Raw genomic sequence first — 72,089 nt, 5'->3', positions numbered from 1 at the left:
GACTATCAAAGGATGGAGGCCCAAAGAGATCCAAATGAAGGAGCTCCAACGGCCTCTTCGAGTAAATAAGAGTCGTGGGAGGGTGAGCCTTCTCATGAAGCTTTCCTTCGATACAAGCACTGCAAGCACGATCTTTGGCAAAACTAACGTTCGTTAGTCCACGGACATGGTCCCCCTTGAGAAGACTTTGCAAAGATCTCATATTGACATGGGCTAAACGGCGATGCCAAAGCCATCCCACGTCAACTTTAGCCATTAGGCATGTCGCGGTCTTAGTGGGTTGCTCCGAAAAGTTAATCACATAGAGACCGTTCTCGACATGCCCAACAAAGGCTACTTTAAGAGTCTTGCTCCACAAGAGGGCCACGGTATCAATATGAAAGAAGGTGGCAAAGCCCATGATAGCAAGTTGACGAACGGAAAGTAAATTGTATGCAAGGGACTCAACTAGCATGACCTTCTCGATCGTGAGATCATGAGAAATGACAACTTTGCCGAGTCCCAATACCTTAGAAGACGAGGCATCACCCCACTCGACATTGGTGGGCATAGATGGAATCTTGTGCACGCCCACCACCAAGTCCTTGCTCCCGGTCATATGATTTGTAGCTCCACTATCGAGCAACCATGATCCCCCACCGGAAGCAAACACCTACAAGAGATCAATGCTTGGTTTTAGGTACCCATTTTGTAATGGGTCCTTTGATGTTAGCAACAAGGGTCTTAGGAACCCAAATAGACCATTCAATGTACTCATGAGGAGAACCAACAAATTTGGCAAAAACATGCCCATCACTAGCACGGCATAACACATAAGAAGGATTAAAGTCGTCGGCTTTGTTGGAAGGAGTGGCATTGCTCTTCTTGACACCGCCACCCTTCGCATTGTTCTTCTTCTCCTTGGAAGCACCCTCTCCCTCCTTCACAAAAGTTTGCTTGAGAGGAGGAGGTCGCTTGGTCTTGTCATTCTTCTTCTTGTTCTTGGGATTGGGTGCGAACCCAATCCCCTCCTTGGCCACAACTTCCTTTTGATTGCTCAAGAGGTCGTTGAGGTTCTTCTCACCTTGTATGCATGACACAAGGCCTTTCTCAAGTTGCTCCTTCAACTTAGCATTCTCCTCAACAAGATGCACATGCTCACAACATGGGTTAGTAGCATTTGCATTATCAATTAACACCATATGAGGAAAGGTGGCTTTCTCCTTTGTTAGCTTCACTTGGAGTTGATCATGAGACTCCTTGAGGCTAGCATGAACACCCTTCAAGACTTTGTGAGCCTTGTCGAGAATGCCACACTCCTCTTTGAGTCTAGCAAGATCAACCCCAAGTTTTGCCTTCTCGGAGTTTAGCACACGAGACACAACAAGAGTATGATCAAGATCTTTCTTTAACTTAGCATGATCATCGTTGTATGACTCCTCAAGAGCCAAACGAAGACCACGCTCTTCGTCAAGAGCATTGGAAAGATCCGAAATCTCATCGGCATAGTCACGACTATGCCCCTCCATCTTAGAGATGGTATCTTCGTGAGCCTCGATCATGTCATTGGCTTCACCAAGTTGTTCCAAGAGAGCAACGAAGTGCTTCTTGGATTTACCCTTGAGTTTACCCATAAAGATCTCAAACTCATTTTCCTCCACATTTGTCCCCTCATGTTCATCAATGCTATCCATCGTAGAAGGATGATTAATGATGGTAGTTTTGATGTTGGAGGTTACCTTATTGGTGGCTTTAGCCATGAGGCACTTGGCGGTGATGTTCTCATTGGGTGAGTCGAAGAGAGACACCCGTGGAGTCTTCGCAATGGCAACGGAGGCCATGGCAACCGACTCACTATCTTCATCATCGTCATCATCCTCATTGTACTCTTCTTGAACCACCAACGCCTTGGGAGGAGTCTTCTTGGTGAAGTTGCTCTTGTTGGGGAACGACTTGGCCTTGTCTTTTCTAATGAGCTTGCCACCATTGTCTTCCCTCTTCTCGTAAGGGCACTCCACAACAAAGTGGCTCACATTGCCACAATTGAAGCAAGTCCTCATCCGTTGCTTGCCCTTTGCGCCACTTGAGTTGCTTTTGTTGAAGTTTGGTCTCATGTTCTTCTTGCTCCAAAATTGCCTTGAAGCAAGAGCCATGTGTTCATGATAGGCATACTTCGTATCTTCGAGGTTGCCCTCCTCTTCTTCCTCTTCATCCTCTTCCTCCATACTAACCTTGGCCTTTAGAGCAAGGTTGGGCTTCTTAACTCTTTGAGAGTGAAGAACTGCATTGTCGGCGGTCTTGTCCAAGATGCTCATAGCAACAAACTCATCCAACACTTCACTTGATGACAAGGTGTGGAAGTCCGGCCTTTGACGAATTACGGAGGACATGGCTTTGTGGTAGGGCATCATTGCCTTGAGGAATTTGCGCTTGATCCAATTGTCATCCGTGTCCTTACTTCCATGATCTCAGAGAGAGACCGCGAGTTTGGTTACTCTCCGAAAAAGCTCACGAGGTTCTTCATCTTCTTTCATTGCAAACTCGTTGGCTTCATCTTGCACCACTTCATAGTTGGAGCGTTGAATGCTTGCGCTTCCCCGATAGAGGGAAACAACTTGGAGCCAAGCATCTTTGGCCACGGTGTAAGGCCGGAGATGAGGAAGATCTTCGGATGGGATTGCTTCTTGGATGATGAAGAGAGCATTCTCATTGAATTGATGATCCACAACTTCTCTAGGAGTGAAGTTACTTCGGTCATGCGGATAAAAACCTTCTTCAATGATTCTCCAAAGGTTAGTGTTCACATGATTTAAATGACGCTTAAAACGATAGACCTAAGAATCAAAATCTACATTCTTCTCAATCTTAGGGGCCGGGCCGGCATGATTCAAATGAGTGGAAGGGAGCGGTCCACCATAGACAGGTGGAGGTTCCACATGGGCAAAGATGCCGGTCCCATTTTTATCACTAGAACAAGGAGCCTTCTCGCTCGAAGTTTCCCCCTTGTCGGAGGTAGCATCCGTCACCTTGTTAGCGGAATCACCCACTTTCAACGGTGCGGTGGTAAGTTTAAGCCCTTCTAAGAATTTATTCAACATGCTTTCGACCTTGGTCGTCATGGAGGTTTTCAATGTGTCCAACGCCACATTGAATTCCTCACGAGAGACCGCGGTTCCCCCATCTCCCGTAGACGAGACTGGATTCTCACCGGAGTGCTCCTCCGCACCGTCTACGACGTCAACCATACTCTTTGGACGGTAAAGTCCTTAATAAAGAGATGAGGCTCTGATACCAATTGAAAGGATCGATATAGTTGACTAGAGGGAGGGGGGTGAATAGGCAACTAACAATTTTTAGCTTTTCTTTACCAAATTAAAGTTTGCATCAAAATAGGTTGTCTAGATATGCAACTAAGTGAGCAACCTATATGATGCAACGACAACAAGCACGCAAGCAAGTAAGAGATATAACACAAGTAAACTAGCTAAAGTAAAGGAACGAGATAACCAAGAGTGGAGCCGGTGAAGACGAGGATGTGTTACCGAAGTTCCTTCCTTTTGAGGGGAAGTACGTCTCCGTTGGAGCGGTGTGGAGGCACAATGCTCCCCAAGAAGCCACAAGGGCCACCGTATTCTCCTCACGCCCTCACACAATGCGAGATGCCGTGATTCCACTATTGGTGCCCTTGAAGGCGGCGACCGGACCTTTACAAACAAGGTTGGGGCAATCTCCACAACTTAATTGGAGGCTCCCAACGACACCACAAAGCTTCACCACAATGGACTATGGCTCCGCGGTGACCTCAACCGTCTAGGGTGCTCAAACACCCAAGAGTAACAAGATCCGCTAGGGATAAGTGGGGGGAATCAAATTTCTCTTGGTGGAAGTGTAAATCGTGGCCTTCTCAACCACTCCCGAGCAAATCAACAAGTTTGATTAGCTAGGGAGAGAGATCGGGCGAAAATGGAGCTTGGAGCAACAATGGAGCTTTTGGGGGGAAGAGGTAAGTCAACTTTGGGGAAGAAGACCCCTTTATATAGTGGGGGGAACAAACCAACCGTTACCCCCATTCTGCCCCGAAGAGAGCGGTAGTACCGCTGTGCCAGCGGTACTACCGCTTGCCACAATAAGCGGTACTACCGCTACACAACGCGGTACTACCGCTTGGCCCACAGCGGTACTACCGCGGAGGGAGGGCGGTACTACCGCACAGGAGCGGTACTACGGCCCCCCACAGCCGCGGCCAGTACCGTAAAACCCGACACGAAAAAGAAGCCCTCGAATCGAGGCGGTACTAGCACGAGACCACCGCGGTACTACGGCTTGGGGCCACTAGTGGTACTACTGCTCTGGAGCGGTACTACCGCTCCCAGAGCGGTACTACCGCTTGTGGCACCCAAGCGGTACTACCGCTGGGACCAGAGTTAGTACACACATAGGGCTACTAGCGGTACTACTGCTCTGGGCGGTACTACCGCTCCAGAGCGGTACTACCGCTTGTAGCACCTAAGCGGTACTACCGCTCTGGCCCGCGGTACTACCGCTGGGACCAGAGAGGGCACAAAGAGAGGAGACCCAAGCCCATCATCGAAACGGAAAGGCTCGGAGGGAGGGGCAAAGGAAGTGTACGTGATGATTCCGCCCTAGCCTTTCCAAAACGGACCCCCTCTTGATAGTACGGTGATCCCTATGAAACTAGTCCACCAAACTAATCCGAAAGGACTACACCGTCTTCGCTTTAAGCTCCGAGGGGAGGAAATCGTCTCGTGCCAAAAGGATGAATCTCTGAAAAACACTCAACGCACATGATTAGTCCGCAAAAGCATTGTCATCAATCACCAAAACATCTTAGGGATAAATATGCCCTTACACAGATCCCGCTGTTGGTTATTGACCGGAGAGGCGTCTCGGTCATGTCTGCATGTCTCCCGAACCCGTAGGGTCTACACACTTAAGGTTCGGTGACGCTAGGGTTGTAGAGATAATAGTATGCGGAAACCCGAAAGTTGTTTGGAGTCCCGGATGAGATCTCGTACGTCACGAGGAGTTCCGCAATGGTCCGGAGGTGAAGAATTATATATAAGAAGTCCAGTTTCAGCCACCGGGAAAGTTTCGGGGGTTATCGGTATTGTACCGGGACCACCGGAAGGGTCCCGGGGGTCCACTGGGTGGGGCCACCTATCCCGGACGGCCCCATGGGCTGAAGTGGGAGGGGAACCAGCCCCTAGTGGGCTGGTGCGCCCCCCATGGGCCTCCCCCTGCGCCTAGGGTTGGAAACCCTGGGGGTGGGGGGCGCCCCACTTGGCTTGGGGGGGCAAGCCGCCCCCCCCATAGATGGGATCCCAGGGCCGGCGCCCCCCAGAGGGCCTATATAAAGGGGGGAGGGAGGGCTGCTGTACCCTAGCCCCTGGCGCCTCCCTCTCCCTCCCGTGACACCTCTCTCTCCTGCTTGTGCTTGGCGAAGCCCTGCCGGGATCCCCGCTACTTCCACCACCACGCCGTCGTGCTGCTGGATCTCCATCAACCTCTCCTTCCCCCTTGCTGGATCAAGAAGGAGGAGACGTCGCTGCTCCGTACGTGTGTTGAACGCGGAGGTGCCGTCCGTTCGGCGCTCGGTCATCGGTGATTTGGATCACGACGAGTACGACTCCATCAACCCCGTTCACTTGAACGCTTCCGCTCGCGATCTACAAGGGTATGTAGATGCACTCCTTCCCTCTCGTTGCTAGTAGACTCCATAGATGGATCTTGGTGATGCGTAGAAATTTTTTAAAATTCTGCTACGATCCCCAACAGCCGAAGCGATCCATTGAGACGGACATAAATTTGTCTACGTGTGCCGAGTGTACCGAGAGTTCCATCATACACGGCCTCAAGTTCATGCGAGGCAAGTTGGAGTTGGTAACAAACACAGAATCGGAAGAACTACGTGTGAAGGAAAGTACTACCGAAAAAACTTGGTAGCTATTTTTAATAGGGTGGACCCGGATGGGTGTGGCTAGGGGTGGAAACGGATCGGATGCGGATCGGATAGTGCTCTTACCACTTTCATTTTCATATTTTCAAAATGAATACGAATCTGAATACAGATGTTATCGGATACGGATGCGGCTCGGATATTATTCGAATACGGACATGTATCAGATATTTTCTTGATTCGGAACGGATACGAATAATATCAACATATTGCTTAAGTAGATTAGTCGATACCTATATGACCTGGAATAATCAACTTGTGACATACAATAATTCAATGATAAATAGGTTTATGAATAAATACTATTGTAATGCATAATAATTTATAAGTTTAATCATATAAAGAGTAAAATTTGACCATTTATTTGCTTTTATGTTGGATAATTGGAATATTGGGTCTGGAATTTTGAAAATTACCTCCCATAATCTTATTCGGATACGGATATATCCACATCCATATCCATATTTGTGTCAAAATCTCCTGCCATATTTTATTTTTTATTTGTTTAATAAATTCGGATACAGATAATTTCCATTTCCATTTTGGTTCGGGGGAAAATATCCAGTGCTACCGATCCTTAGATGCTACCGTGATACGGGCTTTTGGGCCGTCAGATTCTCAGATCGGACGGCTCCTAGTAACTCAGCAACATTTGCAGAAAAGCCTACTAGGAGTCCAAAAATTACTCATAGGTCCAGCAGATCCAACAACTCCTAGATGTCGTCCGATCTGAGAATCCAATGGCCCAGAAGCCCGTATCACGGTAGCACCTAAGGTTTGGTAGCACCAGATACTCACCCTTTGGTTCGGATGGGGATGTTTCGGATACGAATAGGCATTTTCTCAAATACGAATATCGGATATTTCAGATTATCTGCTACCACTTTCCACCCCTAGGTGTGGCAGCTCTAAAAAAAGAGACGGGCGTGGATTCATCCAACAGGCCACGACCCGGAAGATGAGACGAGCATGGATTTTTGCAGCACAACCGACCCGGACATGGACTTCGCGAGACGCCTGAGCCGCCGATCCATCTGCTTCTGCTGTCACAGCCTTTTCAAGTCGCCGTCGACTGGACTGCGCGGCTTGGCGTCATCGCTCCGGCCATCCCGGCCAGGAGGCTTCACCCCGCCTCACCTCCGCCGCTATGACGCGGCCCTGGCCCGTCTGTGCCGTGGCACCCGTGAGCCGCCCGCTCGCCTCGCTACTCCTGCCTGTGCGTTCCCAAATCACCATTGAAACCCGTTGTCTCTACCTGCGGGCCTCGCTGCCGCCTCTGCTGCATAGCCGCAGCCTGCCAAGTCGCTGGTGATGGAGGTCGTTCCGTAGGCGAAGAACAATTAACAAAGGGTCAAACCACCGCTCACATCCAGTGATTCGGAGTAAGATCAATCAAATCATGAAGACTGACGGGAGCGCGGCGTACTGTGTACCTCGTGGACCGTCAGATCACAAGTTGCCGAAGAAGGCATATTCCACCGGAGTGGTGCTGTATATGAGTGCAGCACATCAAAACCAAGGATTTGAATCAAATGCTATACCTGCGCCCCGGCATTTTTTTCCTCGCAAGCCGCCCTGCTGCCACTGTTGTGACCATGGATGCAACCCGGGGTACCCGCAACAAGCCGGCCGACCGGCACTGCACAATACTACGAGGTGCTATCCTTCCTACATATTTTATCAGCACAAATAATGTTTCTTCCAAGAACAATTACTCTGGTCTTTGCTATTTTTGGGCAGGACCATTATTTGTTACAAAGGTGTCGCAGAGGGGCGCGCGCCAAGATTATTGCACTAGGGCTAGTCTGTGCCATGCTGCTGGACGGCTACGTGGGTAAGTCGCCGTCCCCCGCTTCATCAACACACGGGACTAACTCGCCCGTCCGTGCCGGCTTACAACGCCGCGGCCAACTCGCCCATCCGCACCGGCTTACAACGCCGCAGCCGGTTCATCCGTTTGCTCCTGCAGGTGACTCATTCGTGGTTGATTTTAGCTTTACCGCGGCGGATAAATTCCGGCCTAACATATCAGGTGACATCTATCTAAGTCTATTTTTGACACATATTGTTCTTTGTCAAAAGAACAATTACTTTGGACTGTATATTTTGATATGCAGGACAATTATTCATTATAAACGTGGTCTATACCATGGGTACGGAGCACGCGCTAGCAACGTTCTGCATTGGCGTTTCGTCCGTGTCATACCACCCGGTGAATGAACATGAGCAAGTCGCCGTCCCTGTGGCCCGGTTTACATCAGCTTGTCGGGACCACGCCTGCAATTAACTCGCCCGTCTGTGCCGGTTTACGACACCGGTGCCGATCTTCCCCGTCCGCACCGGCTTATAATGCCGCGGCCGACTCATCTGTCTGAGCCGCCTCTGATGTTGCGGTCGTCCTTGTCGTCCGTCTCTCACGGCCTGGTCTACATCAACATACCGGGCCGCACCTGTCTGCATGAGCTGTTTATTGAGTATGAGCAAGTCACAGCTTGGGTAGCCCGTTTTTTTTCAACAAATTGGAGGCAAATTATCATATACTATCGACTGCCGTCTGCACTGGATGGCTCAATGGGCAGGCGCACAAGTCGCCGCCACTACAGTTTGGTTAACTTCAAATCGCCAGTTGGAAGGAACCATTGGCCGAGTTGCTGACACGGCTCATACGGGATCATTTATAACCCGCCGCAGTCACCTCAACCTTCTGTGGATTCACATCGTGCTATCAACACCAATGATATACAAGTTATGCCGGTTTATATCACGGTCAAATATGGAGAGTTTTAGGCCAACTCCTCGAGTCACCTTTGAGACTCAGGGGCTACGATGACATGACTCAGCAAATATTGCCAGTTTCAGCAAATTTAAGAACCCCAGGACGATGGAGGGAAAGATAACCCGGTCCCGGAGGCTACTGTTATATTGATGAAAATTTAAAGGCCGTCAGAAAATTTCCGGCTTAGGAAGTATATGACAGTTACAAAATCCCGGCTCAATGAAGAAGTTCCAGGTCATCAGAAAGGATTCCGGTTTAAAACCGGGCTCAAGGGAAGTCAGTCTCACTGAAGCTCTCAAATATCCGGTTTACAATCCGGTTCAAGGAAAATCTGTTCTCCCACAAAGCTCTGAAGCTCTCAAATCCGGTTTGAAAATGTCCAGTTCAAAAAGGAATTAACTTCTCGCAAGTTCGAGTTTAAAGGCCGTCAGAAAATTTCCGGCTGAAAATGAAGATTCCGGTTTAAAATCCGGTTCAAGGGAAAGATGTCTCCCACAAAGCTTTGAAGCTCTCAGTATCCGGTTCAAAATCCCGGTTCAAGACGAATTTATCTTTTGCAAAAAGTTAAAGGTTGCCGAAGAGTACCTGCTGCCATGATGCGCGGTTCAAACATGGGTATCCTGCCTTATTGGCTTATCATATTATTGATCACGTGGGGGTTTCTATTTCATAAAGCGGCGTCCGGTTTACCCTTGATTCAGCTTATCAAAGCTTTATACAATAGGGACAATTCCATTTATCCCCCTAACTTGAGCCACCACCTGGCATTTGCCCCTAATTTTCAGGTATGCTAAAAAATACCCCTCTTCCGTCAAGTCACCTTACAGAAATGCCCTTGCCGTCCGGTCAAAGGGGTTTGACCGTCTGATGAATAGTAACATGGGGAACAGTAAATTCGAAAAAATAGCAAAAAAAATCAAAAAAATCTGAAATTTTGTGGGATCGAAGATACTTAAGGGCGCAAGGTGTGTGCAAATTTTCGCGTTGTTTGGACATTCCAGGAACTCGTGGGAAAGGCAAAAATTTAAATCTATATGCTGTGAACAGTAAATTCAAAAAAATAGCAAGAAAATTTAAAAAATATGATTTTTTTTGGCATCAAAGAGGCTTGGGTGCGCAAGGCGCTTGCAAATTTTTCTGATCAAATGACATGCGAGGTGCTCTAGCAAAAAAAACAAAATAGTGCATTTTTCAAAGTTTTTTTCTGCGCCAAATTTTGTTTTTTTCTCCACGAGCTCGTACAGTGTCGAAACGCAAAAACAAATTTGCACGCACCTTGCGCACCCCAGCCTCTTTGATGCCAAAAAATTTCATATTTTTTTGAATTTTCTTGCTATTTTTTTTAATTCACTGCTCACAGCGTACATTTTAAAGTTTTTCGTTTGACACGGGCTGCTGGAATGTCCAAACTATGCCAAAATTTGCACGCGTCTTGCTCCCTTGAGTATCTTCGATCTCACAAAATTTCAGATTTTTTTGATTTTTTTTGCTATTTTTTTCGAATTTACTGTTCACCATTTACTATTCACCAGACGGTTAAACCCCTTTGACCGGACGGTAACGGCACAGAAGGGCATTTTTGTAAGGTGACTTGACGGAAGAGGGGTATTTTTGAGCATACCTGAAAATTAGGGGCAAATGCCAGGTGGTGGCTCAAGTTAGGGGATAAATGGAATTGTCCCTATACAATATCACTTGGGGGCTTGGTCGTATCCGAACCATAGCTACACCTCTTAATCGGCGCAATGCCACAACATCACTTGGGGGTTTGGTCGTATCCGAACCATAGTCACACCTCTTGATCGGCTCAAAGCCAAATTACTCCGGGGCCAAAGAGAGTGTGGTAAAACAACAACTCAAACATAGACACCCACTGAGCACAGCTCAAAATGTTACTTGGGGATTCTTTGCTGTCGAAATGAACAAAGAATCTACACTTGTAATAGGCTATCAAGCCATGGCTTGGAATTCCCGTGTATACACCTAAAACCCCGGGTTAGCCTGTCTTTTTAAGTAAGTTACTCCACCCAGGTAAACCTGGTATGACCCATCAAACTTTGACAAGTTACTCTAATAAGACCCTGAACTTGTCAAGTTAAAATGATGATTGGTTAAGGATTGAGGACCATCTTAAAAGGCTTTGTAAAATGGTTTAACTCAGTGGCCTGGCAGCCCATGAAAAGCCTCGAATTTGGGGCCTGGCAGCCCGTGAAAAGCCTCGACTACAAGGGTTTCATTTGCTTTTATTTGCTAAGTTTTTCTCCTTGGATGAGATTTCTACTATTTTGATAAACCGGCATTCATTCACCCGGTTTGACTTTCAATTACAAATTGTTAGTACATGATCAGTTATAATCCGGAGATTATTAACCCGGTCTGGTTTCGACTATAAGTCGCCAGAATTGAATATGGATAGACCGGTGTTTATCACAACCCGGAACGGTTTTATCATAAACCGGCACAATATGGGAGGAGTTATCAGTACTCAAAATTTGGGTTATCACCCTTACTACAAAAAGTTGGTAAACCAACGATGTGATTCAATGTCACATGTATGATATATTTCATATTTGATTATTCTTAAGTGTAGCCTTGGTTATCAATCCAGGTTATATGTTGGGCATTATGACCCGTCCGGCGGTAAACCGCTAGGACACTTTAAACTTGTTGTATGCAGGAATAGGTTGAATAAAGCATGATTATAAATCACCGGCGTTTATTAACCCGGCCTGGCTTTCGACTATAAGTCGCCAGTATGATGATAAATTATCCGGTGTTTATTAACCCGGCCTGGCTTTCGACTATAAGTCGCCAGTATGATGATAAATTATCCGGTGTTTATTAAACCGGCCTGGCTTTAAGACGATAAGTCGCCAGTATATGATGAGAAGTTATCCGGTGTTTGTTAACCCGGCCTGGCTTTCGACTATAAGTCGCCAGTATATATTTGGATTGCGCCATTGGAATCATGCGCTTATAAATCATTGGGTTATATTATTCAAATAACCAACATGGCTGGATTTTTATCAATAACCAATACTATGATTGAGGTTTTCAAAGTCGCTTTAGCGCAATGGATATTATTTTATCGATGGATATGATTTATTCCACAATGGAAGGAATAGTCCCGAGTCACTGCAGGCTTACGACCCGGCACTTGGGGGCTACATTATTCAAATTGAGATTATATCAAATATGCAAGTCTCATGTCGCTGCAAGCATGCACCATGACACTTGGGGGCTAATGCAAAGTCATTTTTATTGGCCTTATTGAAGACCCGACTCGTCACATCATAATGAGCCGGCCCTTGGGGGCTACCAATTGCTCCTGTCAACAATTCAAGGTACACAAGTCTTAAAACCATTATATTGAAAGGTCCATTGCTCAGTTGGTAAAGCACAAAGCTCTTAACCTTGTGGACGTGGGTTCAAGCCCCATGATGGGGGTTACATTATATGATGTTCTTGTTGGGAATCGTAGCATAATTTTAAAATTTTCCTACGCTCACCAAGATGCATCTATGGAGTATACTAGCAACAAGGGGAAAGGAGTGCATCTACATACCCTTGTAGATCGCGAGCGAAAGCGTTCCAATGAACGTGGATGACGGAGTCGTACTCGCCGTGATTCAAATCACCGATGACCGAGTGCCGAACGGACGGCACCTCCGCGTTCAACACACGTACGGTGCAGCGACGTCTCCTCCTTCTTGATCCAGCAAGGGGGAGGAGAGGTTGATGGAGATCCAGCAGCACGACGGCGTGGTGGTGGATGTAGCGGGATGCCGGCAGGGCTTCGCCGAGCTTCTACGAGAGAGAGAGGTGTAGTAGGGGAGGAGGGAGGCGCCCAAGGCTGTGTCCTTGCTGCCCTCCCTCCCCCCCTTTATATAGCCCCCCTGGGAGGGGGGCGCCGGCCAGGGATCCCATCTGGATGGGGGGGGCGGCGGCCAGGGGGGTGCCTTGCCCCCCAAGGCAAGTGGGGCGCTCCCCCCACCCTAGGGTTTCCAACCCTAGGCGCAGGGGGAGGCCCATGGGGGGCGCCCCAGCCCACTATGGGCTGGTTCCCTTCCCACTATGGGCTGGTTCCCTTCCCACTTCAGCCCATGGGGCCCTCCGGGACAGGTGGCCCCACCCGGTGGACCTCCGGGACCCTTCCGGTGGTCCCGGTACAATACCGATAACCCCCGAAACTTTCCCGGTGGCCGAAACTTGACTTCCTATATATAATTCTTCACCTCCGGACCATTCCGGAACTCCTCGTGACGTCCGGGATCTCATCCGGGACTCCGAACAACTTTCGGGTTTCCGCATACACATATCTCTACAACCCTAGCGTCACCGAACCTTAAGTGTGTAGACCCTACGGGTTCGGGAGACATGCAGACATGACCGAGACGCCTCTCCGGTCAATAACCTACAGCGGGATCTGGATACCCATGTTGGCTCCCACATGTTCCACGATGATCTCATCGGATGAACCACGATGTCGAGGATTCAATCAATCCCGTATGCAATTCCCTTTGTCAATCGGTATGTTACTTGCCCGAGATTCGATCGTCGGTATCCCAATACCTTGTTCAATCTCGTTACCGGCAAGTCTCTTTACTCGTACCGTAATGCATGATCCCGTGACTAACGCCTTAGTCACATTGAGCTCATTATGATGATGCATTACCGAGTGGGCCGAGAGATACCTCTCCGTCACACGGAGTGACAAATCCCAGTCTCGATCCGTGCCAACCCAACAGACACTTTCAGAGATACCCGTAGTGTACCTTTATAGTCACCCAGTTACGTTGTGACGTTTGGCACACCCAAAGCACTCCTATGGTATCCGGGAGTTGCACGATCTCATGGTCTAAGGAAAAGATACTTGACATTGGAAAAGCTCTAGCAAACGAAACTACACGATCTTTTATGCTACGCTTAGGATTGGGTCTTGTCCATCACATCATTCTCCTAATGATGTGATCCCGTTATCAATGACATCCAATGTCCATAGTCAGGAAACCACGACTATCTGTTGATCAACGAGCTAGTCAACTAGAGGCTTACTAGGGACATGTTGTGGTCTATGCATTCACACATGTATTACGATTTCCGGACAATACAATTATAGCATGAACAATAGACGATTATCATGAACAAAGAAATATAATAATAACCATTTATTATTGCCTCTAGGGCATATTTCCAACAGTCTCCCACTTGCACTAGAGTCAATAATCTAGTTACATTGTGATGAATCGAACACCCATTGCGTCCTGGTGTTGATCATGTTTTGCTCTAGGGAGAGGTTTAGTCAACGGATCTGCTACATTCAGGTCCGTATGTACTTTACAAATATTTATGTCTCCATTTTGAACACTTTCACGAATGGAGTTGAAGCGACGCTTGATATGCCTGGTCTTCCTGTGAAACCTGGGCTCCTTCGCAAGGGCAATAGCTCCAGTGTTGTCACAGAAGAGAGTCATCGGGGCCGACGCATTGGGAATCACCCCTAGGTCGGTAATAAACTCCTTCATCCAGACTGCTTCCTGTGCTGCCTCCGAGGCTGCCATGTACTCCGCTTCACATGTAGATCCCGCCACGACTCTCTGCTTGCAACTGCACCAGCTTACTGCTCCTCCATTCAAAATATACACGTATCCGGTTTGTGACTTCGAGTCATCCAGATCTGTGTCGAAGCTAGCGTCGACGTAACCCTTTACGACGAGCTCTTCGTCACCTCCATAAACGAGAAACATATCCTTAGTCCTCTTCAGGTACTTCAGGATATTCTTGACCGCTGTCCAGTGTTCCATGTCGGGATTACTTTGGTACCTTCCTACCAAACTCACGACAAGGTTTACATCAGGTCTGGTACACAGCATGGCATACATAATAGACCCTATGGCCGAGGCATAGGGGATGACACTCATCTTTTCTCTATCTTCTGCCGTGGTCGGGCATTGAGCCGTGCTCAATTGCACACCCTGCAATACAGGCAAGAACCCCTTCTTGGACTGATCCATATTGAACTTCTTCAATATCTTGTCAAGGTATGTACTCTGTGAAAGACCAATGAGGTGTCTTGATCTATCTCTATAGATCTTGATGCCTAATATATAAGCAGCTTCTCCAAGGTCCTTCATTGAAAAACACTTATTCAAATAGGCCTTTATACTTTCCAAGAATTCTATATCATTTCCCATCAATAGTATGTCATCCACATATAATATGAGAAATGCTACAGAGCTCCCACTCACTTTCTTGTAAACACAGGCTTCTCCATAAGTCTGTGTAAACCCAAACGCTTTGATCATCTCGTCAAAGCGAATGTTCCAACTCCGAGATGCTTGCACCAGCCCATAGATTGAGCGCTGGAGCTTGCATACTTTGTTAGCATTCTTAGGATCGACAAAACCTTCCGGCTGCATCATATACAACTCTTCCTTAAGGAAGCCGTTAAGGAATGCCGTTTTGACGTCCATCTGCCATATCTCATAATCATAGTATGCGGCAATTGCTAACATGATTCGAACGGACTTCAGCTTCGCTACGGGTGAGAAAGTCTCATCGTAGTCAACCCCTTGAACTTGTCGATAACCCTTAGCGACAAGTCGAGCTTTGTAGATGGTCACATTACCATCCGCGTCCGTCTTCTTCTTAAAGATCCATTTGTTTTCTATGGCTCGCCGATCATCGGGCAAGTCAGTCAAAGTCCATACTTCGTCTTCATACATGGATCCTATCTCGGATTTCATGGCTTCTAGCCATTTGTCGGAATCCGGGCCCGCCATCGCTTCTTCATAGTTCGAAGGTTCACCGTTGTCTAACAACATGATTTCCAGGACAGGGTTGCCGTACCACTCTGGTGCGGAACGTGTCCTTGTGGACCTACGAAGTTCAGTAGTAACTTGATCCGAAGCTTCATGATCATCATCATTAACTTCCTCCCCAGTCGGTGTAGGCACCACAGGAACATTTTCCCGCGCTGCGCTACTTTCTGGTTCGGAAGGGGTGACTATCACCTCATCAAGTTCCACTTTCCTCCCACTCAATTCTTTCGAGAGAAACTCCTTCTCCAGAAAGGACCCGTTCTTGGCAACGAAGATCTTGCCTTCGGATCTGAGGTAGAAGGTATACCCAATAGTTTCCTTAGGGTATCCTATGAAGACGCATTTCTCCGACTTGGGTTCGAGCTTTTCAGGTTGAAGTTTCTTGACATAAGCATCGCATCCCCAAACTTTTAGAAACGACAGCTTAGGTTTCTTCCCAAACCATAATTCATACGGTGTCGTCTCAACGGATTTAGACGGAGCCCTATTTAAAGTGAATGCGGCAGTCTCTAAAGCATAGCCCCAAAATGAGAGCGGTAAATCGGTAAGAGACATCATAGATCGCACCATACCCAATAGAGTGCGATTACGACGTTCGGACACACCATTTCTCTGAGGTGTTCCAGGCGGCGTGAGTTGTGAAACAATTCCACATTTCCTTAAGTGTGTACCAAATTCGTGACTTAAATATTCTCCACCACGATCTGATCGTAAGAATTTTATTTTCCTGTCACGTTGATTCTCAACTTCACTCTGAAATTCCTTGAACTTTTCAAAGGTTTCAGACTTGTGTTTCATTAGGTAGACATACCCATATCTACTTAAGTCATCAGTGAGAGTGAGAACATAACGATATCCTCCGCGAGCCTCAACACTCATTGGACCGCACACATCGGTATGTATGATTTCCAATAAGTTGGTCGCTCGCTCCATTGTTCCGGAGAATGGAGTCTTGGTCATCTTACCCATGAGGCATGGTTCGCACGTGTCAAATGATTCGTAATCAAGAGACTCCAAAAGTCCATCTGCATGGAGCTTCTTCATGCGCTTGACACCAATGTGACCAAGGCGGCAGTGCCACAAGTATGTGGGACTATCGTTATCAACTTTACATCTTTTGGTATTCACACTATGAACATGTGTAACATCACGTTCGAGATTCATCAAGAATAAACCATTGACCAGCGGGGCATGACCATAAAACATATCTCTCAAATAAATAGAACAACCATTATTCTCGGATTTAAATGAGTAGCCATCTCGAATTAAACGAGATCCATATACAATGTTCATGCTCAAAGCTGGTACTAAATAACAATTATTGAGGTTTAAAACTAATCCCGTAGGTAGATGCAGAGGTAGCGTGCCGACGGCGATCACATCGACCTTGGAACCATTCCCGACGCGCATCGTCACCTCGTCCTTCGCCAGTCTCCGTTTATTCCGTAGTTCCTGTTTTGAGTTACAAATATGAGCAACCGCACCGGTATCAAATACCCAGGAGCTACTACGAGTACTGGTAAGGTACACATCAATTACATGTATATCACATATACCTTTGGTGTTGCCGGCCTTCTTGTCCGCTAAGTATTTGGGGCAGTTCCGCTTCCAGTGACCACTTCCCTTGCAATAAAAGCACTCAGTCTCAGGCTTGGGTCCATTCTTCGACTTCTTCCCAGTAACCGGCTTACCGGGCGCGGCAACTCCCTTGCCGTCGTTCTTGAAGTTCTTCTTACCCTTGCCCTTCTTGAACTTAGTGGTTTTATTCACCATCAACACTTGATGTTCTTTTCTGATCTCCACCTCCGCTGATTTCAGCATTGAATATACCTCAGGAATGGTCTTTTCCATCCCCTGCATATTGAAGTTCATCACAAAGCTCTTGTAGCTTGGTGGAAGCGACTGAAGGATTCTGTCAATGACCGCGTCATCCGGGAGATTAACTCCCAGCTGAGTCAAGCGGTTGTGCAACCCAGACATTCTGAGTATGTGCTCACTAACAGAACTATTTTCCTCCATTTTACAGCTGAAGAACTTGTCGGAGACATCATATCTCTCGACCCGGGCATGAGCTTGGAAAACCATTTTCAGCTCCTCGAACATCTCATATGCTCCATGTTTCTCAAAACGCTTTTGGAGACCCGGTTCTAAGCTGTAAAGCATGCCGCACTGAACGAGGGAGTAATCATCAGCACGCTGCTGCCAAGCGTTCATAACGTCTTGGTTCTCTGGGATTGGTGCTTCACCTAGCGGTGCTTCTAAGACATAATCTTTCTTGGCTACTATGAGGATGATCCTCAGGTTCCGGACCCAGTCCGTATAGTTGCTGCCATCATCTTTCAGCTTGGTTTTCTCTAGGAACGCGTTGAAATTGAGGACAACGTTGGCCATTTGATCTACAAGACATAGTGTAAAGATTTTTAGACTAAGTTCATGATAATTAAGTTCATCTAATCAAATTACTCAATGAACTCCCACTCAGATAGACATCCCTCTAGTCATCTAAGTGAAACATGATCCGAGTTAACTAGGCCGTGTCCGATCATCACGTGAGACGGACTAGTCAAGATCGGTGAACATCTCCATGTTGATCGTATCTTCTATACGACTCATGCTCGACCTTTCGGTCCTCCGTGTTCCGAGGCCATGTCTGTACATGCTAGGCTCGTCAAGTCAACCTAAGTGTATTGCGTGTGTTCCGAGGCCATGTCTGTACATGCTAGGCTCGTCAACACCCGTTGTATGTGAACGTTAGAATCTATCACACCCGATCATCACGTGGTGCTTCGAAACAACGATCCTTCGCAACGGTGCACAGTTAGGGAGAACACTTTCTTGAAATTATCATAAGGGGTCATCTTACTTACTACCGTCGTTCTAAGCAAATAAGATGCAAAAACATGATAAACATCACATGCAATCAAATAGTGACATGATATGGCCAATATCATTTTGCTCCTTTGATCTCCATCTTCGGGGCACCATGATCCTCTTCGTCACCGGCATGACACCATGATCTCCATCATCATGATCTCCATCATTGTGTCTTCATGAAGTCGTCACGCCAACGATTACTTCTACTTCTATGGCTAACGCGTTTAGCAATAAAGTAAAGTAATTTACATGGCGTTATTCAATGACACGCAGGTCATACAAAATAATAAAGACAACTCCTATGGCTCCTGCCGGTTGTCATACTCATCGACATGCAAGTCGTGATTCCTATTACAAGAATATGATCAATCTCATACATCACATATATCATTCATCACATCTTCTGGCCATATCACATCACATATCACATGCTGCAAAAACAAGTTAGACGTACTCTAATTGTTGTTGCAAGTTTTTACGTGGTTTGTAGGTTTCTAGCAAGAACGTTTCTTACCTACGTATGACCACAACGTGATTTGCCAATTTCTATTTACCCTTCATAAGGACCCTTTTCATCGAATCCATTCCGACTAAAGTAGGAGAGACAGACACCCGCTAGCCACCTTATGCAACTAGTGCATGTCAGTCGGTGGAACCTGTCTCACGTAAGCGTACGTGTAAGGTCGGTCCGGGCCGCTTCATCCTACAATACCACCGAAACAAGATACGACTAGTAGCGGCAAGAAGAATTGGCAACATCAACGCCCACAACTGCTTTGTGTTCTACTCGTGCATAGTAACTACGCATAGGCCTGGCTCATGATGCCACTGTTGGGAATCGTAGCATAATTTTAAAATTTTCCTACGCTCACCAAGATGCATCTATGGAGTATACTAGCAACGAGGGGAAAGGAGTGCCTCTACATACCCTTGTAGATCGCGAGCGGAAGCGTTCCAATGAACGTGGATGACGGAGTCGTACTCGCCGTGATTCAAATCACCGATGACCGAGTGCCGAACGGACGGCACCTCCGCGTTCAACACACGTACGATGCAGCGACGTCTCCTCCTTCTTGATCCAGCAAGGGGGGAGGAGAGGTTGATGGAGATCCAGCAGCACGACGGCGTGGTGGTGGATGTAGCGGGATGCCGGCAGGGCTTCGCCGAGCTTCTACGAGAGAGAGAGGTGTAGCAGGGGAGGAGGGAGGCGCCCAAGGCTGTGTCCTTGCTGCCCTCCCCCCCTTTATATAGGCCCCCTGGGAGGGGGGGCGCCGGCCAGGGATCCCATCTGGATGGGGGGGGGCGGCCAGGGGGGTGCCTTGCCCCCCAAGGCAAGTGGGGCGCCCCCCACCCTAGGGTTTCCAACCCTAGGCGCAGGGGGGAGGCCCATGGGGGGCGCCCCAGCCCACTACGGGCTGGTTCCCTTCCCACTTCAGCCCATGGGGCCCTCCGGGACAGGTGGCCCCACCCGGTGGACCCCCGGGACCCTTCCGGTGGTCCCGGTACAATACCGATAACCCCCGAAACTTTCCCGGTGGCCGAAACTTGACTTCCTATATATAATTCTTCACCTTCGGACCATTCCGGAACTCCTCGTGACGTCCGGGATCTCATCCGGGACTCCGAACAACTTTCGGGTTTCCGCATACACGTATCTCTACAACCCTAGCGTCACCGAACCTTAAGTGTGTAGACCCTACGGGTTCGGGAGACATGCAGACATGACCGAGACGCCTCTCCGGTCAATAACCAACAGCGGGATCTGGATACCCATGTTGGCTCCCACATGTTCCACGATGATCTCATCGGATGAACCACGATGTCGAGGATTCAATCAATCCCGTGTGCAATTCCCTTTGTCAATCGGTATGTTACTTGCCCGAGATTCGATCGTCGGTATCCCAATACCTTGTTCAATCTCGTTACCGGCAAGTCTCTTTACTCGTACCGTAATGCATGATCCCGTGACTAACGCCTTAGTCACATTGAGCTCATTATGATGATGCATTACCGAGTGGGCCGAGAGATACCTCTCCGTCACACGGAGTGACAAATCCCAGTCTCGATCCGTGCCAACCCAACAGACACTTTCAGAGATACCCGTAGTGTACCTTTATAGTCACCCAGTTACGTTGTGACGTTTGGCACACCCAAAGCACTCCTATGGTATCCGGGAGTTGCACGATCTCATGGTCTAAGGAAAAGATACTTGACATTGGAAAAGCTCTAGCAAACGAAACTACACGATCTTTTATGCTACGCTTAGGATTGGGTCTTGTCCATCACATCATTCTCCTAATGATGTGATCCCGTTATCAATGACATCCAATGTCCATAGTCAGGAAACCACGACTATCTGTTGATCAACGAGCTAGTCAACTAGAGGCTTACTAGGGACATGTTGTGGTCTATGCATTCACACATGTATTACGATTTCCGGACAATACAATTATAGCATGAACAATAGACGATTATCATGAACAAAGAAATATAATAATAACCATTTATTATTGCCTCTAGGGCATATTTCCAACAGTCTCCCACTTGCACTAGAGTCAATAATCTAGTTACATTGTGATGAATCGAACACCCATTGCGTCCTGGTGTTGATCATGTTTTGCTCTAGGGAGAGGTTTAGTCAACGGATCTGCTACATTCAGGTCCGTATGTACTTTACAAATATTTATGTCTCCATTTTGAACACTTTCACGAATGGAGTTGAAGCGACGCTTGATATGCCTGGTCTTCCTGTGAAACCTGGGCTCCTTCGCAAGGGCAATAGCTCCAGTGTTGTCACAGAAGAGAGTCATCGGGGCCGACGCATTGGGAATCACCCCTAGGTCGGTAATAAACTCCTTCATCCAGACTGCTTCCTGTGCTGCCTCCGAGGCTGCCATGTACTCCGCTTCACATGTAGATCCCGCCACGACTCTCTGCTTGCAACTGCACCAGCTTACTGCTCCTCCATTCAAAATATACACGTATCCGGTTTGTGACTTCGAGTCATCCAGATCTGTGTCGAAGCTAGCGTCGACGTAACCCTTTACGACGAGCTCTTCGTCACCTCCATAAACGAGAAACATATCCTTAGTCCTCTTCAGGTACTTCAGGATATTCTTGACCGCTGTCCAGTGTTCCATGTCGGGATTACTTTGGTACCTTCCTACCAAACTCACGACAAGGTTTACATCAGGTCTGGTACACAGCATGGCATACATAATAGACCCTATGGCCGAGGCATAGGGGATGACACTCATCTTTTCTCTATCTTCTGCCGTGGTCGGGCATTGAGCCGTGCTCAATTGCACACCCTGCAATACAGGCAAGAACCCCTTCTTGGACTGATCCATATTGAACTTCTTCAATATCTTGTCAAGGTATGTACTCTGTGAAAGACCAATGAGGTGTCTTGATCTATCTCTATAGATCTTGATGCCTAATATATAAGCAGCTTCTCCAAGGTCCTTCATTGAAAAACACTTATTCAAATAGGCCTTTATACTTTCCAAGAATTCTATATCATTTCCCATCAATAGTATGTCATCCACATATAATATGAGAAATGCTACAGAGCTCCCACTCACTTTCTTGTAAACACAGGCTTCTCCATAAGTCTGTGTAAACCCAAACGCTTTGATCATCTCGTCAAAGCGAATGTTCCAACTCCGAGATGCTTGCACCAGCCCATAGATTGAGCGCTGGAGCTTGCATACTTTGTTAGCATTCTTAGGATCGACAAAACCTTCCGGCTGCATCATATACAACTCTTCCTTAAGGAAGCCGTTAAGGAATGCCGTTTTGACGTCCATCTGCCATATCTCATAATCATAGTATGCGGCAATTGCTAACATGATTCGAACGGACTTCAGCTTCGCTACGGGTGAGAAAGTCTCATCGTAGTCAACCCCTTGAACTTGTCGATAACCCTTAGCGACAAGTCGAGCTTTGTAGATGGTCACATTACCATCCGCGTCCGTCTTCTTCTTAAAGATCCATTTGTTTTCTATGGCTCGCCGATCATCGGGCAAGTCAGTCAAAGTCCATACTTCGTCTTCATACATGGATCCTATCTCGGATTTCATGGCTTCTAGCCATTTGTCGGAATCCGGGCCCGCCATCGCTTCTTCATAGTTCGAAGGTTCACCGTTGTCTAACAACATGATTTCCAGGACAGGGTTGCCGTACCACTCTGGTGCGGAACGTGTCCTTGTGGACCTACGAAGTTCAGTAGTAACTTGATCCGAAGCTTCATGATCATCATCATTAACTTCCTCCCCAGTCGGTGTAGGCACCACAGGAACATTTTCCCGCGCTGCGCTACTTTCTGGTTCGGAAGGGGTGACTATCACCTCATCAAGTTCCACTTTCCTCCCACTCAATTCTTTCGAGAGAAACTCCTTCTCCAGAAAGGACCCGTTCTTGGCAACGAAGATCTTGCCTTCGGATCTGAGGTAGAAGGTATACCCAATAGTTTCCTTAGGGTATCCTATGAAGACGCATTTCTCCGACTTGGGTTCGAGCTTTTCAGGTTGAAGTTTCTTGACATAAGCATCGCATCCCCAAACTTTTAGAAACGACAGCTTAGGTTTCTTCCCAAACCATAATTCATACGGTGTCGTCTCAACGGATTTAGACGGAGCCCTATTTAAAGTGAATGCGGCAGTCTCTAAAGCATAGCCCCAAAATGAGAGCGGTAAATCGGTAAGAGACATCATAGATCGCACCATACCCAATAGAGTGCGATTACGACGTTCGGACACACCATTTCTCTGAGGTGTTCCAGGCGGCGTGAGTTGTGAAACAATTCCACATTTCCTTAAGTGTGTACCAAATTCGTGACTTAAATATTCTCCACCACGATCTGATCGTAAGAATTTTATTTTCCTGTCACGTTGATTCTCAACTTCACTCTGAAATTCCTTGAACTTTTCAAAGGTTTCAGACTTGTGTTTCATTAGGTAGACATACCCATATCTACTTAAGTCATCAGTGAGAGTGAGAACATAACGATATCCTCCGCGAGCCTCAACACTCATTGGACCGCACACATCGGTATGTATGATTTCCAATAAGTTGGTCGCTCGCTCCATTGTTCCGGAGAATGGAGTCTTGGTCATCTTACCCATGAGGCATGGTTCGCACGTGTCAAATGATTCGTAATCAAGAGACTCCAAAAGTCCATCTGCATGGAGCTTCTTCATGCGCTTGACACCAATGTGACCAAGGCGGCAGTGCCACAAGTATGTGGGACTATCGTTATCAACTTTACATCTTTTGGTATTCACACTATGAACATGTGTAACATCACGTTCGAGATTCATCAAGAATAAACCATTGACCAGCGGGGCATGACCATAAAACATATCTCTCAAATAAATAGAACAACCATTATTCTCGGATTTAAATGAGTAGCCATCTCGAATTAAACGAGATCCATATACAATGTTCATGCTCAAAGCTGGTACTAAATAACAATTATTGAGGTTTAAAACTAATCCCGTAGGTAGATGCAGAGGTAGCGTGCCGACGGCGATCACATCGACCTTGGAACCATTCCCGACGCGCATCGTCACCTCGTCCTTCGCCAGTCTCCGTTTATTCCGTAGTTCCTGTTTTGAGTTACAAATATGAGCAACCGCACCGGTATCAAATACCCAGGAGCTACTACGAGTACTGGTAAGGTACACATCAATTACATGTATATCACATATACCTTTGGTGTTGCCGGCCTTCTTGTCCGCTAAGTATTTGGGGCAGTTCCGCTTCCAGTGACCACTTCCCTTGCAATAAAAGCACTCAGTCTCAGGCTTGGGTCCATTCTTCGACTTCTTCCCAGTAACCGGCTTACCGGGCGCGGCAACTCCCTTGCCGTCGTTCTTGAAGTTCTTCTTACCCTTGCCCTTCTTGAACTTAGTGGTTTTATTCACCATCAACACTTGATGTTCTTTTCTGATCTCCACCTCCGCTGATTTCAGCATTGAATATACCTCAGGAATGGTCTTTTCCATCCCCTGCATATTGAAGTTCATCACAAAGCTCTTGTAGCTTGGTGGAAGCGACTGAAGGATTCTGTCAATGACCGCGTCATCCGGGAGATTAACTCCCAGCTGAGTCAAGCGGTTGTGCAACCCAGACATTCTGAGTATGTGCTCACTAACAGAACTATTTTCCTCCATTTTACAGCTGAAGAACTTGTCGGAGACATCATATCTCTCGACCCGGGCATGAGCTTGGAAAACCATTTTCAGCTCCTCGAACATCTCATATGCTCCATGTTTCTCAAAACGCTTTTGGAGACCCGGTTCTAAGCTGTAAAGCATGCCGCACTGAACGAGGGAGTAATCATCAGCACGCTGCTGCCAAGCGTTCATAACGTCTTGGTTCTCTGGGATTGGTGCTTCACCTAGCGGTGCTTCTAAGACATAATCTTTCTTGGCTACTATGAGGATGATCCTCAGGTTCCGGACCCAGTCCGTATAGTTGCTGCCATCATCTTTCAGCTTGGTTTTCTCTAGGAACGCGTTGAAATTGAGGACAACGTTGGCCATTTGATCTACAAGACATAGTGTAAAGATTTTTAGACTAAGTTCATGATAATTAAGTTCATCTAATCAAATTACTCAATGAACTCCCACTCAGATAGACATCCCTCTAGTCATCTAAGTGAAACATGATCCGAGTTAACTAGGCCGTGTCCGATCATCACGTGAGACGGACTAGTCAAGATCGGTGAACATCTCCATGTTGATCGTATCTTCTATACGACTCATGCTCGACCTTTCGGTCCTCCGTGTTCCGAGGCCATGTCTGTACATGCTAGGCTCGTCAAGTCAACCTAAGTGTATTGCGTGTGTTCCGAGGCCATGTCTGTACATGCTAGGCTCGTCAACACCCGTTGTATGTGAACGTTAGAATCTATCACACCCGATCATCACGTGGTGCTTCGAAACAACGATCCTTCGCAACGGTGCACAGTTAGGGAGAACACTTTCTTGAAATTATCATAAGGGGTCATCTTACTTACTACCGTCGTTCTAAGCAAATAAGATGCAAAAACATGATAAACATCACATGCAATCAAATAGTGACATGATATGGCCAATATCATTTTGCTCCTTTGATCTCCATCTTCGGGGCACCATGATCCTCTTCGTCACCGGCATGACACCATGATCTCCATCATCATGATCTCCATCATTGTGTCTTCATGAAGTCGTCACGCCAACGATTACTTCTACTTCTATGGCTAACGCGTTTAGCAATAAAGTAAAGTAATTTACATGGCGTTATTCAATGACACGCAGGTCATACAAAATAATAAAGACAACTCCTATGGCTCCTGCCGGTTGTCATACTCATCGACATGCAAGTCGTGATTCCTATTACAAGAATATGATCAATCTCATACATCACATATATCATTCATCACATCTTCTGGCCATATCACATCACATATCACATGCTGCAAAAACAAGTTAGACGTACTCTAATTGTTGTTGCAAGTTTTTACGTGGTTTGTAGGTTTCTAGCAAGAACGTTTCTTACCTACGTATGACCACAACGTGATTTGCCAATTTCTATTTACCCTTCATAAGGACCCTTTTCATCGAATCCATTCCGACTAAAGTAGGAGAGACAGACACCCGCTAGCCACCTTATGCAACTAGTGCATGTCAGTCGGTGGAACCTGTCTCACGTAAGCGTACGTGTAAGGTCGGTCCGGGCCGCTTCATCCTACAATACCACCGAAACAAGATACGACTAGTAGCGGCAAGAAGAATTGGCAACATCAACGCCCACAACTGCTTTGTGTTCTACTCGTGCATAGTAACTACGCATAGGCCTGGCTCATGATGCCACTGTTGGGAATCGTAGCATAATTTTAAAATTTTCCTACGCTCACCAAGATGCATCTATGGAGTATACTAGCAACGAGGGGAAAGGAGTGCCTCTACATACCCTTGTAGATCGCGAGCGGAAGCGTTCCAATGAACGTGGATGACGGAGTCGTACTCGCCGTGATTCAAATCACCGATGACCGAGTGCCGAACGGACGGCACCTCCGCGTTCAACACACGTACGATGCAGCGACGTCTCCTCCTTCTTGATCCAGCAAGGGGGGAGGAGAGGTTGATGGAGATCCAGCAGCACGACGGCGTGGTGGTGGATGTAGCGGGATGCCGGCAGGGCTTCGCCGAGCTTCTACGAGAGAGAGAGGTGTAGCAGGGGAGGAGGGAGGCGCCCAAGGCTGTGTCCTTGCTGCCCTCCCCCCCTTTATATAGGCCCCCTGGGAGGGGGGGCGCCGGCCAGGGATCCCATCTGGATGGGGGGGGCGGCCAGGGGGGTGCCTTGCCCCCCAAGGCAAGTGGGGCGCCCCCCACCCTAGGGTTTCCAACCCTAGGCGCAGGGGGGAGGCCCATGGGGGGCGCCCCAGCCCACTACGGGCTGGTTCCCTTCCCACTTCAGCCCATGGGGCCCTCCGGGACAGGTGGCCCCACCCGGTGGACCCCCGGGACCCTTCCGGTGGTCCCGGTACAATACCGATAACCCCCGAAACTTTCCCGGTGGCCGAAACTTGACTTCCTATATATAATTCTTCACCTTCGGACCATTCCGGAACTCCTCGTGACGTCCGGGATCTCATCCGGGACTCCGAACAACTTTCGGGTTTCCGCATACACATATCTCTACAACCCTAGCGTCACCGAACCTTAAGTGTGTAGACCCTACGGGTTCGGGAGACATGCAGACATGACCGAGACGCCTCTCCGGTCAATAACCAACAGCGGGATATGGATACCCATGTTGGCTCCCACATGTTCCACGATGATCTCATCGGATGAACCACGATGTCGAGGATTCAATCAATCCCGTGTGCAATTCCCTTTGTCAATCGGTATGTTACTTGCCCGAGATTCGATCGTCGGTATCCCAATACCTTGTTCAATCTCGTTACCGGCAAGTCTCTTTACTCGTACCGTAATGCATGATCCCGTGACTAACGCCTTAGTCACATTGAGCTCATTATGATGATGCATTACCGAGTGGGCCCAGAGATACCTCTCCGTCACACGGAGTGACAAATCCCAGTCTCGATCCGTGCCAACCCAACAGACACTTTCAGAGATACCCGTAGTGTACCTTTATAGTCACCCAGTTACGTTGTGACGTTTGGCACACCCAAAGCACTCCTACGGTATCCGGGAGTTGCACGATCTCATGGTCTAAGGAAAAGATACTTGACATTGGAAAAGCTCTAGCAAACGAAACTACACGATCTTTTATGCTACGCTTAGGATTGGGTCTTGTCCATCACATCATTCTCCTAATGATGTGATCCCGTTATCAATGACATCCAATGTCCATAGTCAGGAAACCACGACTATCTGTTGATCAACGAGCTAGTCAACTAGAGGCTTACTAGGGACATGTTGTGGTCTATGCATTCACACATGTATTACGATTTCCGGACAATACAATTATAGCATGAACAATAGACGATTATCATGAACAAAGAAATATAATAATAACCATTTATTATTGCCTCTAGGGCATATTTCCAACAGTTCTTTTCAAAGAAGTATATATAAAGTACCAGCTCAATATTATCTTACTGAGCCGGCCCTTGGGGGCTACACGTTATTGTTCAAATCTACATGATCATATTTATAAAGTCCCTGCTCATTATTGCATAATGACCCGGCACTTGGGGGCTACATATATGGAGTATTCAGTTTTTACTAGTGACTGAGATGAACAACATGGATTTCTTCAAAGTGGCAGTAATTATATGGAAACAAGCTTAAGCCATCACTTTGTTCTGCTCAAGACTTGGGGGCTACAGGTAATATGGATATGGATATAAGGGAGAAAAATCTTCAAATTCTCAGTTCTGAGCAAACCAGATTGACCCGGTGTCTGCAACAATTATGACCCGGCGTCGGTAACAATTATGACTCGGTGCCATTCATATTTACAAACCGGCAATTTTGGTAATATTAAATCGGCAAGTTTTACATCTTCAAACCGGCTGAATATCAGATGAGTATTTCAAGACCAATATTTCTTAAGCCGGTGCTTTGGAAGCCGACTCAAGTGGATTATTCTTCACAATATTTTTCTATGAGAAACTAACGTCAGCAATTTGAGTATGAAGCTGGTTATTGACTCGGATTTTCTAGAAGGAGGAATTACAAGGACTTAAGGATGATCAGGTGCCGGTTTACAAGAATTCTTAACCCGGAGCACAACCTGTCAAATTTGTTCTTGTGTTTATTTTGCAGCATAAGTTTACCATGGATAAATCCAAGCTAAACTTGGGGGCTAATGTCGGAGATATACCCCGTGGCGTAACCCGGCTAGAAGTATAAACCGGCCGGACTTGGCGATTCACCGGCGACCCGCACAGACCAGACGGTTTACAAGCAACCGGACTGAACATTATGATTCACTAGTAACCCGGCGGGCGGGACAGACGGTGACAAGGCCCAAGGCCCAGAAGGCCGGCTCATGTTATGGTGGGCCGGTTTAAGAGGAAAGGCGTGAGGAATATTTGTCTTACAAGGAGTTAAGACCTGGACTTGTATCCGGTTTATATTAGAGATAGACTAGTCCTAATCCTAATAGGACTCCACATGTAACCCGCCCCTTCAACATATATAAGGAGGGGCAGGGCTCCCCAAAGGAGGAGGAGGCAAGAAGAAACAATCTCTAGGGTTAGACACAAATAGCCGGTTTACCGGCGATTCTCTCGTGATGATAATGAGACCTAGCCACAAACAGCATGTAGGGTTGTTACCGGATGATGTTTCCCGGGGCCCGAAGCTGTCTAAACCCCTGTCTTGTGTTGCGTCTCTCGATTCCGCTCAACCCCTCTCAAGCTACCACATAGATGCGTTGGCCTCACGACTAAGTCTTCACCCTAGGACATCTGCCGTGACAAATCCACGACACAAATGTTCCCTTTCATACACCATCTTCAGTGAACAACTTTATGTATAGCATGGCACTCTTCTGTGATATGGGTGTGGCTAGATCTCAGTCGACTAAGATTTAATCAAGTCTCAGTCAAGTGACATAACATGCAAAAGAGAAGAAAAAAACTGAAAATAAGTTTTTGCACGGATCTCAATGTAAGATCTCACATATATAGCATCGACTGAGACTTAGCAAGACTACATGGCAAGTGGCTCCGCTGCGACATGATAATTCCTAAATATGTGGGCAAATTTCCCTTTTCTTAGCATGTCAATTCTCTGTAATGTTGCATGGCAAAATCCTAGAAAACGTATTGCATTTTTCTCTGTTATAGTATGACAATTTGACAATCCTTTTTGCTAGGCATGTCAATTAATTTCTCTTAGCATGGCAAATTTCTTTATTGTAGCATGACAATTCTTGAAATGTTATGTGAAAGTGGTTTTATAGAAACATTCTTTGGTGGTGTCGTTTATTGGAATGAGCCTCTGAGAGTGAACGTTCGTTTGAGCCGGGAGCAACACGAGGGCACGATCCTCTCCATATTAAAGTCCTTTTATTGAAACATAAATGCTTAATACACACACAAATGCCCGCCAACACCGCTAGTATACCTTATCCCTATGAGCATCTTTGGGAGATCAAGTGACACATTTTGAAATTGACTAAGTCATTGTAAGTGTCATGACAAGAACGCCTTCTCTCACTAACGAACACCGATAGAAAGCCTAAAATAAAATCAGAAGACAAAAGGCATCTATACTAAGTTTAGGCCTTAAACCCAGGTAGGCATAAAGTGTTATAAACTGTTTTTAGGGTTCACATTGACTGAAGAGATTGCATCTCATTTGGATGGGGACCAAAATATTGGCACGCCACCACGCCCCCGCCTTTCCTCTGTACCTTCTGCGCCAACGTGTTGGCGGAACGGGGGCGGACAAATTGGCTGCCAATATTTTGGCACGCCCATGATGCCAATGATTTGGCAGAGTTGTTCTGGGCAAGAACCAAACAACACCTATGTGTATATTTGGTTTGCTTTGTTGCCAATGTACACCTTATCAAATTTTGTCATGACCAAACTTTAGTCTTAGTTTGGATGGTTGCCAACTTTTGGCACACCAATGGCTTCATACCAACTCTAGTTGGTCAACCTATGGGCACGGAGAAAGCTTGACCAAAATTTTGGCTAGAAAAATATTTGGCAGCCTTAGGAGGGCGGTTTCTTTATTCGGAAGATAGTCAGTGGTAACCCACTAATGTATCAAGCCTGGTACTAGCCCCTCATCATTCAAATGCAACAAATGGTATTTTTGGGTCTTGAAATTGACAAAGTCATCACAACCCTTCGCAAAAGAAAGTCAACGTAGGTGGCTCACTATTGACGAGAACGTTGCCTCCCACAGAAAGAATAATTCGCCTTCATAAGACACACAGGTGCACTGTCGACGAAAATATCACCTCCCACTGAAAGAATAATTTGTCAGCTTTAGCGCTTCTCCAGCCAGGAATAATTACACCTTTTAGGGCATGAATCTGACTACTAGTACAGGTTCAGATGTGTTCCGTCCTAGTTCTGACCCCCCCCCCCCCCCCCCCCCCCCAAAAAAAAAACTCTGGCACACCGTCAAGCCAAGAATCCGCACCCTCTTCGATGATTTACACCAATCCATCTCTGACATGGCTAGTATAAACCGCGCTCACATAGTACTACTAGTCTACTACCAGATCAAGATCAAGCCCGCACCACAAACACATGTTGACCTATATCACTGCAAAACTGCCCTATCAAAGTCGTAACAAACAATGACAAATATATTCGATCCTACAATACCTTTCATAGTATGTATAGGCGCCCACAAATGAGTTTCCTTCGACCTGTGTCAGCGATGAAGGAAGCACCGATAGTTTCTTTTTGCCCAGCCCAGGAGAATCGGTTTCCAGCAACACACCTACGATTTCCGCAGAGACACTGAAGTTTGGCATTGGAGAGTTTTATCACAGACTTTTAATGGGTGACTTTTGAGCGTTGAGAAGATATCTCCTTTTTGGCTGCTGACTAGCTCACATTTTGACACTGCGGCTGTCCTATACTCAGTGTGTTCACTGGATCACCATTCACCCATAATATATCCTTGGTCTTCTAAGATTAGAAACCACACGCTCTTCAATCCTTTCAGTGTAGACAACGTGTGTTTCAGCCACTCTGAACTGCAACCTGCGTTTCAGTGCGTTCTCGGCGTTTTTCTTTTTGCTGCTGTTCTAATCATCTGCGATTTGGTGCCGCCTGCCGATCATCTTAGTACGGGAATTCCTGCGTGTAGCATTTGAACAGCGCTAACAATATGTGATTCTCTGGTGAATTCCACACATCAAAGGTACCGCGCTAAACCGAAATGATAATAATTATGCACCTGAACACATGCTATTTCTCATTTCTCCATCCAACAACTGAATGATATCACATATTCCATCTGACAGATAAAGTTCTTGCCCACCTGATACAAACACCTTAGCAGCACCCTTCACATGGATCCAGCTACAGCCAGGAGACTTCTTGACACCATGCTCTGTCATGGCTCTTCTCACCCCCTCGGCTTCCTTCCACTGCCCAGTGGTGCACAACAAGTTGGACAGCATCACATAGCCAGTGTCTCTCACAGGCTCCGTCGACACCATGCTGCACCCCACCTTCCTTCCGATTCTTGCGTCCAGGTGAACGGATGAGTAGGCACTAAGCAGAGACTCGTGCATATCGCTGCTATGCGTATGTATGGATTCTGAGTATTGGTCCAGCATCTCAATGGCTTTTGCGATGTTACCTGATCTAGCATACATGTCGAGAACGCAAGCTAAATGCTCTGGTGTCGGTTTCAGTCCATGAACAGACACCATCGACTCAAAGAAGGTTCTTCCTTGTTCCAGGAGGCCAGAATGGCTGCAGGCTGTGAGCAATCCTGTGAATGTGACTTCATTGGGGCAAACATCGTGGGACAACATCCTTTCATACACCGCAAATGCTTCCTTCGCCCATCCATTTATCGCGAACCCAAACAGCATGGTGTTCCATGAGACAGAGTCCTTCTGAAGAACGGCCTGGAACACATTGCCTGCACCCTCGACATCACCACACTTGGCATACATGTCCATCAAGCTGTTGGCCACATACAAGTATGAAGCAAAACCACTTTGGAATGCACAGGCATGGATCATCCTTCCACTGGCCAGAGAAGCAGCCGTAGCGCAAGCATGAAGCACAGCCCCAAAAGTGAAATCATCGGGACAGATATGCTCGTGTGCCAGCATCTTGACAAATAGTGCAAGGGCATCATCTGCGCAGCCATTCCTCGCAAAACCTCCAATCATCGAAGTCCAGGAGATGGCATTGGTCTCAGGAGCACTTTGAAACAGAGCAGCAGCTTGTTCAATGTGGCCAAGCCTTGTGTATGCATCGATCAGTGAATTCCAGGACACGACGGTTCTACTCACCATAGACTCGAAGATCTTGACGGCATGATCTAGCAAGCTGAACTTACTGTAGAAGGAAATAAGTGAGTTATTGACTTCGGGGATTGCATTCCAGCCACTCTGCACAACGATCTTGTGGACTGCAACCCCGGTGGATGGGTAGCGCAGCTCCATGCAAGCGTCGATTAGAATGCAGAGCGTTGCATCGTCGCAAGACAGCCCCGACACCCGCATCTCGTTGAACAGAAGCAGACACTGCTCGGCATTGCCACTGCGGGAATACCCCGTGAGCAGCGTGTTCCAGGCAACACTGCTGATGCTTCCAGCGGGCATTTCGTCAAACAGCTCGCGCGCCAGCGCCATACGGCCCGAGGCGACGTAGGCGTGGAGGAGCGAGCACCACGACAGCGCGTTGCGGTCGCGCATCTCCCGGAAGGCGCGCGCGGCGTCGTCTGCGCGGGCGCACCTGGCGTACATGGCGACGAGCGCGTTGCCGACGGGGAGCGGCGCGCGCAGGCCGAGGCGGAGGAGGCGGGCGTGGAGCTGCGCGCCTGCGTGAGGGCAGCGGAGGGAGGCCGCCGCGGAGAGCGCTGCGGTGAGGGAGAAGGCGTCCGGCGTGCCCATGCCGGCGAAGAGCGCGAGGGTCGCGCGCGGCTGGCCGGCGCGGGCGTAGGCGGTGAGCATGGCGTTCCACGCGACGGCGTCGCGGCGGGGCATCGCGTCGAACACGGCGCGCGCCGCGGCGGCGTCGCCGGCGCGGCCGTGGGAGGCGATCCTGGAGGTGGCGGCGGCCAGGCCGGCGATGGCTCCATGCTCTGCCGCGCGTGCCGCGGCGCGGCCCGCCTGTGGGTGTAGGCTCATCAAATGGGGCAGGCGATGCCGCGAAAGAGCGGCACGCTCGCTCGCTGGTGCTGAGTTTTTCCCGAAAGTCATCTTCTGCTCGCCAGCTCATTTGAGCTCGTGATGAATAGTAAAATCCGAAAAATATTAGAAGAAAATTTTGAATTTTTTTTGTGAGGAACTTTGGCGAATGTTTTAAGTGCATGTAAAGTTTCATCGTGAAATGACATTCGTAGAAGTCATGGCAAAGAAAATAAAACCAGCCTTCAAAATGCTTTCGAAAATAACATTTTTGCAGCATTGATATTTTTCCATGACTTCCACAAATGTCATTCCATGACTCAAAACATTTGTCAATGTTTGTCTCAAAACAAATTCAGATTTTTTTTTATTTTGTTTTATTTGTTTTTTGGATTTTACTGTTCACCGAGCTCATTTTAATTTCAAGCTCAAAGACACCACGTCCGCCTTTTCTTTCTTAGCAACTTAGCGTTGACAATTACGACATAAAATCTATCGGTACAAGCAAGCTGTTGAGCTTAGTAGCGTGTGAAGGACAACTGCAAATGAATATGTGACTCATTATCGATGATGATTGTACAATATATACCCCCGAGGGGAGATTATCCTTAATTAATCCCTAACAGTAACTAAATGCAGTGACAAAAATGTTTTTGCTATGACCAATGATGGTAATTGCAGACTCGTATTAGTATCGAAATAGTATGTTCGAAATAGTATGTTTACTAGCTACGGCACAGCAATGGCTGCAGCAAATGTGCAACCGCAGTTTTCTTTTCGACATGAAATGTGCAACCGCAGTTAATATACTGTGAAGATGTTTCGTAGCAGGCAAACATAAAGTTGACCCTGAAAGAACATAGAGCATCACTCACAGTAATAACTTGACCTAAAAACTGACTAGTGATATCTTAGGTATATGACATAATTATATCTAAACCCGCAACAAAAACATAATTGTCTCACTAGTGTTGTTGGTACGCAAGCACATATGAATGACATATTCACACAATTCATACATACAAACAAAAACAAATTGGTGACACCGGTCATTGAACATTTCTATACTCGTATAGCTTTGCTTTATGCCCATACCGCTACTCGGTATGATATCACACGAGATGACACCTCATGCAGATATCAAGCCATCAGGAAGCGAGAGACCCTCCTCTGCATCTCCAGATAAAAATTTCCGGCACGCGTAGAAGATCGCCGAGTGGAACCCCGCAGGGTTATCTATAAACACAAAATGTCCTCCCTGCATAGCCATTAAGGTATACGTTGTCAATACAATCACTAGAAGAATCTTTTAGCTGTACACATACTGCCAGAAAGGAAAACTGACCTGTGGGACTCTGATGATTTCGCAAGGAACTTTCATGTCCTTGCGTGCTTGCTGTGCCCCTTGGTAATTCATCCAATCGTCATGACCATATATGAAAGTAGTTGGCACTTTCCAGTCAGATGCACTGTTGCAAGTTAATAGGCCAGTGAGAAAAATACAAATATATTTATGCTGCATGATTCACTTATATCTGGTATTTTTGGTCAATAAATTACTGCATCTACAAGATCATTTACCTTATCATGTACTCCCTCCGTTCCGAATTACTTGTCGCAGGTATGGATGTATCTAGATGTATTTTAGTTCTAGATACATCCATTTCTACGACGAGTAATTTGGAACGGAGGGAGTATATTAAATATATGGGCGAACATGGTAGTATAGTTAGTTAGTTATAAGCTAATACTCTGTTGAAGAAAGTGTGGACGATTAAAATGGATAGTGTAGATTAGGATGATCTCTTCCCCCCAACAGATTTTATCAACTACTCCATCCGTCCCATAATATAAGAGCGTTTTTTACACTAGTGTAGTGTCAAAAATGCTCTTATATTATGGGACAGAGGGAGTAAAGTATTTTCTTGACAAGCAATTTCTGTCCTAACAAGACTGGGCAATGTGATGCCATTGTAGTAAAAACTAATGTGTGGTTCAATTGCATCAGCTTGGTACTAAATTCTTATCAAGCTTGCACCATGTGAGGAATATTTTAAGCTCTTGAAATTATAATCTGGTAAAAGAGTGCATCCAGGATCGATGACAATACTGAACTGATTTCAGAATACATGACAGGATTGCAGAGTCAGCTGTTAAACTTTTCACTAGATAAGCCATGCTGGAATTTGAATGTATGCATGGAAAACAATAAGAGGTTATTGGCAGCCATTGTTATCTACTACCTCTGTAATAAAGTAATATAAGACGTACTAGCTGAGTAATATAAGCCGTCTTATATTAGTTTACAGAGGGAGTACTTAACTAATGCTATTAAAGGGAGAAGAAATTAACAAGTATATCAGGGAAGAACATGAGAACAAACCATATCATGTCCGCTAAAGATTTGAAAGCCGCAATCAATGAAAGTGAATTTTCCTCAACTAGTTGGGTCCACACACTCCTTTTTCGCTTTTTAAAAACAGTTTTAGATAATATAATGGAAGGGGATCTTATGTTAAATTCTTAATCATTACTAAGAAACATAGCTATTGTACCTGCTATTAAGATCACCAGGGAAACAGTTCCCAGAAACTAATTACATAGGAAGAGGAGCTAACCTGTGCAGAAGTGGTTTCCTTGCAAATGCCCCCAAGGAAAAAATATGTTTTAAGCACAGCTCTCCACTAGCTTTGGCAGCTAAAGTGTGGTAAATGTAATCTTCATATACAAGAAAGCAACAATAAGGTTCAGTTACAAGCATCATCCAAGAAAATGAACTTACTGGATTTAATGTAACAACGAATGTTTTACCTGTCAGCAAGGAGGACTCGTTTTCTGTTAGTAATTCACCTGTTGAATGTGAGCCAAACCTAGCAGTGGTATATCTCCGAACTAAATCTGGGCCCCAAGGACCTAATCCTCTGTTTAAGTAAAATAAATGAATGTCAAGTACAATAGGTACCAATGAGGTAGCTTAGAAAGGAAAAAAGACTCAATCGTATTTATAAAAAAAACAGAGCAGAAATTCGATTGCTTTTGCATTGTTGCAGCTATCTGCACTTCAATTTGAACATAGTACTCATCTACTTCGATAGAAGGAGCAATCCAGTCCTTCATCCATTTTAACTGACTGAAGCATGACGTGGTCGTTATAACCCCAGCTGTGACTGCCAGTTCAGAGTATATATGATGCCTTCAATGACTTCTAAGTCAGCAAAAGGAATTTGATTGCGATTTTTGTTAATTTGTGTTACTTTGGAGAACAATAGGTACTCTTCTATTTGATAGAAAAATAGTAGTGCAGCTTATTTGTGGAGCTTCCGTTCACTTTGCTTTTGCTGTTTTCCTAACAAAATCGTGCTGGCAGGTTTGGTCTGATATGGCTGTCACAGCTGGCCACATAATAATTCCATCAGTTAAAATGTGAGTGATGGATTGCTCTGTTTTATAAGGTACGTGCACTTTGTAAACTTAACTAGACGTGGATGATTGCTAATTATGAAGCGGAGAAGCTTAGATTTCCATCTTGTCTTCATTTGCATTTTTAGGTAAAAAATGAAAATACAAATAGAAGAAACCCTAGCCTTACCTCACAATTCTTTGAGGAGTAAAATTGGACTCCCAAAGATGGTTTACTAGCATGCCTTTCCACGTTGCACGGAACTTGGTTAACCACTCAGAACTATGATCTGTTTCTGACGAAAAGCCAGCAGAACCAACCAAAATCAAGTGCTGAACATGTTCAGGATGCTGAAACAAAGCATACATTTCAGTATAATAATCATAGGCACCAGTCGAGTAGCTTCACTTGCTAAATTTATCATAAATATACCTGTAAGGCATACTTTGCCGCAACATATCCTCCGAAAGAATGACCAAGCAATATAAAATTACTGAGGTTTTTTGCTTTGCGCCATTCCTCAAATGAATCTATGAACCAAGCCTCGGTTTCTGTTTACAAAGTTGACCAAAATAAAATAAAAACAGAAGGAAGCATGTTACTCATTGTTTAAAAAAAGCATATACCAGAAACTACATCACAAAGCAATATGATGGAACAAATCTATATGGGTTTCTGATAGTAGCAATTGCTTGCAGGATTGTCAAACATCAGAAGAAAAGGGGATGTTTCACCATAAAATTTGATGCCAAGGCATGGTCAACAACAGACATGATAGTGGCAGTTGAGGGGAACCAGTAGCATAATAAATATCAACAGTACCTTACATAGTCATGCAACAAATAAAGTATATGTATCTAACCTTCAGTACTTCTACAATCAAAGTCAGGTCTGCTTGATCCACCCCAACTGCAAAAGGGTAGGAAAAATTCAACAATATGCAACATCAAAGAATGTGGAGTTATTACAAGAACAGTATATAACATGTTTTATCATGCATGACACATATCCTAACAGTAGGCAAACATTTGTGTATCGTCAGACTAATTTTCCTTACCTAGAGGTAAAAGGACGCGCGTCACTCCTCTTAACTCACACTATGATAACATTCAATTTCTAACATATATCTTGAACTCTACGATCAATGAATCTACACCAATATTTTCCTTTCTTTACGTCAATTACAAGAACGAGAAACATTAACACCGATAATTGTAAACAATCAAAATTAGATTTGTGACATGTGAACAAGCCAGGAATCATATCCTAGTATTTTGTGGGTATGCAGACACATTGTGTGCAAATATTGCAATGCACAAAACTGTTGCAGAACAATATCCCTTTTCTACAGGTATCAAGGACAATTGTAACAATTAAGAAACACTGAACAAAGGAATGGAAATATAATTACTTCAATCGCCACACTTGAGGAATATAAGTCACAGCAGTATTGATTTTCTTAGAGCTTACCCAAGCTGGTCAATGGCAATCACCCGGAAACGGCTTGCAAGGGCATCAAAGTTTCTAAAGAAGAACCCCTGTGAAGCACCATAACCATGGACCATGACAAGGGTGGGAGCATTCTCCTTGCTATCAAATGTCACTGTATTGATGAACCTTGGCTCATCACTTGATGATCTAAACCATTTTACTTTTGACCCAGGTGGAGCAGAGCCAATGTTGACTTGTTCTTGGACATACCCAGTTCTGCAAAGATAAAAGGTTACGCCATGTATCAGAACAATGAAATTTTTAACTCTTCTACAATAAAATAAAGGAAGACCTGGAATATCTACTAAAAGCCAAGTAAGCGTGAAACTGGGGATGCCCCATGTCAGCACTATAATATTACCTCCGTCTCAAAGAGCTTGTCTTGGATTTGTCTAGATACAGATGTATCTAGACACGTTTTCGTGTTAAATACATCCGTATCTAGACAAATCTAAGACAAGCTTTTTAGGGCGGAGGGAGTACAACGTTATATCTTGGAATGAAGACATATCATTATCCCTTCGGGGAGTTAAGGACTTAAGGTCTGGAATGGAAAATGGCTTTTAAATGCCTCGTTCGATAATCGAAACAGAGGAATATATTGACCAAGCTATCATGCATTGGAATGAATGACTAGATCAACAACAAACACAGTTCTCTTTTCCGTTCACCATGCAGTTCATGAGTATATTTTTTAAACAGTATAACAAGACCAAATGGACCAAATCCAACTAACTAATTGTCAGGGATGCTTCCAAAGTACTCCCTCCGTCCGGAAATACTTGTCGTAAAAATGGATGAAAATGGATGCATCTAGAACAAAAATACGTCTAGATACATCCATCTCTCCGACAAGTATTTCCGGACGGAGGGAGTACTAACATTGTCAAATACTCCCTCCGAGCCAAAATAAGTGTCGTGGTTTTAGTTCAAATTTGAACTAAAACCATGACACCATTTGATCTAAAACCATGACACCATTTGATCTAAAACCACGACACTTATTTGACACTATTTGATCTAAAACCACGACACTTATTTTGGATCGGAGTGAATACAACATATGGTATACTGATTTATGAGCTTCATGAAACCAAACAGATACTACTAACCAGCGGGCAGAATAGTCCTCAATTCCGTACTTAAACGAAACCGAGTGTTATGAAGAACAATCGAACAGTTCAAATTAAGTATAATAAATCCAGGCTTGAGTGATCCCAAAGTGACACACTGCTCTGATATGGTCCCAGATTTAAGCTAGTAGTAAGTTCCACATCACAATTGGCTCCAGTAGCCGGCGAGGTGGGTTTTAGCACAAACAGACAGCTGTAGCACTCGCCCCCGCCCAACGCTCCCAAACAGTCAATCGTGGTAGGGGATTAGCGAATTACAGCCCTACAAGTAGAGCAACCCCAAAATTGGGATACATGGAGAAGTCAATCAACTCTCACCAATCGTGGGATGGTGCACCGAAGACGCGGGAACAAGCAATCGTCCACATACTAATAGCAATCGTGCTCCTGGAGAGGGAGGGATAGGGTGGAGGGGCGGAAGGGGTACTGACTTGAGGATGGAGAGGAGGCGCTTCTCGGCGGCGATGATGCGTTCGGTGGAGGTGGGGATCCAGCGCAGCGCGGAGGGCCAGACCCGCGCCCAGCGGGAGCCCGCGGGGGCCGGCACCGACGCCGACGCGGCCTCGGCGGCCGTGGCGGCCGCGGACGCCTGCCTGACCTCCTCCGCCGCCATCCCGACCCTGATCCTGGTGGTGGCGGCGGCTGCCCGGCGCATGCAACGCGGCGCGAGCGAGCGTGCGCGTTCCCCCCGCGCCGGCTCTGCTGGGCGGATTGGTTGGAGTAGTCACGAGTAGGCTCTGCCGCGATTGTTTTTTGGGGGCGGGGGATGGGGGAGAGACCGGGCTGGTTCTGGAGGAGTTTTTATGGGAGGGGGACGCCGACCGCACGTTGTGGTGGTGTGGGCATGGGGTTCTCTGATCTGCGTTACGTCAGGGCTGGCGTTCGCGTGGCCTGGGGCGCAAGCAAGGATGGGGGGCGACGAGTCGAATAGTACCAGTGGCAAGCGCGCGGCCGTTGACCCTGCCGATCGGGAACCTCCCGTCCCTGCGGCGCGACTAGACCAGAGAAGAGAGGAAGGCGCTGGGTGACGGCACCGCCGCGGCCGGAGCGCGTGGCGGTGCGGCTGTCTGACGGCGGCGAACATGTGCAGCGCCGTTTTTATGCTCATCACACCGTGCGTCACAGCGTGAATGGCCTTTAACAAAAACATGGTACGAGGCATCACCATGCACGCGCGCACACTCGCCCATGTGAACATGCACGCACAATCTATCGATATGAGCACCTTTGAGACCAATTCAGCGTCGAGAAGCACGGAATAAATTCAAAAAAAATGTGACCATCCGTGCCGACTTGAATCTGGGCGGACATATTTACCTCCCTATGCGTACATCGAAGGTGTTGCTATCACTAAAGATTGTCACCAAGCTCATGCACTCATGCGTCTACCCGCAAACAATGCCGTACGGGGCACATCTTGATGACACCAGAGGCTTAAACATACAGAGCTAGACTAGTAGAGACATGGTAGAACACGCGCCTCTTCTTCTTGGATTTGTGCGTCAACATTTGTACCCATGGGTTTAGTTACTTTGTTATCTAGTTATATCCGATAGTTCTTTTGATCATGAATAAGCCAATTTGATACATTTTTAAAGATGTATGTTTCCAACCATTTTAGAAAATAATCCTCCATCTCTAGACATACATAACACTAAATTTGCGGTGTGTTATGCCATCAAACCAATAGTTGGTTCTCATAGATACATCGCACACGTGTCTCAACTATACCTTGGCCATAAGTCTGGTCGGGCTAGGCTTCGGACCAGGCCTAAAAAAGCCCGCAGAAGAAACCCAAGCCCAGTCCCGGCCTTTGGGCCTAGATTCCAGGCCCAAGCCTAACCCATCAGTGGAAAAGCCCATCAGGCCTCGGGCCGGGCCTCTTTCTTAAAACGCACATATGCAAAGCCCAAAGCCCGACCCGGCCTGCCTTCGGGCTCAAAACTTAGGCCTAGGCCTGGCCCATGGGCAAGACCGGCCGGGTTGGGTCGGGTCGACCAGGCGGGATTTCCCATGGCCAGGTATGGTCTCAACTTGTGTGATGTACTCCACTTTTATCTCTTTGGGTCTATTTGGATTGATACAAACTGCAAACCGAATACAATAAAAATTATGAACCATTAACTAGTTGACCCATATTTTTGGGGGGTTCTTCACGTTTCAATTTATGTGCTCGGTTTGCCTTAATATTTGGCAAACATTAACCAAAATTTGACATCTTAATAGTAGTATGATGTCCATCTAAAAGAAATAGTACTCCCTCTGTCCCATATTAGTTGTTGTCGAAATGATATATCTAGACTTATTTCAGTGCTAGATACATCCATTTAAGCGACAATTAATATGAGACGGAGAAAGCATGATGTAAGATATTGGGTACCTTCATTTTCCCACAAAATCTTACGAATACGTCGTAGCCATGTCAGACTGAATGACGAAGATGGTCCACTAGCTAGAGGTGGGAGGGAGAGGAGCAAGTTGAACGGGAGAGTACAATTTTTAACATTTTTGTAAGTTTTTGTTTCTTAGTACACCTTCCCTCTATTTCTTGTTTTGTCTTAGGTAGATGAACATTTTTTTTCCTAGAATGGTGTCCTAATGTGCTGTTTCTTTTATTTTAATTTTATTTCTTTCATTTAAATTTTATTTGCTTAAAAAAAATTATTGAGAAACATAGCCGTTTTTTGGATTTGTGAACGTTTTATTGTTAAAGCAGAGCATCTATCTCATTACGATAATATGAACATTTTCTGCAAACAAGAATATATTTTTAAAATGTATGAAACATTTTTTAAGTACATGGAAATTTTTATTTTGACATACATGAACCTATTTTCTACAACATATGGATATGTTTTCATGTACTGGGGCATTTAAAAAAATCCATGGATATTTTATGCATAGATGAACATTTTTGATATACTCTTTTTCATGAAATACATGACTTTTAAATTTAAGTCACATTATTTGTTCCTACCTTTTAATACAGATTACATGTACTCCACTTTTATCTCTTTGGGTCTATTTAGATTGATACAAACTGCAAACCGAATACAATAAAAAGTATGAACCGTTAACTGGTTGACCCATATTTTTGGGGGGGGGGGGGGGGGGTGGGGGGGAGTTCTTCACCTTTCAATTTATCTGCTCGGGTTGCCTTAATATTTGGCAAACATTAACCAAAATTTGACATCTTAAGAGTATGATGTCCATCTAAAAAGATAGTACTCTCTCTGTCCCATATTATTAGTTGTCGTTGAAATGATGTATCTAAACGTATTTCAGTGCTAGATACATCCATTTAAGCGACAACTAATATGGGACGTAGAAAGTATGATGTAAGATGTTGGGTACCTTCATTTTCCCACACCAATCTAACCAATACGCCGTACCCATGTCAGGATGAATGATGAAGATAGTCCAATAGCTAGAGGTGGGAGGGAGGGGAGCAAGTTGAATGGGAGACTACGGTTTTTAACATTTTTTGTTAGTTTTTGTTTCCAGTTTTATGTTACTTCTGTTTTTTTATTCTTTGTTTTTTTTGTTTCTTAGTACACCTTCCCTCTATTTCTTTTTTCTGTCTTAGGTAGATGAACATTTTTTTTCTAGAATGGTTTCCTAATGTGTGGTTTCTTTTATTTAAAATTTTATTTCTTTTATTTTTCATTTTGTCTGCTTAAAATATATATTTTCAGGTAAATACACGAAGTTTTCATTGAGAAACATAGCCATTTTTTGGATATGTGAACTTTTTATAGTTAAAGCAGAGCATCCATCTCATTACGATATATGGACATTTTCTACAAACAAGAATATATTTTAAAAATATATGAAACGTTTTTTTAAGTACATGGAAAATTTTATTTTGACATACATGAACTTATTTTCTACTCCCTCCGTTCCGAATTACTTGTCGCACGTATGGATGTATCTAGATGTATTTTAGTTCTAGATACATCCATTTCAGCAACGAGTAATTTGGGACGGAGGGAGTACAACATATGGATAATTTTTCATGTACTAAGGTATTTAAAAAATCCATGGATATTTTATGCATAGATAAACATTTTTGGTATACACTTTTTTATGGAAATACATGATTTTTTAAATTTAAGTCACATTGTTTGTTCTTACCTTGTAATACAGATTACATTTTTTTGAGGGATAATACATATTACATAGATAAGTAAAAATAAACATTATTTGAAGACTTAAAAAAAGAAAAACAAATACCTGATAATGGGCTGAACCAAGGCCGGGCCATCCATCACGATGCGACTCTGTAAAAGAAAATGGGCTCTAGCTGGGCTAACAAGGCCTACGTTACAGTTTTTAAGGCCACGATACAAAATAATGTCATCAAACACGAGACGAGAGAGGCGAAGAAAAAGAAAACGAAAGAGGCGAAAACCTGATTCGCTACCGACCTGACCTCGCCGCCGTTTTCCGATTCTCCGCTCGCCTGCTCTGCTTTGCTCCGCCGCCTCTCCGGTACGCCCTCGGCTCGATCTCGAAAAGTCTCTCAAGCTTCCCTGCGTACCCTCCGCCAACCACCGCCGGACTTGGAACTGCCTCCGCAAGTCCGACGAAGGGAGATTCTAGGTCTCTGCGGGGACTGGGATTGGGATAGTTTTTTTTTTTCTGTTTTCGGGAAGGGATTGGGTCCGATGACTGAGCGAGCTCTTTGAGCTGGAGGTTGAGCGTCAGATTCGCAAGGGGAGTGACCGCGAGCATGCCGTCTTAGTATCGTTTTGCCTCTCCTTTTTGGCGATTTTGGAGTGGGGAAGGGGAATTTATGTAACCACATTTGCTCGTCGCGTGTAAGAAAGGAGTCTGCATTATGTGGCTGGTTCTGATACTGGAAGTTTGGATTTGTAAGTCAAGGGGGTGATGGAAGTACTAGAATAGAGGACGGCACCAATAACATCTCCACTGGAGTTTTGGAGGATCAGGTTCAGTAGCTCAACATGTGCGTAACCGGAACGAGTTTTTGTTTTTACGGAGTTTCAAGAACCAAGATATGTGTATTCTTACCTTTTGTTTTAGGCATTACCGCATTGTGGTGTCAATGCGTTTCACTGCCTTAAGCTTACTGCTTAGCATATATAGAAAAAAATATGCTCTGTTCCTTCGGATTCTGGGCTTCTAGGGCATGGGTGCGTGCGAAGAGCTTAAAATGACAGAGATCGGCAGGCCTTTTGTTGTTTGGCTGTCGACGGTATAGTGTGTGCTTGTGAGGAAGGATATTGCTTTATGTGTTCTATTCATGCCTGTTTCCTGTTTTATTTATGGTCCATGTTTTCTTGGGATGATTGCTCCATTTGTTCTGACGTAGGCAGGCAAATGGACTATTTTGCTTTTGAACTGGCCGGGTTAATGTTAGTACAACCTATGTGCAAATATTACTTGGTAGTAAATGAGATGCATAGATTAATTATTCAGTTGCTGGTTCTTGCAGTATATAATTTCGCACCTAGTAGTTTATTCTTTATTGTAGTCTTAAATCATATGACGTTCAGAAATCGTCACAGAAACACTGATATTCTCATAGACAGAACAACGTCAGCTTTCAGATTCCTTCTATTAAGATGGGTCGTTAGTGTTGGGGAATCAGGACTTTTTCGATAAAGGGGTGGAATCAGGACTTGGCTATGTATGACCTATGAACAAACATTGAAAAGTTTCTGCTGTTGCCATCATGCCATGTTCACATTGTACTACTTATTATAGCTCATAGCATTCTTTGTGGCGAAATGAATAAAATGCAAATGAAGGCCAAATGCTACAGCAGAAGTGATTTTCAGTTTCTGTTGGGGGGCTTTTACAGGGAAAAGAAAACACAGGCAGTACTGAGTAATAGACAAGGATGGCTTCTACTGGCGTGAAAGATTTCTACCGGCAGAAGAAGAAAGGAGGTGTCGGCAAAACTTCAGCATCTTCCAAGAAGAAAACACAGAATTACACTGGAGGGGCCTCTGTTGGGGCCTCGAATAAGGCTCAGACAGCAGCACTAATTTCTCACGGATCCTTAGACCTCAAAGGTACCCGCTGGAGAGATTGTTATGTGCACAGTTTAAACTTGCCAGCGCTTTTTGTTTACAAGCCATGACTTTTGTTTATGATGCTGCTGCTGCTGCTGCAGATGATTTCAGTGAGCAAGAGGAGCAGCTGCGGCAGTTTGACATGGACATGAAGTTTGGCCCGTGCATCGGTGTCAACCGGCTTCAGCGCTGGGAGCGTGCTTCCGCCATGGGCCTCCAGCCACCGCCCCACCTTCGTGATCTCCTAGCGCGCGCCTCCTCCGGAAACAACCGCAACAACGGCGGCCCCTCCCCTGAGTGCCTCTGGGAGGGTAAGATCTAGAATCAAATTTCTTCCGCCACCTGTCACGGCTTGCCTACTGTTTGGGACCAGGTAGTTTAGTCTGAGACTCTTGAGACCGTTTTACTGCGTGGAACTCTTGCTGTTGTACCAAATCCTTGTCTGTTTTCCTTATCAGATGTTGCTACTTCCACTCTGCCAGTGTTATCTTCAGTTTACCCTGCGCGAGTTGCGTGCCTCTTTTTTTCCCTTCAGAATTATGCCATCCTCGAGAGGATTTAATGGACAGGCCCGTTTCTGTCTGATTCTTGTCCAGTAAGTACGGTTTTTTCTTTTGGCCTGCTCGTTTGTCGGGCGAACCAAACAACAAGTTCATGGGCCATGACGGTGAAGTACATACAGAATCTAAAACCATGACCGTGGTGCGGAGGAACTCGGTCACTGTAGCACTGTAGCGTGGCTTTGCACATAGGGTAGAGCAGCATAGCTTGTGCCTTGGTACATTTCATAGGTACAATGCCGAATGATACGCGTGCCTCCGTGTCCGATGGGGACGTGACGCCGTGCCAGGTACATTGCATAGGCACAACGCCGAATGATACGGGTGCCTCCGTGTTCGATGGGGACGTGACGCCGTGCCAGGTACAGTACATACACTAGCATGTTTGACTCGGAGGCACTGCTTTGTCTTGGAGCGCTGGGCTAGAGCATGTGTTCCTCGACACTTGTCGTCGTCAGCTACAGCGTCCAGGCCACTCCGGTGACTCGGCCTCTGTTTTTGTTCGTGTTCCTTGTGAAGAAACGATGTGATTTCTTTTGTATACAAGTCTTTCCCAATTTCTCCGTTACGAGTTCTTGACATGTCACCAAGGTCCCATCGATCTTCCTATCTGCTTCTCTTGATCTTCCGTTAGCAGAAAATTTCAAAAGAAGGTTGAAAATCTAGAGATGCACAGATCCATCTTTATTTAACAAAATCAGATAAAACAAATACATGAATCAATCTAAATCCACCTTCCTGACGACATATGTCGCTACACCTACAAACTTGATGATGTGTCCTGACCTCACACCAACACACACCATTTAATCCGGTAGCCTTGCTAAGCCGTCCCACGGCGAGCCGAGAGCACCAACCGGTCTAGCAGATCCTCAGCACGCACCGCATGCGCACGCTCTAAAATCCGCCGACGCCATCTTTCGTCGCCCCATCTTCAGGAGGGATCAACGCATTAACCTTGCCAAGCCCAACTGTCATCGATGCCACCACGAAACCAAACAGCGCCACCGCCCCACGCTCGTCCATCAAGACGCATTCGTAGTCAAGACTCTGTTGCACCCTTGACCCGCCGTCGTCGACGTGGTAGATGCCACGCCGCTCCACCTCCTGGCGACTCTACCAAGTATCTGCTTCAAAACGATGTCCTCGAGAGGGATAACGGCACCGCAAGCTGTTGTAGCTACATCGCAATAAGAACTTTAACGTACACCTGAGCTTAATTAGTTCACTGGGCTACCTATATTGGAGCGATCGACGCATATATAAGTTAGTCTTTGCATAATGCACGTGGAAACAATCTCAAGGAGGATCGAGGTTACCCAACCTCTTGCTTGTTTAAGCATGGGCGATTAGCGCAGCTAATTCCCGAAAATGAAAAAAAAGGCTACCAAGCTTCCTCCAGAAGGCCAACGCATTGTAGTGTCCTTTGCCGTTCGCTACGAGCCAACACGTACTTGTCCTTTTTTTTGCGGGGTAGTACCTGTCCTTTTTTTGCGTACGTACACATCAGTACCACACATTTCAGTTTAAACAAACAATGGCATGTTGACGTACCTAGCTAGGTCGATCAAAAACACAAATTATCGTGGTACAAATTAACCTTTTGTACCAATGTGGTTAACAAATTAGGAAAATGTCATAATTGATAGAATTGCATATATGTAGGGGAAAGAAACTTGGGGAGAAAAGTTGGCCTTCCGCTAGTTTAGCATGAAAAATTGGCCCTTCATTTTTGGCACCGGACCGGATGCGTTTTTCCAACTCGCATAAATCGCCCGACCTTTTTTGTACTTACGTATCGAGTGTCATACCACGAGAGACAGAGCCAGCGGGCAATTCGTACGTTGTTGGTGCACGAGCTGGATAGTCTGCGGCGTGGGCCGCCTCCGGTCCTGCGTGCTCCTGCTAGCTGCCGACTGCCATGCCATGCCATGCCATCGCCTGCAACCGCTGCATGCGTGATGCGTCGTCCGGCCGTTTCCCGCACGTGACGTGAGTAAATCCGTCGCCGTACGTGCACGGGCCATGAGGCCACTGTGGCAGCTGGCCCATGCATCGGAGAAAGGCCAGAGAGAGATGGCTGGTGCATGCAGCCATATGCATATGGCTGCTGCGACTCCATTTTCCTGTTTGTCGGACGTGGCAAAATGGCCAGTCTCTCCCTCGATCGGACGTTCACGTGCCGGTACGTGCATTTTCTTCTTGTTTATCCCTAGAACCAGAAAGTCTAAGCAAAGTACATCGAAATTTATCACCAATCAAAGGTGTTAGCATGCTGCTAAGAGATGTCGGATATGAGGAACAGAGGGAGAGCTGACCTTTCCACCTTGCATAGAGGCTACTAGGGGTGCGGTAGGGCAATGTACGGTGCATGCATGCATGCTCCCCGCACCGGCCAAACACGTGAAGCACGCACGTCGCATGCCCAAATGTATATGCCCGAAAATAACAAATCGTGGTCATTTTGGATACATGCACATGCCCGGAAACATCATGTACTAGATGCATACATACGCGCAAATGATAGTTCCAAAACATGTCCTCGACAGCAAAAGGTAAATGTCCTCGACAGCACGCCGTTATTTATATGAAAACTGTATGTGTAAACGAGAAGGGACTAATGTAACGGGGATGTAGTCTTGTTCAGTTAGGGCAACTCTAGTGGAACTTTCAAAAAGGTTAACATTCTCTTTTGAGTTAAGACCTAGCCGAACCGTCAAAAAGTTTAGTTGCTCAAAAGATTGAGGAGAACTGTTCGCCAACCCTTATTTTTTAGCGACCCCCCCCCCCCCCCCCCCCCCCCCCAACGGCTCGATGGGGCTCAGCCGTCGCTCAACTACTCATCAGGCCGCCTACGTCGCTCATAAAACTCGATGCGTGCTAACGGTTGGTGCTGCGCCAGGTCTCCATGACGGAGAAACATCCTGGATGGGTCTACTTCTAGTGTGAAAAGGACAAAGTATCGCTTATTGTTATCGTCTCGGTCAGCTAGGGATTAGGGATTAATCGGTCGACTATTAATCGGATATTTTTTTGCAAATCTCAGGTTCCCAACACTAAAATACGCTATATTCAACACCAAAACAATATTTGACAGAAGTGCTACTTTGATTTCTAGCCTTTGAATCCTCATATAATGACAAACAAAATAGGACAATAGTACATATTGCGTAACAAGGTCCACAAAACATAAATAAACATAGTTTTTGCAAACATAGTGTATGAATAGGTCTGATTTATTGGTAGATTCCCAATACATCGCTTGTCAGAACGATAAATCGGTCCAAAAGATAAATGACAAAGATAAGGCATAATCTTATCGGTCACCCCACGATTAGTGATAAATCGGAAGATTAATCGGTGAATCGGAAGATTTCTTGAACAGTGACACGAACATAGAGAGGTATACTACATTCATGTAAAATTTCATGATTAAATATGTTGTGGCGAGACCTACACAAAAACATAAAATTATAGACTTTTATAGTGAATAGTGCATGCGCTAGAAATACATGATTTTTTGTAGCTTTCACCAAAAAGTATCTCATTACAAAAATTCACAGATATGGATTATACATCACTAGGTTCATGTGCATTTTTTTATGATTTTTCTGAAAACTTTCAAATATGATTTTTTTTTCTTCAAAAAATGAGCTCCATGTAGCGAGCTCTAGCAGGCATTTCTGACAGAGTAGGGGAAAAGTGTTGGCAATGAACATAAGAAGATGGAGAAATTTTTGATTGAACTCGTAGTAGCAATTAAGCAAGTTATGTTTTTGTTGAGGTGTGTAGTTATTCTTGTCGTCTTGTTTGGTTTAGTTCTCCTTGTGTGGAACTGGTGAACTATGTGCCCAAAATGTCATTTTAGAATGTACTTTTCATTGATCTTAAGGCGAGTGAATCTAACTCGATTGCCTAAATACATGAATTTGTGTTAAAATATTGGGGAGTTAAGTTTTAGGAGTTCGGCTAGGAATCACTTCTATTTAACTCCTCAAAATTGTGGTGTTAAGATTTGAAGGGCGTTTGAAGGGCTAAATTTTAGGGGTTCGGCTAGACATGCCTTTAGATCCACATTTATCCTCTTCCCGCCATGTCCATTCTCTCCTTCCCTATCGATGACACCGGCTCATCGACTCATCGTACATGCTACCACGCATCTGTTGACATCACCTGTCAACCATCCCTATATATGCCTAAGGTATGTAAAATGGTGTCATCTTAGAGAGCCACGTAGGATAAATATTGTGGCATGCAAGAAAGAGAAACTATAAAAAGGCTTGCCTTCTCTTATTTAAGAGATTATCTCCTACCAAAGATATCTCTTATCATATATTTAGGTATATCTACTTACTAGAGATAAGAGTAGGAGATAACTCATTATCCATCGTATTTTTAATGTCATCTCTAAATTACATGGCAAACTTAAGATAAAATTACCTTACCAACCATTATACAATATATTAGGGAGCACTAATTCTTCTCTAGCTTACAAAGAGAGTCTCCACCAATAGCTTACAAAGAGAGCATTAACTCTTTCATGCACATCGACTTTCGCTCGCTTCACAAAACCTCTTATCTTCCCTGCTTCGCCGAGTCTTGTCAGAGAGCTCGAAAACACTTTAAAACCCCATGGTCAGCAACTCTATTTAGAGTCTTCATGCAAATTCTCAGGCATAATAAGAAGAGTGCTTGTATGTGATAACGCCTCTCAAAGAACATTTCTTCACATAAACAAACTTCACTCGGAGAAGAAACGAATAGGAAATCAAGTTAATACATGTGTGCATGCGAAATTAACATATTTTTGTCATTATTAATTACTTGTTTTCTATGTGTATATATGTCAATTGTAGTTTATTTATCACTACAACATACTTGTGTACGCTCTCACTTAATTTGGTCTTCGATATCTACAGTTATATATGCGAAAACACTCTTATAAAGGACTGGCTAGGGGTCAGTCGCTTGAAAACAGTTTTGTGCCCAATCGATTTTTGCTGTTCTATCTAAACTATTGCAACAAGATTCAATGGATCTTGCACCGTCTTCTAGCTCGGACCAGCATGCGTTGTTCCTCTTTTCCTTTGACAGCTGCCGATCCAGCCCAGGCTAAACCACTTGCCTCCACTATCTGCGGTCGGCTACACTCTCGCAACCACCTCACCACCCAGTCCCCCCATCGACTTCCCCCACCGCGGTGCTTTGCCGCCGCCCCCGGCCATCCCTCTAAACCAGCGAACCTGCACCCCCCCTCCCTCCCTCTCACCCGAACCGTCAAGTTTCGAACTCACCTCCGCCGACTATGGCTCATTCTTGGCCGAGGCCTTGCCCGCGTCGCGAGCTTCCTTCTCACCCAATTGACTGACCCAAATTCAAAATCCACGCGACTTACTTCCAGCTAAACTGTCTTATAAATGACTACGTCTCTACGTCTTCTAGTAGTTAGCTAGCGACAAACTTCCAATCCGAAACTAACGGACATGTTTTTGGCGGGAGGAATACAAATCGAAAGCGGCATCTATACCTTTAACGTGACACGTCATTTAAGCGAGGTCTTCACCGCAAATGTGTCACAACTCACCAGTACAAAAGACGCCCACACTCCCTTCGCTAACTTCCCACTTCGAGCTCTTCACTTAGCGGAGCGACACTCACGTACGCGCCGGCCATGGACGAGCTTCTCTCCCCGTACGCCCCTTTCTTCCCGTTATCGCCGCCTTCCCAGTTCTCCACCGCCGAGGGGCACCCCCACCAGGTCTTCGAGCTCGCCTCCTGCGAGGTCCCCGAGCAATGGCTGGTCGGCGACACCGTCGTGCCGGCCAAGAGCGAGGACGGGGATTACGTGTGGCCTGCGGGGAGCTCCTCGCTGTCCCCGGACTCCGAGTTGCCGGGGGAGAGCCTGCAGGCATCGACGACGAAGCGGCGTGGGCAGAAGCCCGGGCCGCGGCCTGAGGGGCCCGCCGTCAGCCACGTGGAGGCCGAGAGGCAGCGCCGCGACAAGCTGAATCGCCGGTTCTGCGACCTGCGCGCCGCCGTGCCCAAGGTGTCCCGCATGGACAAGGCCTCCCTCCTCGCCGACGCCGTCGCCTACATCACCGACCTGCGGTCCTGCGTCGCGCGGCTCGAGGAAGAGGGCCGGCAGGCGGCCGCCGCGAGGTGGGAGGCGTCGAACGCGTCCGCTTCTTCGTCCTGGGGCGGCCACGCCGGGGCCTCCCTCCACCACCTGGCCGGCGACGACGTGGTGCAGGTGCGGATGGTGGGGAAGGACGCGGCGGCGGTGCGCGTGACGAGCTCGGGACGAGCCCCGCACGCGCCGGCGCGGCTGATGAGCGCGCTCCGGTCGCTAGAGCTGCAGGTGCAGCACGCGTGCGTGAACCGCGTGCAGGGCGTGACGGTGCAGGACGTCGTCGTCGACGTGCCCGCGGCCCTACAGGACGACGACGGCGACGGCGCCCTCCGGTCCGCGCTGCTCCAGAGGCTACGTTGCACCGCATAGTAGCGCTGCCTAAAGCCTAGAGCAGCGCCGCCCGTACGCACCCACCGTTGACCGTTCCGGAGTACTACAACGGTTTATCTGCTGTCCTGCTATTCTCCATGGAATAAATCAAGCGACGATGTATTCATACTAATACTAGCCCCATAGTTATCACGGAATATCGCTGAACGAGCCTCTAGTTGTTAGGTGATTTCGTCAATCTCAAGACTTATCGAGCAGTACCTCAAATATGTTCGTAGAATATGTGTGTTCATAAGGGTGAATAGATCGTGATGCATGAGGGTATGCATTTATACTACCTGTGTTTCTAAAAAACAAATGTAATGTGGTGTGTGTTTGGAGAGGACAGAGTATAAACAAAGATAGTACTATTCACTTACAAGTAAAATAAAGACCGTATTCCTTGTGTACAAGATAGGATCACAAATGATATCTCCACTAGTGCAGAACCGGGCTTTAGCACCGGTTCGTAAGGGCCTTTAGTGCTGGTTCTGTAACCGGCACTAAAGGTGGGGACTAAAGGTCCCCCTTTAGTACCGGTTCAGCACGAACCGCCACTAAAGTGCCACCACGTGGCACGAGCCTGGGCCGGGGGCGGGGAGACCTTTAGTACCGGTTGGTAACACCAACCGCTACTAAAGGTTTGGGGGTTTTGGTTTTATTTTTATTTTTTCTTTAATTTTGTGTTTTCAATTTAATTTAGAGATTGTTTTTACATTATAATGAGTTGTTAAATCACTAGGTGAAAGTACCGCGGATTAGTTTGAAGTGGATATGGATCGTCCTAAGTGATCAAGTATAATATGGATATGATATATACTTGATCACTTAGCTAGGATCCATCCAGTTGAAACTAATCCGCGGTTTCTTTAATAACTCATCATCATCATCATCATCATCATATTAATATAAAAACTCTTGCATCATATCATCACCAACAACAGTTACTAGCTAGCTAATAATCATCATAATCGTCATTACCACTATTTAATCATCATAGTCATTACTGCTATTTAATCACCACCAACACTAGCTTAAAGAAGAAACATTCACTTGTACCAGAAGCAAAGATATCACCGAGTTCAACATGGTCATGAGATTATAAGCGTTCATAAGACCACAAAAGCAAATCACTTTGAGATTAAGTTCAGGACGAAGAACGCGGACATGAGAGGACAAGTACTAAGAGCATGAACTAGCTAATCACTCATGTTGCTCTCTCTTAGGTAAAATAGCATAGAACATGTGTAGCTCTTCTGATTCATCATATTGGAGCATGCAGATGAACCTGTCTCCTAATCGTGGACTGCGCTTCTGATTGCTAGAAGACCTGCAATCCCTCCGAAAAGGAAGAAATTTTAATTTTATTGTTCTCGCCTTTGCCTTGGTACTTCTCTGCGATCGTTCACAATTTTGCTCCAGTCTTTCACTATTAAGCATTCCTCGGTTTTAGAAATCCTGAATGCACTCATGTGCAATGTAGGATGTCTTGGCCGTAAGCTAACCATTGACATGCGACCTTTAGTACCGATCCACTGAGGCACAACTGTCACCGGGAGTCCCTGTTAAAGAACATTGTATAGTAACATACTTAGCAATGAAGTTTAGCTTGAAAAATAATGCATGCAAAAGATGCACTGAGGACAAATAGTAAAAATCTTACCATCTTGCCTAAATAGATGTGGCCGTAGTTTAATACGAACACTATTGGTCGCACGTTTTGAGTACTAAGATTTTCAAATTCAGGAAAATAATTTCTCTTGACAGCATCAAGATCCTCAAGCCATGAAACATAATGACTTATCTCCTCGCAGTTTAGTTCAGCCCCGGAACAGTGGACAGTCCTGTCTACCAAGCGCTGTACATGTTTGCTTGAATGGAAATAAGCTGTCAATAGAAATTAGTTGTCAACTATTTTTCAATAAACAATATCGAAAACATAAATATGGTTGAGAAACTCACATAATGGTAGAACTGGAGGCGTCTGCACATCGAGCCAAATGTCTCTATTACCTTCAATATCATCTTCCGGATGAATATCAAAGGTGATAACCATATTAGGCTCAAATTCATAAGTCTTGCATAGTGCTTGCCAAATTTTGCATTCAAAATAGGTAGGTGTCTGCATTGTATAATTTGATGTCGAAGGTATAACCATGCTCGGTCTTCAAATAACTCTCTTTACCTCTATAGTTTTGTTAGGACTGAAACCTATCTTATCCAAGATAAAAATTCTTGCATTGCAGGGCATACGCTAGAATAGTGAAAATTTAAAATTATAAGTTGAAGCAAATGAAGCATAAGTAATTCTTAATTACGAAAAGACTTGTCGTTGTGACTTACTGTATCCACTTCGAAGGTCTCATTCAGCTTGATGCTAAAGCGCCTATCATCAACTAGGAAATTTCTGTCGCACAGGCCGCGCTCGTCTTCGCAGTATTTGTACATAACGAAATCGTTTTCGTCGTCAGACGACATTTCCTATGTTCATAGTTAAAACATTAATTGATAAACACTTACTAGTTCTATTAATTCAACTAATTCAACTAGTTCTATTAATTCAACTAGTTCTATTAATTCAACTAATTCAACTAATTAAGCACTTACTAAAAATAAACTAGTTCTATTAATTTTCTTACTAAAAATAAAGAAGCTGGTTCTATATAGTAAATTTTTAATTAGATGATCAAATCTCATATACCTAAATTTAATATATCTAATTCATCTAACATTAATATATCTAATTCATCTATAACTAAAAGTATAAAAAACTAACTCATGTAACATTAGTATCTAGCTAATTCATCTAATTCATTTAACATTTGACAATCTAACATATATTTCTATCTAATTCATCTAACATTTGACATTAATATCTAACATCTATATATATATATACATATATATATATATAATCATCTAACAATTGACATTAATCTAATATTTATATAAACTAAAACTATAAAAAACTAAAAAACAAAAAACAAAAAAATCATTATAATCTGTTTGTGTGTGTGTGAGGCCGGCTGCCGGCGCGCGACCGGCAGGGCCGGGGCACGGTCGATCTCTTACAGCGGGGCGACGGGGGGGGGGGGGGGGGGTGGGCGGCGACGTACGGCCGGGGCCGGGGGGCTGCCGGCGCGCGATCGAAGTACGATGACACGGGGAAGGCGCGCGCGGCGAAGAGAGCGGGGAGGCGCGCGCGACGGGGGCGACGACGTCGATGGGGACGGCGACGGCAACGGGCGCGCGCGCGACGAGGACGGGGACGGGCCGGCGCGACGACGAAGAAGAAGAAACTAACTGAAATTTTCGTAAGTGGTGTATATATAGGAGAGACATTTAGTACCAGTTGGAGCCACCAACCGGTACTAAAGGTCAAATTTGGCAGGCCAAGCGGCGGGAAGCGAACCCTCTTTAGTATCGGTTGGAGCCACGAACCGGTACTAAAGGGGGGTGCGCTCCCATCCCGCGGTGCACAAAGTTTAGTCCCACCTCGCTGAGCGAAGGGCAGCCACACTGGTTTATAAACCCAGCCGCGGCTGCTCCTTCGAGCTCCTCTTTAAAGCAGGCTTCTGGACCTAACTTTGTCGCGCTGTCCTGTGAGCCTGCTGGGCCTTATGGGCCTGCATTACCATGTCCAAGGCCGAGTAGGCCCACTGGGCAGCGCGCAAATATTTTTTATATAGGTTTTTTCTTTTCTGCTTTATTTATTTTGTTCTATTTATTTCTAAATAGTTTTTTGCTGTATTTAGAGTTTCTTTGTGAATATTTTTGCTTTAGGTACAAAAAAATTGAATAGTTTACATTTGAATTATTTGAAATTTGTGTGAATCACTAGTTAGTGAATAACTTAACTTCAAAAATAGATTTTTCAGTGATTCTTTTTTCTTATGTTTAATATTAGTGTGTTTTATCATTATATTCAAATTGGTAATACGTCTGGAGTTGTAATAAGTTATTAAAATTTTGAAGTGCCGGTGTAACAGATGAGTTTTCGTCCGAAACCCTGATACTTCGAAAGAGATTGTCCAGTTTGTACACGAAGTGCATCCAGTTTTCGCCGTAAACCTCTCTACTTTTTTGCACATGCTATGTGGGTGAAATGATGATACCATGCCAAGTTTTAACCTTTTCAGAGTTCATTTTGTAGAGTTTTTCAATTTCACGGTCATTTAGCTCTCTGAACAAATCAGTAAATGAATGAAAAATAGCAAATTATGTCAGAAAGGGTTGAAAGTTGATGACGTGGCTTTGAATGGTGTATACTGGACGCAAAAAAGTCTGGAGTTGTAATAAGTTATTAAAATTTTGAAGTGCCGGTGTAACAGATGAGTTTTCGTCCGAAACCCTGATAATTCGAAAGAGATTGTCCAGTTTGTACACGAAGTGCATCCAGTTTTTGCCGTAAACCTCTCTACTTTTTTGCACATACTATGTGGGTGAAATGATGACACCATGCCAAGTTTCAACCTTTTCAGAGTTCATTTTCTAGTCCTTTTCAATTTCATGGTCATTTAGCTCTCTAAACAAATCAGTAAATGAATGAAAAATAGCAAATTATGTCAGAAAGGGTTGAAAGTTGATGACGTGGCTTTGAATGGTGCATACTGAACGCAAAAAATTCTGGAGTTGTAATAAGTTATTAAATTTTTGAAGTGCCGGTGTAACAGATGAGTTTCCGTCCGAAACCCTGATGCTTCGAAAGAGATTGTCCAGTTTGTACACGAAGTGCATCCAGTTTTTGCCGTAACCCTCTCTACTTTTTTGCACATGCTATGTGGGTGAAATGATGATACCATGCCAAGTTTCAACCTTTTCAGAGTTCATTTTGTAGTGCTTTTCAATTTCACGGTCATTTAGCTCTCTAAACAAATCAGTAAATGAATGCAAAATAGCAAATTATGTCAGAAAGGGTTGAAAGTTGATGATGTGGCTTTGAATGGTGCATACTGAATGCAAAAAAGTCCGGAGTTGTAATAAGTTATTAAAAATAAAAGAGAGGCGCAATGCTCACCTGCACGTTGCTTAGCTTCAGGCCTTGAGAAACTACACATAGCTCCGTGCAGTCTACACCATTTCAAGCCATGAAGCTAAGCAACGTGTAGGTGAGCATTGCGCCTCTCCTTCATCGTCTATGCACTCAGGGCTTATAAACCGATGCGAGTGCATCTCGCTTGGCGAGGTGGGACTAAAAAACAGCTGCAGAAAGAATCAACTAAAAAACTCTAGTACCTGTTCATACCACGAACCGGTACTAAAGGTGCTCATGGGGCCCCATCCTTAGAACCGGTAAATGAAATGCCTTTGTAACAGATGAGTTTTCGTCCGAAACCCTGATACTTCGAAAGAGATTGTGTAAACATGTAAAAATATACATCAAAAATACATTGATCAGTACCGCCTTTCAGCCAAACCGCGTACTGCTATGTGTAAACATGTAAAAATATACCCCCTCTGTAAAGAAATATAAGAGCATTTAGATTACTAAAATAGTGATCTAAATGCTCTTATATTTCTTTACAGAGAAATACATCAAAAATACATTGATCATCAATGATCTTTTTGTGTTCAATTTGAATTGTCAATATGAGTCTTCTCACCGGTTTAGAAATCGGAGAAGACTCATATTGTGGCCACAAATTCTACACATAGAGTTCAATGAAGACCAAGTGGTTGTGATAGTTTGAGAAGTAACATATTTAAGGTGGTAAAAACCCTGTTAACGGAGCGAGGTGGGACTAAAAAACCGCTGCAGAAAGAATCAACTAAGAACCTGTAGTACCAGTTTGTGGCATGAACCGATACTAAAGGTGCTGGTGGGTTCTCACAATTCGGGTTCGTGGCACAATTCGGGTGCTTCTCACCCATGGCTAGACTGACCACAATTTGGGTGCTACTATCACTGTCTGCCTCACATGGTCTTCTCGTTCATCAAATGGATGTTAAGACGGCTTTCCTCAACGGAGAGTTGAGGGAGGAAATTTACATGGGTCAGCCAGATGGTTTTGTAGTACTTGGTCAGGAAGGAAAGGTGTGCAAGTTATTAAAGTCTTTATATGGCCTTAAACAAGCTCCTAAGGAGTGGCATGAGAAGTTTGAAAGAACATTAACTGCTGCTGGCTTTGTAGTAAACGATGGTGACAAGTGTGTGTACTATCGCTATGGTGGGGGCGAAGGAGTTATTCTTTGTCTGTATGTCGACGACATACTGATCTTTGGAACCAAACTTGATTTAATCAAGGAGGTTAAGGATTTCTTATCTCGTTGCTTTGAGATGAAGGATCTAGGAGTAGCTAATGTTATCTTAAACATCAAGCTGTTGAGAGATGAGAATGTTAGGATCACACTGCTTCAGTCTCACTATGTGGAAAAGATCTTGAGTCGTTTGGGGTATAGCGACTACACGCCTTCTCCAACTCCATATGATCCTAGTGTGTTGCTTCGAAAGAATCAACGGATTGCTAGAGACCAACTGAGGTATTATCAGATTATTGGCTCGCTTATGTATTTGGCGAGTGCCACGAGGCCTGACATCTCTTTTGCTGTGAGCAAGCTGAGTCAGTTTGTGTCAAAACCGGGAGATGATCATTGGCATGCACTTGAGAGAGTTATGCGCTACTTGAAAGACACTGGGAGCTATGGGATTCACTACACCGGGTATCCAAGAGTACTGGAGGGTTATAGTGACTCAAACTGGATATCTGATGCTGATGAGATTAAGGCCACAAGTGTTTATGTTTTTACACTTGGTGGTGGCGCTGTTTCCTGGAAGTCTTGCAAGCAGACCATCTTAACGAGGTCATATGGAAGCAGAACTCACAACATTAGACACTGCCACTGTTGAAGCAGAGTGGCTTCGTGAGCTCTTGATGGACTTACCTATGGTTGATAAACCAATACCCCCTATCCTGATGAACTGTGATAATCAAACTGTGATCGTCAAGATAAACAGTTCTAAGGACAATATAAAGTCCTCAAGTCATGTGAAGAGGAGACTAAAATCTGTCAGAAAACTGAGGGACTCCGGAGTTATTACGTTGGATTATATCCAAACATTGAAAAACTTGGCAGATCCCTTCACAAAGGGTCTATCACGTAATGTGATAGATAATGCATCGATGGAGATGGGTCTGAGACCCACCACATGAGTTGTCCATAGTGGTAATCCACTCTATGTGATCGGAGACCCCGTGAAGTAGAAGTGGGAGACAAGCTGTTGGTCAGCTGAGAGGAGAGTATCCCTATTTTAATTATCCCACTCCGTGAAGATGCAATACTCTCCTGATCTGCATGGCAGGTTGATATTTATCTTAATGTGTTCCAAGTGGCTTATTTGAGTAAGCAGAGATGTTGTCCTGCAGAGCATCTCCTGAGGAACACAGCTATATGAATTTGACTGTTAACGTTGCAGTCTGTGACAATTGGGTGTTCTCTAATAAATTCATGAAAGGCCCTGGAGTATGACGTATACGCTCACCTGCGGGGAAGCCTTGCGGCAGCCCAGTATCGGTCAAGAATTTGTGTGAAACTAGTTTCACGGAAAACTTGTCCAAGGCATAGTCCACTATTCAAGTTGTGATCTAGTGTAGCATAAAACTCTAAGTGGAAGTTCAAGTTCACAGTCTCCACTAAGCACCGGTATATAAACAATGTTTTGGAACTAAATGATGAGATGTGCCAATGAGACTTTGTGGGGGATTTTTGGAATTTTGCTAGTAGGCCTTTGTCCCAAAGCCCAACGAAAATTCTGAAATTCTCTTGGCCCATTCATGCACACATGTGAGTGGAGTGAGTGAGACTAGAGTTTAGTCCCACCACGGAAGTTAAGAGAGACTTGCACCTCTTTATAAGGTGAGCTCTTCTATCACTTGTATGAGCATGAGAAGAGGAGACCTACACGCGCGCTCCTCCTCCTCGCTTGCCTCGCCACGCCATGCCTCGTCACGACGCGCCGCGGGTTGCGAGATTGAGCCGAGCCGAGGACAGAGCTATGCACGTTGTCTATATTTTTGCTGCTCGGGAAAAATTAATGAGTCATTAATTAATAATTAACGAACATGTTAATTACTGAACCGTTCCCGATTCTTTTGGATCGTGACGACACGGACGTGGGGTTTACTCCCATGACCTACCCGGCCCGCACTATTGTTGGGGATCATAGCAGAATTTTAAAATTTTCTACGCATCACCAAGATCCATCTATGGAGTATACTAGCAACGAGGGGAAAGGAGTGCATCTACATACCCTTGTAGATCGCGAGCGGAAGCGTTCAAGTGAACGGGGATGATGGAGTCGTACTCGCCGTGATCCAAATCACCGATGACCGAGCGCCGAACGGACGGCACCTCCGCGTTCAACACACGTACGGAGCAGCGACGTCTCCTCCTTCTTGATCCAGCAAGGGGGAAGGAGAGGTTGATGGAGATCCAGCAGCACGACGGCGTGGTGGTGGAAGTAGCGGGGATCCCGGCAGGGCTTGTGGTGCTGCTGCCCTCCCTCCCTCCCACTATTTATAGGGGTCCTGGGGGGGGGGGGGGCGCCGGCCACCCTGGAGATCCCATCTGAGGGGGGGGCGGCGGCCAAGGGGGTAGCTTGCCCCCCAAGGCAAGTGGGGCGCCCCCACCCCTAGGGTTTCCAACCCTAGTCGCAGGGGGAGGCCCAAGGCGGGGCGCCCCAGCCCACTAAGGGCTGGTTCCCTTCCCACTTCAGCCCATGGGGCCCTCCGGGACAGGTGGCCCCACTCGGTGGATCCCCGGGACCCTTCCGGTGGTCCCGGTACAATACCGATAACCCCCGAAACTTTCCCGGTAGCCGAAACTGGACTTCCTATATATAATTCTTCACCTCCGGACCATTCCGGAACTCCTCGTGACGTCCGGGATCTCATCCGGGACTCCGAACAACTTTCGGGTTTCCGCATACTAATATCTCTACAACCCTAGCGTCACCGAACCTTAAGTGTGTAGACCCTACGGGTTCGGGAGACATGCAGGCATGACCGAGACGCCTCTCCGGTCAATAACCAACAGCGGGATCTGGATACCCATGTTGGCTCCCACATGCTTCACGATGATCTCATCGGATGAACCACGATGTCGAGGATTCAATCAATCCCGTATACAATTCCCTTTGTCAATCGGTACGTTACTTGCCCGAGATTCGATCGTCGGTATCCCAATACCTTGTTCAATCTCGTTACCGGCAAGTCACTTTACTCGTACCGTAATGCATGATCCCGTGGCTAACTCCTTAGTCACATTGAGCTCATTATGATGATGCATTACCGAGTGGGCCCAGAGATACCTCTCCATCATACGGAGTGACAAATCCCAGTCTCGATCCGTGCCAACTCAACAGACACTTTCGGAGATACCCGTAGTGTACCTTTATAGTCACCCAGTTACGTTGTGACGTTTGGCACACCCAAAGCACTCCTACGGTATCCGGGAGTTGCATGATCTCATGGTCTAAGGAAATGATACTTGACATTGGAAAAGCTCTAGCAAACGAACTACACGATCTTTTGTGCTATGCTTAGGATTGGGTCTTGTCCATCACATCATTCTCCTAATGATGTGATCCCGTTATCAATGACATCCAATGTCCATAGTCAGGAAACCATGACTATCTGTTGATCAACGAGCTAGTCAACTAGAGGCTTACCAGGGACATGTTGTGGTCTATGTATTAACACATGTATTACGATTTCCAGATAACACAATTATAGCATGAACAATAGACAATTATCATGAACAAGGAAATATAATAATAACCATTTATTATTGCCTCTAGGGCATATTTCCAACAGTCTCCCACTTGCACTAGAGTCAATAATCTAGTTACATTGTGATGAATCGAACACCCATAGAGTTCTGGTGCTGATCATGTTTTGCTCTAGGGAGAGGTTTAGTCAACGGATCTGCTACATTCAGGTTCGTATGTACTTTACAAATATCTATGTCTCCATTTTGAACACTTTCACGAATGGAGTTGAAGAGACGCTTGATATGCCTGGTCTTCCTATGAAACCTGGGCTCCTTGGCAAGGGAAATAGCTCCACTGTTGTCACAGAAGAGAGTCATCGGGCCCGACGCATTGGGAATCACCCCTAGGTCGGTAATGAACTCCTTCATCCAGACTGCTTCTTGCGCTGCCTCTGAGGCTGCCATGTACTCCGCTTCACATGTAGATCCCGCCACGACGCTTTGCTTGCAACTGCACCAGCTTACTGCCCCTCCATTCAAAATATACACGTATCCGGTTTGTGACTTTGAGTCATCCAGATCTGTGTCGAAGCTAGCATCGACGTAACCCTTTACGACGAGCTCTTCGTCACCTCCATAAACGAGAAACATATCCTTAGTCCTCTTCAGGTACTTTAGGATATTCTTGACCGCTGTCCATTGTTCCATGCCGGGATTACTTTGGTACCTTCCTACCAAACTTACGGCAAGGTTTACATTAGGTCTGGTACACAGCATGGCATACATAATAGACCCTATGGCCGAGGCATAGGGGATGACACTCATCTTTTCTCTATCTTCTGCCGTGGTCGGGCATTGAGCCGTGCTCAATTGCACACCTTGCAATACAGGCAAGAACCCCTTCTTGGATTGATCCATATTGAACTTCTTCAATATCTTGTCAAGGTACGTACTCTGTGAAAGACCAATGAGGCGTCTTGATCTATCTCTATAGATCTTGATGCCTAATATATAAGCAGCTTCTCCAAGGTCCTTCATTTAAAAACACTTATTCAAATAGGCCTTTATACTTTCCAAGAATTCTATATCATTTCCCATCAATAGTATGTCATCCACATATAATAAGAGAAATGCTACAGAGCTCCCACTCACTTTCTTGTAAACACAGGCTTCTCCATAAGTCTGTGTAAACCCAAACGCTTTGATCATCTCATCAAATCGAATGTTCGAACTCCGAGATGCTTGCACCAGCCCATAGATGGAGCGTTGGAGCTTGCACACCTTGTTAGCATTCTTAGGATCGACAAAACCTTCCGGCTGCATCATATACAATTCTTCCTTAAGAAAGCTGTTAAGGAATGCCGTTTTGACGTCCATTTGCCATATCTCATAATCATAGAATGCGGCAATTGCTAACATGATTCGGACGGACTTCAGCTTCGCTACGGGTGAGAAAGTCTCATCGTAGTCAACCCCTTGAACTTGTCGATAACCCTTAGCGACAAGTCGAGCCTTATAGATGGTCACATTACCATCCGCGTCTGTCTTCTTCTTAAAGATCCATTTATTTTCTATGGCTCGCCGATCATCGGGCAAGTCAGTCAAAGTCCATACTTCGTCTTCATACATGGATCCTATCTCGGATTTCATGGCTTCTAGCCATTTGTCGGAATCCGGGCCCGCCATCGCTTCTTCATAGTTCGAAGGTTCACCGTTGTCCAACAACATGATTTCCAGGACAGGGTTGCCGTACCACTCTGGTGCGGAACGTGTCCTTGTGGACCTACGAAGTTCAGCAGTAACTTGATCCGAAGCTTCATGATCATCATCATTAACTTCCTCCCCAGTCGGTGTAGGAACCACAGGAACATCTTCCCGCGCTGCGCTACTTTCCGGCTCGGAAGGGGTGACTATCACCTCATCAAGTTCCACTTTCCTCCCACTTAATTCTTTCGAGAGAAACTCTTTCTCCAGAAAGGACCCGTTCTTGGCAACAAAGATCTTGCCTTCGGATCTGAGGTAGAAGGTATACCCAATGGTTTCCTTAGGGTATCCTATGAAGACACATTTTTCTGACTTGGGTTCGAGCTTTTCAGGTTGAAGTTTCTTGACATAAGCATCGCATCCCCAAACTTTTAGAAACGACAGCTTAGGTTTCTTCCCAAACCATAATTCATACGGTGTCGTCTCAATGGATTTCGACGGAGCCCTATTTAAAGTGAATGCGGCAGTCTCTAAAGCATAGCCCCAAAATGAGAGCGGTAGATCGGTAAGAGACATCATAGATCGCACCATATCCAATAGAGTGCGATTACGACGTTCGGACACACCGTTTCGCTGAGGTGTTCCAGGCGGCGTGAGTTGTGAAACGATTCCACATTTCCTTAAGTGCGTACCAAATTCGTGACTTAAATATTCTCCACCACGATCTGATCGTAAGAACTTTATTTTCCCGTCACGTTGATTCTCAACCTCACTCTGAAATTCCTTGAACTTTTCAAAGGTTTCAGACTTGTGTTTCATTAGGTAGACATACCCATATCTACTTAAGTCATCAGTGAGAGTGAGAACATAACGATATCTTCCGCGAGCCTCAACACTCATTGGACCGCACACATCAGTATGTATGATTTCCAATAAGTTGGTTGCTCGCTCCATTGTTCCGGAGAACGGAGTCTTGGTCATCTTACCCATGAGGCATGGTTCGCACGTGTCAAATGATTCGTAATCAAGCGACTCCAAAAGTCCATCTGCATGGAGCTTCTTCATGCGTTTGACACCAATGTGACCAAGGCGGCAGTGCCACAAGTATGTGGGACTATCGTTATCAACTTTACATCTTTTGGTATTCACACTATGAATATGTGTAACATCACGTTCGAGATTCATCAAGAATAAACCATTGACCAGCGGGGCATGACCATAAAACATATCTCTCATATAAATAGAACAACCATTATTCTCGGATTTAAATGAGTAGCCATCTCGAATTAAACGAGATCCAGATACAATGTTCATGCTCAAAGCTGGCACTAAATAACAATTATTGAGGTTTAAAACTAATCCCGTAGGTAAATGCAGAGGTAGCGTGCCGACGGCGATCACATCGACCTTGGAACCATTCCCGACGCGCATCGTCACCTCGTCCTTCGCCAGTCTCCGCTTATTCCGCAGTTCCTGTTTCGAGTTACAAATATGAGCAACCGCACCGGTATAAAATACCCAGGAGCTACTACGAGTACTGGTAAGGTACACATCAATTACATGTATATCACATATACCTTTGGTGTTGCCGGCCTTCTTGTCTGCTAAGTATTTGGGGCAGTTCCGCTTCCAATGACCACTTCCCTTGCAATAAAAGCACTCAGTCTCAGGCTTGGGTCCATTCCTTGGCTTCTTCCCGGCAACTGGCTTACCGGGCGCGGCAACTCCCTTGCCGTCCTTCTTGAAGTTCTTCTTACCCTTGCCTTTCTTGAACTTAGTGGTTTTATTCACCATCAACACTTGATGTTCCTTTTTGATCTCCACCTCCGCTGATTTCAGCATTGAATATACCTCAGGAATGGTCTTTTCCATCCCCTGCATATTGAAGTTCATCACAAAGCTCTTGTAGCTTGGTGGAAGCGACTGAAGGATTCTGTCAATGACCGCGTCATCCGGGAGATTAACTCCCAGCTGAGACAAGCGGTTGTGTAACCCAGACATTCTGAGTATGTGCTCACTAACAGAACTATTTTCCTCCATTTTACAGCTGAAGAACTTGTCGGAGACTTCATATCTCTCGACCCGGCATGAGTTTGGAAAACCATTTTCAGCTCTTCGAACATCTCATATGCTCCATGTTTCTCAAAACGCTTTTGGAGCCCCGGTTCTAAGCTATAAAGCATGCCGCACTGAACGAGGGAGTAATCATCAGCACGTGATTGCCAAGCGTTCATAACGTCTTGGTTCTCTGGGATGGGTGCTTCACCTAGCGGTGCTTCTAAGACATAATCTTTCTTGGCAGCTATGAGGATGATCCTCAGGTTCCGGACCCAGTCCGTATAGTTGATGCCATCATCTTTCAGCTTGGTTTCTCTAGGAACGCGTTGAAGTTGAGGACAACGTGGGCCATTTGATCTACAAGACATATTGTAAATATTTTAGACTAAGTTCATGATAATTAAGTTCATCTAATCAAATTATTCAATGAACTCCCACTCAGATAGACATCCCTCTAGTCATCTAAGTGAAACATGATCCGAGTTAACTAGGCCGTGTCCGATCATCATGTGAGGCGGACTAGTCAAGATCGGTGAACATCTCCATGTTGATCGTATCTACTATACGACTCATGCTCGACCTTTCGGTATTCCGTGTTCCGAGGCCATTTCTGTACATGCTAGGCTCGTCAAGTCAACCTAAGTGTATTGCGTGTGTTCCGAGGCCATGTCTGTACATGGTAGGCTCGTCAACACCCGTTGTATGCGAACGTTAGAATCTATCACACCCGATCATCACGTGGTGCTTCGAAACAATGAACCTTCGCAACGGTGCACAGTTAGGGGGAACACTTTCTTGAAATTATTATAAGGGATCATCTTACTTACTATCGTCGTTCTAAGCAAATAAGATGCAAAACTTGATAAACATCACATGCAATCAGATGGTGACATGATATGGCCATTATCATTTTGCTCCTTTGATCTCCATCTTCGGGGCGCCATGATCATCTTCGTCACTGGCATGACACCATGATCTCCATCATCATGATCTCCATCATTGTGTCTTCATGAAGTTGTCACGCCAACGATTACTTCTACTTCTATGGCTAACGCGTTTAGCAATAAAGTAAAGTAATTTACATGGCGTTATTCAATGACACACAGGTCATACAAAAAATAAAGACAACTCCTATGGCTCCTGCCGGTTGTCATACTCATCGACATGCAAGTCGTGATTCCTATTACAAGAATATGATCAGTCTCATACATCACATATATCATTCATCACATCTTCTGGCCATATCACATCACAAGGCACATGCTGCAAAAACAAGTTAGATGTCCTCTAATTGTTGTTGCAAGTTTTTACGTGGCTTCTATAGGTTTCTAGCAAGAACGTTTCTTACCTACGTAAAACCACAACGTGATATGCCAATTTCTATTTACCCTTCATAAGGACCCTTTTCATCGAATCCATTCCGACTAAAGTGGGAGAGACAGACACCCGCTAGCCAGCTTATGCAACTAGTGCATGTTAGTTGGTGGAACCTGTCTCACGTAAGCGTACGTGTAAGGTCGGTCCGGGCCGCTTCATCCCACAATACCGCCGAAACAAGATAAGACTAGTAGTGGCAATAAAAATTGACAACATCTACGCCTGTCGTGGAATTGTCACAGCAGATGTCCTCGAGCTAGGACTTAGTCGTGGAGCCATCGCAGCTAGGAAGCTTGAAGGGGTTAAGCGGGACAAGGAACACGAGGGTTTATACTGGTTCGGCCCCTTACGGTGAAGGTAAAAGCCTACGTCCAGTTTGAGGTGGTATTGATTAGGGTTTCGATAACCAGGGAGCTAAGCCGCTATACCTGGCTTTCGATGAGATTGTTTCTCCCTCCTAAACCGCTGCCGGGTCGTCCCTTTATATAGGGAGGCTCACGCCCTGCAGCTCTCAGAGTCGCGGCCGGCTCATAAGAGTGTCCGGCTCGGACTCTCAACTATTCTTGCCTTACACTACAAGTTCTACCATGATAATGATTGCAACTACGGGCCTTAAGCCGTATCCGGGTCTTAGCCCATCTCTGGCCCACCGTCTTCAAGCTTGGCGCCGGGCTTCTGGCAATGACCATTATGAGTAACCCGGCCCCTCCTGGCGGGTGACTCTAAGGTCTATATCCTCAACATTAGGCCCCAGATTGATTTGAGCCGGCTCATGTCAATCTTCAATTCCTTCGACAGAAAACCTCCGGCTTACAATTGTGTGAAGGCCATAACCCGGCGTGACGTCATCCTCTGGACTCCGGGTAATCCGCCGTGACGTCATCTTCCATTAAGCCCGTTTTTTACTCCGCCAGATTCGCAACGGATCTTTACCTTTACTGTCATCCCAAAAATCGAGGCGTTTCGTGGGGAGATAACCACGCCGTGGTCTCCTTGATTCTCGCGCCCGCTTTATGAGCTCGCCCTTATAAATAGGCCGGCCCGACGGGCCTTTCCGCCACCCTTCTTCCTCCTCGCGCCACTGTTCCTCTGCTCGAGCTCGAACTCTGCCGCCGCCATCGCGCCCCCGGTCTTCGTCAACCTTGGCCGCTGCATCACCCTTACTCGGTCCAGACAAACGGCGGCAACCTCCGCTCCTCTTCAGCTCCGGTGAGTCCTCGCTACTCCATAGGGCAGATCCGCACTAGGGCTTCATAGTTCTTCCTCTGTTCTTCGTAGTTCATCGCGGCCCTCAGTAGATTTGAATTTTACTGCCTCTTTTTGATCTTAGTATAAGGTAGAACTAGTGCGGTAGATGTTTAAGACCCATTTCACATGCAAATATCCCTCTGTTTACTGCATAAGAGCCTTGTTCAAGCTCAAGAACTTCCTCGCGTCTGTTTCTAGGTCTAGAAACTTTTCTTCTGCCCGACCATTTTGATCCAAAATATTTACCGCAATGTGTGAAACCTGTTTTACCACACTTAGTAAAAAACTGCAATCATTGAATCGTGGCGGTTTACATTTCCGGTTTAAAGAAACCACGCGCCGTAGAACCTTCCGGCTTAAAGAAAACCATGTGCCATAAAACTTTTCCGGCTCTTCTGTGATAAGGCCGTAGACAATCTAGTTACTCTCAACACCTTGGGCGGCTTAAATAACCTGGCGCACTTAGATATATGTCATTAGTCCCCTTCATAAGCCGCCACCTTAAACCTTGACTTGTAAGTCTCCTCCGGCTCATTATTAAACCAGATATTTTTCCCTGTATCATAGGCTTCCAACAGTCACCATGCCTCCCAAAGCTCCTAAAGCCTCCATCACTTGCAACTGGATGAGGTCCAATGTCACCAATGAGACCCTAGCAGATTTTGTCAAGTCTGGATATCTGCCCAAGAAGGACGTCATGTCCTATCGTGCCCCCGACCCATCAGAGGAGAGACCACAGCCAACAGACGGGGAGGTGGTTATTTTTGCGGATCATATGAGTTGGGGCTTTGCACCGCCCGACTCAAAGTTTTTCAGAGATGTTCTGAATTTCTTCGATCTGCGGCCGCAGGACATAGGACCCAACTCAGTGTCCAATATCTGCAACTTCCAAGTGTTCTGCGAGGTTTACCTTGGAGAAGAACCCAGTCTGCTGCTCTTCAGAGAGCTTTTCTATTTAAACCGCCAGAACGAGTGTGCCAACGGGCCAAGTTTGGAGCTAGGCGGCATCTCCATCCAGCGGCGGAGGGATTGCCTTTTCCCTTACGCAGAGCCGCCCAGCCACCCCAAGGACTGGAATCTGACGTGGTTTTACTGCCAAGACACGTCGCCGGCTGATGAGAGTCCGTTGCCCGGCTTTCGCCCCTCACGTCTGGAGCCGACTCACCCACTGTCAGACAAGCTGACTCAAGCGGAGCGCCAACATCTGCTCCCCACTATCAACAAGATCAAGGCTCTCCTGGGCAATGGCCTGAATGGAATCGATCTGGTCCGGGTCTGGATCTCGTGGCGGGTGATCCCATTGAGCCGCCGCCCCGGCTTAATGTGTGAGTACATGGGCCGAAAGGACGACCCTCAGAGACACAGCCGCAACGATCTTCCTGAAGACGTTGCAGAGGAGATGACCAATGCTCTCTTGAACAAGAGCCTGGCAGACTGCGGAAGGACCGGGTTAGCCCCCTTCTGCAAGACCAACCCAGCCCCAGCGGTAAGCCGCTGATCTGAACATCTTATCTGTACATAACTTTCATCTGAATCGTTTTAAGAAAACCTCATTGCATTTTTCAGGCTGATAATAAGTTCTGGCGGGTCAAGTATGACCATGAGGCGGCCAAGAAGGCCAGAAAGGCGAAGAAAGCCGCCAAGAAAGCCGCCCCTCGCAAGAAAGGAAACAGGCCTACTGCTTCAGAGCTGATGCAACTAAGCGACAGCTCCGAGTCAGAGGTAACCCCTGAGCCTCTAATTCCTTGTTGTACTTTGTTGTTTATTTTTGTCCGCCTTATCAATACTTGTTCATCAATAGGACGACACCGGAGCAAGTAACCCGGTGGTTGAAGAGGTAACGACACTTTCCTCCGACTCGGAGCCCTTGCCCAGGCTGAAAATCCGAAGGGTAACCCGGAAAGTAAGCTTTTCACATCCTTTAGCTTATCAAGACCCTCAATTTATTTTGAAGCGACAGGTGCATGAGAGCCGGCGGCACACCCGGACCAACAAAAGCACCGACCTCTCCTCCGGGTTACCTGACGCATCGAGGAAACGCTGGACCGAGGTGATCTCAAAATTGTACCCTTTTCATCCTTTGGCAGGTGTTATACGTCAACCACTCAACTCTTCTGACTCAAATTATCAGGAAACTTCCCCCTCTTCCGGCGACTCTATGCAGTCAAGCCTGCCGGCTTTCAAGACCGTGCCCGGGTAATGATAACCATCTCATGTTGTACTTTTGTCTTCACTTACCCTATTGTGCTTAATATTTTTGTCCTTTCAGTGCCAAGGCCAAGATCACCAAGAGGGCGAAGAAGTCCAAGCCGGTCGATGAGCCGGACTTGCCTGAGCCAGACGCAGCCGCTCAAGAGCCGCCAGCCGTCTCTGCACCTGAGGCCGCTGCCCCAACCACCAAGGCAACTACAGAAGCTTCTGTTAATCCGGAGGCCTCCAGCTCGGCTCCACCAGCAGACGACCCGGACGTGCTAATCACCCGGACGGAGTTTGTTGAGCCGGGGAGACCTACCGTGCTGGCCAAGTGCTCCGCCAAAGGGGAGCTGTTAGAGTCGCGCCGGGTTAACCTGGACCTCACCGACTACTCCAACTTGAACATTGGAGAGATCGTCTCCGGCTTCGTCAGCCAAGTGCACAAGAGCCGAGACGCAGAGATTGCTATGGTGACCCAGATCCAGCAGAAATCTAAGGTAATATCCTTTTGTCCTCTTACTTACTACTTAGTTATCTGTACCATGCTAGCCCCCAAGTCGACGACTTATGATTGAGTATGTTGTAGACTTAGGTTCCGGCTTACTCCATTGAACCGACAATGTGTAGATAGAAACGTTCAATATGCATTAGCCCCCAAGTGCCAAGTGTCTTTGCTTGGAAAACGCTTGGGACTTTAAATTTGCATAGTAATTGTTCATGCCATAACCCGGAAATTTATACAGGTTGCTGGCAAGAAGCTTGAGGCTGACCTTGCTGATCTCAAGAACCGGCTGAAGATGCAAGAGATGGAGACCCGGAAGGCAAACGCCAAGTTTGTATCCAGCATCGCCGCGCAAGAGAAACTGAAGACAGAGTTTGACGCTGAGCGGAAAGCGTGGGCCGAATAAAAGGCCGCATTGGTGAACCGGGTTGAACATGCGGAG

General features: G+C 45.9%; 4 protein-coding genes across 4 annotated transcripts; 2 read left to right on the top strand and 2 right to left on the bottom strand.

Annotated features, from left to right (window-relative positions):
* Nucleotides 1–31,054: 31,054 nt before the first annotated feature.
* Nucleotides 31,055–33,760, bottom strand: LOC109780534 (pentatricopeptide repeat-containing protein At2g36980, mitochondrial-like). Its single transcript, XM_020339121.4, has one exon. The coding sequence runs from the start codon at nt 33,731–33,733 to the stop codon at nt 31,811–31,813; it is 1,923 nt and encodes a 640-aa protein (XP_020194710.1). The 5' UTR covers nt 33,734–33,760; the 3' UTR covers nt 31,055–31,810.
* Nucleotides 33,761–34,502: 742 nt separating this feature from the next.
* Nucleotides 34,503–40,582, bottom strand: LOC109780535 (probable 1-acylglycerol-3-phosphate O-acyltransferase). Its single transcript, XM_020339122.4, has 9 exons — nt 40,189–40,582; nt 38,604–38,840; nt 37,996–38,042; nt 37,566–37,684; nt 37,323–37,483; nt 36,545–36,654; nt 36,352–36,451; nt 35,079–35,202; nt 34,503–34,991 (listed from the first exon to the last, which is right to left on the bottom strand). Exons 1-9 carry the CDS (start codon nt 40,410–40,412, stop codon nt 34,863–34,865), a joined length of 1,251 nt encoding a protein of 416 aa, XP_020194711.3. The 5' UTR covers nt 40,413–40,582; the 3' UTR covers nt 34,503–34,862.
* A 3,539-nt stretch (nt 40,583–44,121) lies between these two features.
* On the top strand, nt 44,122–46,306 carry LOC109780536 (uncharacterized). Its single transcript, XM_020339123.4, has 3 exons — nt 44,122–44,248; nt 45,585–45,798; nt 45,900–46,306. Exons 2-3 carry the CDS (start codon nt 45,624–45,626, stop codon nt 46,118–46,120), a joined length of 396 nt encoding a protein of 131 aa, XP_020194712.1. The 5' UTR covers nt 44,122–44,248; nt 45,585–45,623; the 3' UTR covers nt 46,121–46,306.
* Nucleotides 46,307–51,960: 5,654 nt separating this feature from the next.
* LOC109780538 (transcription factor bHLH14-like) lies at nt 51,961–53,137 on the top strand. Its single transcript, XM_020339124.4, has one exon. It carries the CDS (start codon nt 52,030–52,032, stop codon nt 52,855–52,857), a length of 828 nt encoding a protein of 275 aa, XP_020194713.1. The 5' UTR covers nt 51,961–52,029; the 3' UTR covers nt 52,858–53,137.
* Nucleotides 53,138–72,089: the final 18,952 nt, after the last annotated feature.

Source organism: Aegilops tauschii, chromosome 5 (genome assembly GCF_002575655.3).
Source record: "Aegilops tauschii subsp. strangulata cultivar AL8/78 chromosome 5, Aet v6.0, whole genome shotgun sequence".
Lineage (NCBI taxonomy): Eukaryota > Viridiplantae > Streptophyta > Magnoliopsida > Poales > Poaceae > Aegilops > Aegilops tauschii.
Note: the sequence above shows the minus strand (reverse complement) of the source record. Positions and strands in the feature narration are given on the sequence as shown.

Bases quoted from the DNA above. Each gene is read 5' to 3' on its own strand.
- LOC109780538 (XM_020339124.4), top strand. From the start codon at position 52,030: ATGGACGAGCTTCTCTCCCCGTACGCCCCTTTCTTCCCGTTATCGCCG.
- LOC109780536 (XM_020339123.4), top strand. From the start codon at position 45,624: ATGGCTTCTACTGGCGTGAAAGATTTCTACCGGCAGAAGAAGAAAGGA. The intron at 45,799-45,899 runs GTACCCGCTGGA...CTGCTGCTGCAG, and splicing joins CGGATCCTTAGACCTCAAAG to ATGATTTCAGTGAGCAAGAG.
- LOC109780535 (XM_020339122.4), bottom strand. From the start codon at position 40,412: ATGCGCCGGGCAGCCGCCGCCACCACCAGGATCAGGGTCGGGATGGCG. The intron at 36,452-36,544 runs GTAAAACATTCG...TTGTATATGAAG, and splicing joins CGAGTCCTCCTTGCTGACAG to ATTACATTTACCACACTTTA. The intron at 34,992-35,078 runs GTCAGTTTTCCT...ATGGCTATGCAG, and splicing joins AAATCATCAGAGTCCCACAG to GGAGGACATTTTGTGTTTAT.
- LOC109780534 (XM_020339121.4), bottom strand. From the start codon at position 33,733: ATGAGCCTACACCCACAGGCGGGCCGCGCCGCGGCACGCGCGGCAGAG.